This window comes from Centroberyx affinis, unplaced genomic scaffold (genome assembly GCF_046629955.1).
Source record: "Centroberyx affinis isolate AG114_WGS23_722 - 3 ecotype Tasmania unplaced genomic scaffold, CSIRO-AGI_Caff_v1 ptg000109l_1, whole genome shotgun sequence".
NCBI lineage: Eukaryota > Metazoa > Chordata > Actinopteri > Beryciformes > Berycidae > Centroberyx > Centroberyx affinis.
In genome coordinates, this window is record NW_027278811.1 from 163,048 (window position 1) to 235,136 (window position 72,089).

Consider the following 72,089-nt stretch of genomic DNA (forward strand, 5'->3'; position numbering starts at 1 on the left):
CATCACAATATACAGTACTTTTGACTAAACCGTGCAATAGGCAGACTCCTATATAAATTCAAGTGCTTTTAAGTTCTATGTAACCTCATTATAAAGATATATATATGTCACTTTTAATGCTTTGATTTTCAATCAGTGTAATATAAGGAATAAACAATACAAAATTGCATCACTTTTGTGATCGTCTTATTATAACATCACAGTGATTAAGTGAGCATTCTGATTACGTAAAGGCTTGATTAAGCTATAACATAAGCAACTGTAATACACAAGCATCATTAATTGAGGTGTTCCTTTTCTATATCAACATAATGGGAAGTAAATAGTATTAAGGGGCAATAACTGATCAAAACTAAAGAACAAACTTAGCTTTACCACAATAAAAATGTTGTACCGCATAATTCAACTGTATTGGCTGACTATAATATTTTCAAACTATATGTATAAATATGAGATATCAGATAAAGATACTGCTTATTGAACAAAACAGCTACCTTTTGGAGTACAGTTTACTACCACGATGAAATGCCGAAGAAATAATATTTTTGTGTTAAATAATGTTTATGATGCATTACCCGTTGAATACGAAACATCATTTTTCTTAGTCTGTATAATATTACATTCATTTTGTATTATTATATCATAAACACTGTGTGAAATATAATCCATGTACAGTAAACAGTAATACAGTAACAGTGCATATTAATCCAAACTCTTCTTATATTCACCTAACAAAAATTGCAAATCACCATACAACAGACAAACCACCATAATGTATTCTCTAAAAATTATGATTTTATTGTTTTTGAAAACATTTTTAATGAAGTACGATGCACGAATTGCTCTCCATCATATGTTTTTGATGAACTCATAGTGTGGCAAATTTTTACGATAAAAAACAATACATAAACAGCACAAACAGTACATAACAAACAACAATTCATAACATATAAAATATATTAATTTTATTGTGTATTACTGTTGTATATTATAGTTAATATTCTGATATTATAGTACATTATTATATGTGTGGAAAATAATCAACATTTATTCACGTCTTAATTGATGGGCATTCAATATTCAATATTCTCTGAGAAACATTCATAATATAGTGTACTAATTATGAAAATAAAATACCAAATATTTATGATAAAATCAAAATTGTCACCCATATAAAAATTAATCGCACAACGCCTCACAAATAGTAAACTAATAAATCAAAAACTGCAATCCAACGGAAAAAGATTTCCTGCATACCCGTTGGTTCAGCATTATTTTAATATACTATGGTCCACTGCAAAGTTTGTTTTCTCCATGAAAATAGTCCAGTTTTCTAACACGAGCTGCGCTGTGAATTCAGTTTCCCTTTTCTAGAAGCTACATTACAGTTCAACTCTTTCGCCACTGCCTGAAACCTAAAATGGACGCTGCTGGCCTTGAGTTATCGATGGCTAGGACCAGCTAAGGGTCACAGCTGTGCAGTCGTGATCTTATGCTGCCATGAGGGAGCAGGCAAATGGGCCCATGTTTTGGCAGACTGCCAGGAGACCCCTTAAAATACAGTGAAGGCCTTGATTTAAAATATGCCACACCAATGTCAAAGGAAACACCCTTTTCCCTGGGAGAGCTGCGTCATTACGCAGCAGAGGTTGGTGGTATAAACAACCGACCATTTACAACAGACAATGGCAGGTGCCGCTGTTGTACACAGCAATGCTTTGAAATATGCTCAAATTTAACTCTATATGCGCACAGAAATAACCCGAGAAATCTTTTCATTATATCTCAAGCAGCATTAGAGCCGAGCTGAAAGCCTATTTTCTCCAGACATCATCATGATGCTGGACCTCGTGACTGCGCTGTGGGTGGAGACAATGAGCCAATAGAAAAACAGCATGGAGATTCTGAGCCCTTCTTGCATCAGCATTTTCCAGCTAAGCCTCCAGTGAAAGTTACGAGATCCATATCCATGATTATCTTATGAAGAGATCAAAAATCTGAGTTAATAAAAAATGATTGCTGCAAATGAGTGAATGGCAGCGCTGAATGCAATGTGCCATTTCTCAGCATCATATCAGCTAGAATTGGCGATGCAAGCCACAGCTCATTCTCTGTAAATATTGGTCTGAGCAGTAGACTCATCTTTCCCTCAGGCAATAACACTCGCTCACTGCAGCACCTTAAAGGATTCCTAGAATTGCTTTTCTCAACTTTAAACATGTCCAAATGCGCTTTAATGAACAGGTCAACACAGATCTTACCATGGACGAACACACTTCCAGCGTCGAAGATATGAAGGGATGACAGACTGCAAGGAACCATGAATCTCCTGAAGAGAAGGATAAAAATAGCATCAAACAACTGTGCAGCTTGGTAATAGATAAGATATACATTATCTTGCTATAGACAGAGAAAACAAAACCAGGAGGGAAACACAACGTCAAACAACACATTAAAACAAAGTATTTTCATTCTTGCTGTTTTTTTAACTGGCTTCAATTACATTTGAGTTGAATTCGCAGTCAAAAAGGTACTATCAAAAAATCTAATGTTGGTCCTGAGTATCACTGAAATAATTTCTACAATGCAAACAATTGTAATTGTTACAGTAGGTTAGTTTAACGTGCTGGAGCAGCTGTTTGTAATAATACTTTATAATCATTCAAAATGGCAAATTCTAGACACAGAAATTTAGGATGCCTTTGTAATAATAAGGAAGGACAGTAATGCATTAGGCTACACATAATAACGCAAATGTATCAAAGTTTAATATCTGCATGCATGCAGCAGTGATCACTCAATTTCTCATTCATCGACATGGCCAACACAAATAACAATAAACAAATTAATCGAGAAATAATTTGATATACTGTACACAGGCTTGACAAGACTTATGATACATTATCATGATGCAGTGACTTTATTACGTTTTGTGCTGCAGAGAACACAAACAATAAAGGCAAGCCATACTTGCAAAGGCATTTTCTGCTATTATATATTGTGCAGAGCTGTGTAATACTGCAACAAATGCTGACCATATGAGAAATCCATAACACTGAAACTCTGCTTTCCATGTCTTTCTTACCGACCTACTAGCAATTCCAATCATTTTTGTCAGACACCGGGGTCAGGTTTGGGACAGGCCTGCAAAGATAGAAGCAACTGCATGTTTAAGCGTGGCTGTACGCTCCAGTGAAAACATAATCAAAAAGCACTCAAAAACCATTAAGGAATATGACAAGATGAGACTAAAGGAGTTGTCTGACAGCAGATGAGTATGCACTAAGTAGGTGATAATGAAGTGATCTGTCCAGGCTGGTCACCGATAGGGCTAACAGATAAACATCACACACTCATTGAGTGAAAGTAACTTGTAATGTCAGACTGAGGCTTGGAGCACTTTTAAAAGCAGTCAATATCGCCTCTCACAAAAAAGTGACCTGTGAAAAGAGTCATGGCAGCTGTCTTTGACCTTTTTACACAGCTCAATGCCTAGTGTATGAAAAGAACAGAATATGATTCATGTGATTAGTTATCACTTTGGTAGCAGGGGAAAAAAATAAAGATTACTTTCACTCTAAAACTAGACATGACAAGTAGGGTTTGATCAAATCCTGTGCATGGCTGGTTGTTTTTTGAATACTAATCCTCCTCTAAAACAGGTTTTCTTAGCTCTGTCATACCATTTTACTATGGCAATAATGGTATGAATCTCAGTTAAACTAGACATTACAGCATTTAACGAAAAGAAAAACAACACCGCTACAATCAGTAAGATATATGTGGCACACAGGGCTGGGATGGTAATTTTTAAAATGTAATCTGTTACAGATTACTTTTGCCTGCCTCTAACTGATGAGTAACGCAATCCACTGGATTTCTCAAACTGAGGAAGGCGATCTGTTTACTTTCTTTCAGTGACTGCTTTGAGTCCAAAATGGACTGAATGAATCAACTTGATCATTTCTACAAATTTATAGACTGAAATTTATACACGGCTACTATTTTCATTTTCAACAATTATCAACCAATATTTCAAGTTGCACAAAATGATATTATTGCATTCAAAATGTGTTTCCTCACTTGGAGCATGTCTCTAAGTAAATACTTAAACAGGTAATACTCTTTTTACAGAAGTATCTGATAAGTATCTTTAGTATCTAAAGAAGAGGAAGGGCATCTTCTTCCATAGATGCTCAATTAAGACCAAATTAAGCAATTTTTCAAAAAAGTACCACCTCTGAGGTTAGTATGACACTTTAATAAGATGCGACGATGTTCTTGGATTTTTGGCACTTCGCAGCACATTTTCAGATACACTGGAACCTATGGCGGTGATGAATCAGACAAAATGGCTACCAAATATCCCAAGAACAGACGAATACGCAATGGAAAAAACGCCCATCAAGGCAGGAATTACATAAAAAACATTGTTACTGTTCAACAAGGGTACAATAACCAAAAGATGGGACCAATGGTTAAATTATCATCCAATCGACTAAAAGCAACAAATTTAGGCTAATGAAAATCCTTCAAGTTAACATTCACTACACCTTCTGTGTGCCACAATATATTACTGGGTAACTATGGTCTGTTTCAATGAAGTGCGGTGTGTCAGCATCCTTCCCAAGGTTGCTCTCATCACATTAATCCCCTCACAATAAGTCATGAGTAACAACAATGCTACAGCTTGCAGCAGCCATCTTGCCCCAAAAGACCAGACATAAGGAGGAGGGAGGAAGGCTCCCCAAGTCATATGACTGCACTGTCTGCAGACAACTGCAGTGACAGAGCAGAGCTGTCTGGTCCTGGATATAATATTTCAACAGTCTGGGTTAGATGAGTCTGAGGCAGCAGCAGATCAGGAGGAGATTCACAGCTGCGCACAACTTATTTTGACTTCCACATATCTGATATTTAAAATCTTGAGGACTTTTTTTTGTCACATTGAAAAGCAACGGCTTAAATTAAATGTAATGGTTTCTTTTGGGGGGGTAATCATGACAAATGAATAAATGCATGGTCTGATCTGCCCCATTACCTGTATTCGGCAGATATCACCTACAATTAGCCTAGTCTGAAAGTCTAAAAGTGAACCTAGCTTGTGGTGCTTGTTTGCTAAAATTCCTCATTTGGGGTCCTCACCTGGATGTCTAGAACTTTATTAACAGCCTAATCTGATACTGTACACTCAGGTTCCCATGTGCCATGTGGGTTTTTTTTTTATTCACGGTCGATGTTGAGAATGATCTATCATGAACAGCACTTCAACATAAGTCCTGTCTCAAGCCCCTATATGTAAGTGAACCAACCTTTCTCTGCTGGTCCAGTAACTGCCTTTTGGACGATGCAACCCTCTTGGACTCCGGGGCACAAGACAGATATCTCCTGCAGAGCATAAATAAGCCACAGGAAGAAAAAAAACCCATCAGATTTCTTGGAGCATTCATACTGCCTCATCTCAGGGCCAAAGGTTAGTTAACTCTGCACGTGCCTGGAAAAGCTGCTCTTCAGCCAACAAAGCAGCTGTAACTAAATCTGCAGCTAATGAAGCTGAAAGAACAAAACTGAGAATTGATAAGCCCAAAAGACAGAAGTAGCCTGACATAGCTTGAGTTAATTTTTGTTGTTGTTGATTTGTTTTTGTTTTTCCTCTGGTGTCTAATGAGTAACAGGTAGCTTGAGCGCGCGTGGGGTTAATCAACAGCGTTCACGTCAGCAAAGGTGCGTCACCTGCGCATCCTTCTGAAGTACAGTGTGAATGAGGTCAAGTCTCCAAAACACAATAGTACTGTGTGGTATCCGTAAAAAACATAAACACATCCAAGACATTATTTTTGCGACACAATGTTGATCAGGCTACTCGTAGTTATAGTAGCGTAGAATAAATTAGGCTACGACAGGAAACTGTTTTTCCCCCAAAACACATTGCTAGCATTCAACAATAAATACCTCATTTGGCAGTCATGCAAAGTCTACTACTGCAGTATCCAGTCAATACTAGGCTACTTGCACTGTGGCGCCTGCCTTACCTACCTGTGCATAAAGAACTGTCTGCTGATAGACTGTAGAAAAAAACTTTCACAACGTTTATCTAAATAACATTTTGCTTGAGCGTGGTAAATCGTTGGCGAAGGCATTTTAGCAGGATAGAAAATTCCCATTTCCAGTATACGGCTTCCTTGTGAATGTGCACAGAGACTTAAAACTCCATCTCCAATTTTATCAATTTCAGACAGACTCCAGACAGTCTCCAGTAAGCGGTTACGTGCCTGGTTGTCTTGCGCGTGCACGGCGAATGGCGCGGGAAGCAGCAATAACATTTTTTACGAGTGGCAGCCCGGGCAGCCAATGGCGAAGCGAATCCGAATTCTATCGTCCAATCACGACGGCCCATAAGTATAACCCCCTCGCCCGTCTGTTGACAGTGCACTGAATAAAACAACAGTCTGAGTCAAGCAGTTCAGTGCACTCAGAGATGTGGGTCACTGACTGCAGCCCATTCACTAGAGAAAAGGGAACAGAGGCATTGTGTTCTGCATCATAGAGAAATCAAATAACATTAAAAAATAACAAATAACATCCAGATTTAGTACATTAGTGATACTACTAATTTGTAGCACATGTATAGATGCAATTGACTACAATGATCATAATACGCAATGCTTTTTTTGCATTAGGCTTTTTAATCCAGAAACCTTTACTATACATATGCCACCAAATGATAAAGTTATAAGACTGATTTCCTTTGGTGCCATTTCTTTTTAGCCAGAGCCACTGGCTGCACTTACCAGTTGAAGCTGCCATTATATACGTGCAATACAGCTAATTTGTAGCACATGCCTACATGCAGTTGACTACAATGGTCATAACACAGGCTTTTTTAAAAAGGAGAGAGGTTGATGTCTCCATGGACACCTGTGTATGTTCTCCAAGTCTCCATACTTGTCTACTCTGGGTAAATAATGTAAACATGCATTTCTGGTGTTATGAAGAATTTTATAGTCTAGTTTCTCAAGCAGATTCTTGCACAGAGGTTACTCAGAACGGCAACTCAAATAACTAAATTGTAGTGAATCAGATTCAAACCCCAGTCTCCCATGTGGGATTGAGCCAAACATCTACAAATCGACCAAAAGCAAATCTTCCTTAGCTATTGGAGTATATTAAGCTAACAAGGTCTCTGTTACACATGCCTTCCTTTGACCTCCCCTCACTAGGAAAACCGCTCCAACACGGGCACCAGTTTGAAACCTGGGTCTCTTAAAGACCAAAGGGAAATATTCAGAAGGTCTCAGACAGGGCCACTCTGCACCTAAACACAATACAGAATGAATTGATGAATACATTAATGGATGAAATATTTCTTTTAAAAAATATCTATTGTACTTGGCTTCAGTGTTACTTTCTCAGGATAGTTACTGATCCTTATGAATTGTCAGCACAAACTCATTGTCTCATACAAAACAACTTCCAAGTTTCATTTAAATTCTGTCAAAGTCTACACAAGGCATACAGACAGGTTTGTTGTAAAGAACTTCTGTCCTTTAACTGAAGAAGAAAAAAAAAAAGTCTTGTCTCCTCCGGCTTTGCACCCTCTAATTTGCATTGTTATGGAAAACCGCTGGATTTGGAATAGGGCACAGAATCATTGAGGTCACCATAATAGAATGTGACAGCTCCCCTTTTCACTTTTATTTGGAAGTAAAATCAAAATTCTTGGGAAAGAGAATCCAGGGAACATAGAAATATCTGGTACAGCTTTAGAAACAGCTGTTCAGAAATAAATATTTAATAAGATATGGGATACATGTTGATATGAATTGCACATGCATCTGTATACGTCCATGCTACATTTGACAACATAACAAACAAGTTTGGAAGGCATTTTTACTTAAATATTATGTTTTTATTGTATGTATTTATTAGCTTATTGAGAAAAATATCAGCATATTTCACAGCAGCATATTGGCCTGTCATTATTTATTCTTTTTTTTCTCTTGCAGCGAAGTATAATAATTGATAGTGGACCTACAGTTATTTTTAACCCTCTTCTCAACAGTAATGATTCTTAGCAATGGTTGATACAGATTATGTGGAATAAAGCAAGTGCATTATGTAGTTGGGATGAAACTGAAATATTCATTAGATCTATGGGTGGGTTTTCAAAGATGATGCATATGTAATTTCTTGTAGGCTATTATAAATATAGGTCTGATAACCTTGAATTCAGTTTTTCAGTGTTATTACTGAATATATGCAAAAATATAACATAGCTATAGCATGTGGCGTAAAAGCTGTCTGAGTGCTTGCAATGCATAAAATTTGAGTAGGCTAATAACTGTGAATAGATTGTATTTCATACCGCTTTTAAAGAGAAAAGGAAAACATTTGCCAGCTCAACATCTTGTCCGTACAATCCCCACAGTCCATTAGAATTCACAGACTGTCTTTCACCAGGAAAGTCCCTTTACGCTTTCTCAAATTAAAAATCTCACGGCTGATCCCCTCCATCGCTCTGGCTTTCAGATATTGACCTTGTGGTGCTACAAAATAGCTTCTTCCTCACTGCGGGACCCCATAATGAGCCAATACAATGAGGCTTCAGTTCACTGCTCACCTCTCTTTGGTGTCTCTGGGGGTCTTTGTTGACGTTTGTCAGCCCTGGAGGAATTTGGGGGTTAGAATTCTGCTGTAGTCTAGCTGTAGAGTCAGACAACAACTTTGACTCCCAGACTTAAGCAAGAAAGGGGGGGAAAAAAACTTAGTGAGAGATAAAAAGGCTTTGACCTTACAGGGAAGAAATATCAAAGGAGTGACTTGAATAAAGATTAACCACCATTTTGAATTCCAACTAAAGTGACCATGATTCTAAAAGGGCAAGCGTTTATACATATGTCAACTTGGCTAGACGCTAAAATCTGAAACCAGGCATGGTCACATTTTTAAGCTTTTTACCAATACACAGGATGTGGTGGATGTAACAACCCATTGTGCTATTAAACCAGGGTGTGTACCTGTGTGGGAAAGTTGCCTCTGATGTTAGAAGAAACGCGGTTTGGTGAGAGCGAGTTTATCAGCAGAGATATCAAGTGGGGTGCTCCTCACAGACGTTTCATTGAAGTAGGCCCATGACACCTCCAGAGGGCTCAACACTAAATTCTGACCGCTCAGCAGTTCAGAAACCCCATTGTAGCAACAGTCAAAGGCTAACGGTCTGGCTGATGCTTCCAGCTGGAAAAAGCCTGCTGAGCCATTCAGAAACCTCACTGTATCTTAGCAGTTCAGATACCGCATTGTATCAGGAAACATCAAATGGAACTGTTTTAAAAAGAATTACATCAAGAACTGTGGACGGTGTACCACTACCCACTTGCCTATACTATATATATCTATACTATATAATTCATTAAGTTTCCCAGCTTAGTCATGAGATGGATTTCCTTGTGGCCATAACCGGTGTCAGTTCCTTTTAGTCAGAGCCACTGGCTGCTGCCTGATGTAAGCCTTGACCATAAATCCCTACCTGCCTGAATAAACTGATAGGGAAAGTGTCTATAAATCTCTGCCCCCAACTTCCACAGGGTGTCCTCTGGGTTTCCAGCCTTGCTGCTTATAGCCTTGGCTGCTAGTTCAGTCTATCTATGTCTTATCTATGATCATTGAGCGTCAATCACCCTGCAGTTCAGATAGTTAAATAGCCTACATGATGGTGATGATCCCAAGGTGCTAAAGTGTATACAGCAAGCCCATTGAAGAGGTGATGCATCAAAGATGTGAAATGGGTGATAACCTTGTAATAATGTTCATGTGTTTTCAAATCAGTCTTGCACTCTTCATCAGAATCGATCTTTTATCCCAAGGTCTTTTATCCCACATGCCATTACCTTGTTAAATTCTCCACCTGAATCTCTATCAAGTAGGAATTGCACATTTTGCACTGTTTTTGTAAACATGAACTACAATATGTCCTGGAAGCTCTGTTATGTTGTCCTTATGGTGTTTGGTTATGTATTACATTTTGTCTCATGTTAATTCTACCACATTGATGCCAAAGGAAAATTTCCACATGCATGGATGACACTAAAGTTTCCATCCTATTCTATTCTATTCTATTCTATTCTATTCTATTCTAAATTAGTGGTAGAATAATTATATGTCGGTCTTTATATATCACAAATAAAAATAAAAATAAATTCTCTTTCATAGACTGTCGTCACCAGAAGGTCAGGGTGAGACAGATTGGTATAAATGTTGGTTGCCATGTTAACTAGTGTGCATGGCAACCATTCAGCTACTTTCAGCTCTTTTATTATGACCTGTGTTTTATTCTCATGTAGTCTCATGAGTGGCCTCACCCTCTCTGATGTTATTGCTATAATAAAGGTTATCCCTAAAGATGCTAAAATTAACATGAGGTGAGTCAGTTGGCCTTATAAGCCATATATCAGTAAACATCAAAACCTGAGCATAAGACAGTAGGGAAATAATAGGTTTTCATAAAAGGATTTGACAGGCTCCCACGTACACAATATCTAATAGGCTATATTGTTTACGATGGCCCTGCCACAAAAATGGATGGAGGTTGTGCTTTTGGTGGTGTGTTTATCACTTTGTCACTTGCACTCTGTGACAGTTCAACACATATTTAAAATAATTTAAAACTGAAAATGTTTATTTGACATTGTTAGCATTGGACGTAGCTTGGTGGCCCACATGGGATGATGAGAAAGAAACTCATAATGGCTGTAAACTAGACCTGCACCTTCCAGATTTTCTAGGCCTTTCTTAAAAATGGGAGAGGACCTTGTGAGTCCCTGGACGGTCTATGATAAAAAAAATACTCATCCAATTCAGCAGAAGTCAGTATCTTGATAAATAAGCCTATTAAAAGGTCCTGTGTTACCTATCCTGTGCAATTTTGAATTAATTGTGAAATCTATTCAATTGTATACCATATTATAAACAATGAATACTTGGTAATAAACTCAGATAGACATAGCAGATCCACAGTCAGCCTGTCTTTTCACCTGCTGCCCTGTCACCCAGTCCACTTTAGTGAAGCAAACCGATCGGGGATCAGGATTGGGGTTTCCCCACCCACAATGCATCATCACTGCAATTACACAGCACTGCCATGTTTGTGCTTTGGTCGTGGATGGACAGTGCTGCAGCAGCGAAGTACTTAGCTAGCTTCGCGTTTTGTTCCGTTTTGAAGGCGAAATACTAAAGATGTCAATGCCGTCCCCAGTTTTATAATCAGACTCGACGTGGAAAGCGCCTTGCATCATGGCGGCCAACGCCCAGGGTAAGGAATATTAGCTATTAATCATTATAATGCTAGCTAGCCAGCCTAAAGAAGTAGCATTAGCTAACGTTAGGTAGTTAACAATAACTGCAGCTACGGTGACGCTAGGCCACATATTGGACCCCGGCCCTGAATGGCTAGCTAATGCCTTTAACAAACATCAACGACCACTGGGATTTGGTTTGTGTTCGCTGTAAACAGGAGTAATTAACTCGTGTTATTTAGCAGCTAACATGGCGTACGTTTATTTTAGTAAATGTTAGTTTGACGTATTTGTTCCCGACTAGCTAACGCCAGGTAAATGTGAACATTTCTTGGCAAGGTGGCAACTGTTATTGTCGCCTGCCGCCTGAATTTCCGGCTGGAGCAACTGTCTTTGTAGCTAGTTAGCGGTAGCTTTAGCTGAGAGATCATTGCACAACTTGGTTTGGCTGGCTGGAAGCTAACTGTTAGCCTGCAGTTTAAGAAGCCGGACAGTAGCAGATAAAGATGGCATGAAACGTCCCACGCGTGTAGGATGGAGTAACCCCCTCAAAATACCATCTTATTATTTGATGTATTATACCCAATAGTTTAAAGCTATTCGATTATGAAGTGAAATAAAGGCTGCGTGGTTGCTGTCATGTGTGGGCCTAAACGTAGCAGCAGCAGCAACGCTGATATGAGTCTGCCCCGAGCACATAAGGACATCGGTCTGAAAGAACACACGGTTCTTTTGGTAGTAACACTTATGTCACTTGTTTGACCTTCGCATTCAGTAATCAAATTTAGACATTTATTTCCTGGCCTTGTCGCCAGGAGTGGGACTTGGCAGGGACATCAACACTGCACTTGATTTCTGTTGACATGGGTAACATGCAACTCGATTTTCGAACAATTTTCAGTGCAGTCACGATTTTGTTTTGATCCGACTACAATACCATGTTTTTTTCACCACTTGACTGCAGCACCCTTAAGAACATATCTGGCATCTCAATTAAAATCTGAGTCCGCATATAGACGAGTTCATGAGGTGAACCACATGCGTCTGGCCTATAAACGCACAAATTTAACAAATGTGGCACCACTGGGGCTTAGTAAGTAAGCTTAGAAAGCACATTGAATAGAGCCAGTACGAAAACTGTGGGAAACGCCAAAAGGCGTCAACCTGCTGTTTGATTATGTGGTAAAGTTGTGTTGAATTTAAGAAATGTACGATTTTGTTGATTCTCCTGAAATGCAGACTGATTTTAAACCATTTTATGCAGTGCCAGGAAAGTGTGCATGTGATGATGTCCCTATAATGCATTAACATTAATACTCAGCTTGTGTGCAACACTGGTTCACTATGTTGTATTGGCACAAATCTGTTTTTGCACAAATCGTTTGGATTTTGCAGTTTGTTGTACATTGTGTAACATCATTGGTTCTACTCTGTTTTAAAGTGAAACCCCTGAATGTGGTTAACATTATCTTTGTGACACTTTTTATATTGCTTGAATCTTCAAGTTCATTCTTTCCTTGAATAACACAGAAGCCTAGTCCAGTCCACAGGTTTGCTGACAATGTACTTTTTGCGCAGGGCAGCAGGGTAAGGTAGTAAGTAGGGTGACCGCCCGTCAACCAGAGGTACCGGGTTTAAGCCCCTGTGTTGGCAAGCATCTGCCTTGATGGTGTTCTTTAGCAAGAGACTGAATCCCTACCAGCTCCAGGGCTGCTGTTCTGTAGCTGATTCCCTCTGACATCTCTGTGGAGCAGGGCAAGTGAAAAGAGAATTTCCGTACAGGCATCAATTTATTATCTTACTATTATTGTAAGGTGAAATGGCCAATTCACACATTTCTTATCTTCCACTGTTACTACTGGCAGTACAAAGTACATCATAGCAGGTTAGGCTAACAGGATGTAAACAATGCTTCTGTCAGTCAACAAAGTTTTGATTTAAACTTGCACTAGATGCCAGCAAAAATAACAAATCAATGTTTCTGAAAATTGTATTAAGAATTTTGAATTTTGTGCATGGACGTCTTGTCTAAAGAGTCATGAAAGACAGGGCTGGAATCCTGCTGGAAACCAGTTGCATACAGGTGACAGTCTCTTTAATTGACATCCCTAAGTCCTCCTGGCTCAACCCACAGTGCACTGCACCCCTCATCCTCTCTGTCTGACCAGGCAAGAGCCTATGTTGATACTTGGATGCTTTGCACTTTGGAATGAAAAAAGTTATTACAAACAATTACAACTACAAACGGTGGGGGTGAGTTGTATTGCGGAATGGACTGTCTCCCATCTCAGCATTAGGAGGGAAAAGGTCTAAATATTTCAGTTCCTTGGAGGCCGGGTAGTAGAGAATGAAGTATCTCAGGACATCAGAGATGGTTACAGAGCAAAGGCCATCTGATGCATCAGTAATGTTGTACGTCTCTGTACCTCTGACCCAGTCTTACAGCTTAGAATGCATTGATTGTGTTAAGGATGGAGCTGCGTGGGCAGGCTTGATAGAGATAGCCTAACGAAAACCAAACCAACTTGTTTTCTCTTGGGAAGATGATACATAATAGGCTGCCTGGCCGCTGGCGTTGAACAGTCAGAGAAGGCTGGTGTTTTTGTTCTCTGTTTTGATGCAGCGGTGATAAACCTCTTAAAATACAGTCTTTGTATGTCTGCTTGTTGACTCTGCGCGTTTCAGACTTCAAGAAATCCCAACAGACCAATAGGACAGAATGACGTTAACCCAGGAGGCTGGTATATTTTATGAACATGGTCCATTGCACTGATCACAGGCTGTAAATAAAACTGTCTTTCTTTTGCAGATGATGACTTTGATGAATATGACAAACCAGGCGCGGAGAGGTCACGCAGGAGAAGGGGTGAAGACGACGATTTAGACAGGTAAATCATTTAATCATGTGTTTTCATGTGTTGAAAGCTTTGCTTACTGTACAGACATGAGAATGTAGCATTCACAAACTGCTGTGGCAAAGTCATGATGACCGAGACATGTACTTGGTAGTCCACAAATTATTGCATTCTTGAAGTCCAGTCCAAGCCGTCCAAGCCTCCCATAAAAATAAGTAGTTGTAGTCCGAATTATGTGCCGGAGATCATTACTTTTGTGCATGTGCAATACAACAGGGCATTTAGGTTTCAAATCTCTGGGGCTACTGATAGTTTTGATTTTGATTTGAACAACTGAAATACAGTATGATCCAAGTTGTCTCATCAAACAAGTGAATCAACTTTCCTCTACTGAAATTATGCAATCTGCTGCTATTCTTAAAGGAGAATACCGGTGTCATTTAGAGTTATAGCCCATTTACTATCTAGTTGATATTTCACCCAATCATTTTGAAATGTATGCCGTGTGTAATTAGATCTTCTTTTTTTTTAACATTTACTTGTTTTTCGTTGTTTTTAAAATACAAACTTTATAGTGTCAAACCTATCTTGAAATTAACTGCTGTCCCTCTAACAAAGATGGCCTAAATAAAAAGACATGGGTATGACATGTTTTGAGGGATTAGGATATTTTAATGGTGGAGATTTCATTTCTCCCTGTGGGTGTCAGGTGATGAGCAGAGTGTAATGTAATGGGCGCACTGATTCGAAAACACTCAACATGGGCACAATAAAATAACGATAAAACAGAAACAATGAAAAAAACAAATTAAAACTTCATGTTTATTGTGAGGGACTATCTAGCTTGGGCATTTTTCAAGTCTGGAAGTGGTTTTTCATACTGTACAAGAATGAATGTCAGCAAATGTTTTTTTCTGAAGGTAGGAAAACAATCCCTAATATCTCTAAATATGCTGACTGTGTGCAGACACTACCAGGAATAATGTTAAGAAGAAGGGCGACCTAGACGAGTGGCACAAACTTAAAAAACACTGGTAGAATATGTTAATGCAGATAAAATACATTATGCTGTTCAGTGTGACCTGGAGCTTGACGTATCAACCAAAGAGCTAAACACCAGCTGTTTGCTATGAATTGAGCAGGAAAACATGCAATGCACTAGGCCTGACCCTGAATCGTTGATGTTTTGTATCACCCATTTACACCTGGTATTACAATGCCATCTGTATCCAGATATGGTGTCCGGATAATGATCAATCTGATCACGGCCGTTTAATTTACACCTGGTATTTATGGGTATACATTCTACCGGCAATGTGATCGGTGTGATTCACGCGCACTAAAATGTGATCTGTATCTGGATATTTTATCTAGATAAGAAAAAATGCATGTTAAATGCATATAGCACGTATTGCGATTGGAATGTGATCAGGTCTACGTATTGGAGTGGGATATTAGCCAGGTTGATTGATGCCTTTAGTATTGATGATTGATGTCTTTGGTAATATCGGAAAATAAGCCCTGACAGGGTGAATCAAGACCCCTGCGCAAACAGAGCTGTGAAGGGGTTTTTGAGCAACGCTGTCCTTCACAATTAAACAGTTAAACATTAGCCATGTTCACACCTAGAGTACTGCCACATTCTTCTCCTATTGGCCACTCAGCAGTTCAGCTGGAGTAATTGGAGGTCAAGTGATTTGCTCAAGGGCGCATAGACTGATGGTTTTGGTGGGAGGGGAGAGCGTTACTAATCACTTTTCTCCGCCCAGGTTGTTTCTAAGATGTTCAAGGATTCCAACCATTGACCTTTCAAGCTCATTTCGCTAACGTCTAGGCCTCTCTATCAGTGCCATTACTTAAACAAATTTAAAAAGTTTTCTCTTTTCTTACAGAACTCTTGAGTTGATCTTCTATAGTTAGGGCTGCATGTTTATAGCAAAAATGATAATCCAGACTGTTTTGCTAAATATTGTGATCATGATTATTTTTCTCATTTTAGGTAGCAGTCTTGTTTTCTCTTTTACTGTTTTACTCTTATTGTGGTCCTTATTTACAAATTCAAATAATTACTTCTTTATTACTTTGGGGCACAGCAAAGCCCTCAGGCAAACTTTGAGCTAAGGCTATGGTGGTTTAAAACCAAAGTATCTCCAAATGACACCGGAGCTTCCTGCTTCTGTTTTTTTAACTTTTGTTTTGGTCATGTGTATTCAAAGGTTAGAATTGGTCACATAAAGGAAGCACCTAATATACCACACCAGGACTTTCAGGGGAATTGAAAATATAACAAATACTTCAATATCAGCAAATCACATAATTATTAATCATTGAAACATAAATAGCGATATACTATTATCTACAACAAACAATGATTTTTCTTCCTTGTAATTTAGTCCTTGCTTGTTAAACATGAGAATTTATGAAGAGAAGTCATAGCCTACCAGTCTACCAAAAATAGTTTTTACGGATATTGTGATGGCAGGGATTGACAGTATCACTTAAAGCAATATGTTAATCATGTTTGGTGAATAGACATAACGCGCTGCGCTATTAGCTGGCTTTGCTAACCTTTTATTGATTGTCTTTTCTCCTTATAAAGTGATCTGGAAGAGGATTTACTGCAGGAGGATTGGCTGTCAGGTAAAAAGGTAAGACAAAACAAAATCTCCCGCAATCCTATTTGTTTTGTTCACACTGGTTACAAAAATAGTCTCTAACCAACATGTGGGTGTTCCATCGATTACATATAGAAAATGGGGAAATAATATTCAAAACAGAATCTGTTGGTGACGGTAGCACATTTAGATAATAATAATACTGAACAGTGGGCATGTAGCAGGTGGCTCCTCCACAGGGGGATTTATTGATGTGAACCAGGAGGAAGTATGGTGGACAAAAAAGAACTGTCTTAACCTGCCCAGATTGCCTTCACCACATGGGAATAAAGCATCCTTTTGGGTTGGAGGAGATCCCCTGCCCCCCATCCCTGACACACAGTCACACACACACACACACAATTTTAGTTTGAATTTTAGCCTCATTTTAACCATTTGCCTCAAACACAATAAAAAGCGTATGAATATGCACTACTGTGGCCCATGCCATCATGAAGCCCGTGCTTGAGGAAGAATAGAAGAAAATTTTCCTGCATTGACTGATCTGACTGCTGCTGCTTTTTGTTTCAGAATCCCTCAGAAGCGTCAGATGAAGAGCTGAATGACGACCTTCTCCAAAGTGATGATGAAGATCAAAATATGAGGTAAGATGACTATTTCCATGCCGCGTGTTCAAGTTTCACTCGGTTTAATGTTTTTAGTTGTTCAGCCGACAAATGTAAGGACCAATTTGTGCATATTGTAGCTTCAAACTTCATTTTTGTTTTCTGTAAATCTGAGGTGTTTTTGTTGTTGTTGTTGTTTTTCAGTGGCCAGGATGTGAGCTTCAATGCCACATTCGGCTTGGGCACATCCTATGACCAGCAGGACAACTTGCAGGAAGCAGACTACACAGATGACATCGTGAACCTGGGTACAGAGGGCTGTGAGGAAGGGGATGTAGAGGAGGGGGGCTATCAGCAAGAGGGGGAAGAAGAGTACACAGAGGAATACAGCCAGGGCAACGACACCGAGATGCCTGAAGACCAAATGGATTACACTGGAGAATTAGCTGAAGGCTACCAGGATGAAGTGTTAGACATCCAAATCAATGAGCCCATAGACGGTGAATTTCAAGTGAGTCCTCACATTTGCTCCCTCACGTATGCGTGCATGTGCACACACAAACACACACACACACACACACCAAACCTCCTCCCTTCCCTTGTCTATCTAACTCTATTGTATCTTAGAGATAATGTCAATTTTCTTGTCTTGGTATGGGCATGGTGAGGATTGAAATCTATTCAAGAGAAGGGGATGCTGGCTGGCATTGTGGGGCAGGGGAGGATTAGCTTCATTATCACTTCCCGCCAGTTAATTTCTCCGTCTTGCTGACAAAGTTTGTGTTGACAGCTTGTTTGGCGTGAGGTAATGCTCTGCTGTCGCCTCCAAATCCCCGTGCCATTGTGACCTTGGGCCCTGTATCTTTGGGGGAGTAAGAGGCTGCTTTGTGTGGGGGAGATGTGCTGCCAATCGGCGGAGGTTAATGTGGGGGGCTTTTATCTCTGGCTTTAGACTGGATCTGATAAAGTCTCGCGCAGGTGAAAAGATTATTGACCTTCCTCAGGACACCCCATACAGTTTTCTAATGATTGATGCGAGTTTCCCTTTTATTCGTTTCCCTTCCCTCTTAGCCTGGACTAAGAGGATCAAAGATAAGAGCAGATCCATGTGCAAATGTCCGTTATGGTCCATTTACCAAGGTGTGATGGCGTTTGGCACCTGACAAAGATATATTAGGCTACCTCCTTTTTTCCATACCAAGATAAGATGTTGACCTTCTTACTGAGGGTGCACCGCACTACTCTATGCTTATTTGGGATTTTGGAAAATGTCCGCAGGTGTGGATGCGCATATGTATTCTTATGTGTAATAACTATGTTTACAAGGTCACTAAACTGCCTGGGCTTGACATTTGTGTTTGCTGTGGTATTCATTCAGCAGTACTGTGCGGAACAGTTTAAAGGATTAAGCTGTTGTGTCCCCTTGGGGCGGCCTGTCCATCCGTCTCGTTTGCTGAGAGGGTTTTTTTCTGCATTAATATGTGCTGTTGGTTGGCAGGTTAATGGAGCGCAACACCAAACACCATTCTCTGACCTACAGACTGACCTTATTTAGCAATGAATTTCTGTTATCGGCATGTTTGACTTATTAGCAGCTCCCATATACTAGATATAAATCACCAAGTGTGCACTAGTTTTAGCTTGTTGGTTTGCTGGAGTGACTTTAGACAGATGATGCATAGATTGATGAAACTGGTTTTGGCGGGAGTGATTGCAATTGAAAAAAATGTTTTGAAAATTTTGTCATGGAGTTGCGGAAACTGACTTGTCATCTCCCAGAATGTTTGTGTCTGTGTGTGATGTTGTTGGCACTGAGTCATGAAGTTACAGTGGGGCCAATAAAGGAGTGATTTGTGAAAGAGCCAGTCGATGATATTTTCACCATCATTGAACCGGAGAGGAGTGTTTTTATCTGCGCCCGCATTTCTGTATATCATGTCAAACATTTACATCTCATTGAATTTCAAATGCCGTCAGGAATAGTAATGAAGCCTTGCTCCCACTGTTATGGTAATTCAGGGGAGGGGAGGGGGGGGGGCTCGGTGGTGCCTCCCCAAAATCCGCTCGATAACATTTCAATGTTTTCCATTATGCTCTGTATGAATTTTTTTCATAAACAAGTTTACATTTCCATCTGTCTCAACCCCAAGGTTGTTTCAGCATTAGGCTAAACTTATCTTAGCCAGCCAAATAACTGAAACCTTACAGCTAAGACAATACATTCATATTTTTTCTAAATAATAATTTTCCTATTGGATTTCAGTTGATAGACTACACCTCCATTTACTCCTTATGCTTAGGTATATTTGCCATACCTCATAAGCATTTTTTCCCCCAGATAAAATACTCTCTTATCCAGTAATGACTGAAATATGATTGACCATTATCAGAGCATTGTTACCACTTAAACTAATGAATTTGGGTTTTCCGTTTGTTGTTTTAAGGATGATGAATACACAACAACCTATGCTGATGAGCCACTAGATGAGCATGGAGTCCAACAGGAGGAGGCCCCCGAGGAGGAGGGGGAGATGGGGGGAGAAGAGCAGCAGCAGGAGGAGGAAGACACTGCCGGGGGCTCTCAGGTCTTTGACTCAGAGGAGGTAGGCTGAGACTTCTCTATATATCACCTAACTGACACTGTGTGTACATTGATTACAGTGATTTCAGAATACAGAACCCTACACATTAGGGTTGTAAACTGCTAACTTATTATCTTTCTGCTCTTCATCCCTACATAATCCAGTTTCATTTGTGCTTTTGATAGTTCACTGTTTGGAAGTAAGCTTCTGTACAGTCATGCATGGTAGTGAAGTGTAGTTTTCTCTGAATGCTCTAAGACAATTGTGGAAGTTGTGTGAAAATTCACACTGAGGGCGTGAAGATTCATAGTTAAAGTTACATTTTCACGACAGTCAAACTTTTACTTCCAAGTAGATACTGCTCAGTAAAAAATAGGCAATATTTGTGGAGAATTATTTTCTCAAGCACTGTAAACCGTGATAAAGTGTGACAGTGCTGCACAGGTAGGAGTGAAGTGTCTCACCCCTGACTGACAGAGCTGAATTTGCACTTCATGTTGAAGGAAATGTACTGGAATTGTAGGATGTTGTTGTCAACATGAGAACATGTCTTCTTCAGGTTGAGAATGAAGCTGAGCCCGAAGAAGAAACAAAGAGGAGTCTGACGAAGAGGATGATGATGATGAAGAGTCTGGTCGCTTACGGTTCAAATCAGAGAGGAAGGATGTCTCTGTTGTGCGGTTGGCGGACGCGGGCAGTAAAAGAAGGAACATCCCCGAAACACTGGGTACGAATTATTCCTGCCTGTCATAACTCATCCTTCATACAGTGATAGCCAGATTGAATCCCCTAATATTTTCCTCTCTAGACTGCAATAGGTTTACATCCTTATTTCAAGGCCATATTGAATTCCAGTCTTAACCATGTACTCAACGAAACTTGTGTTGTGTCCCAATTTTAACAAGTTTTTTCCAAACGTTTCATGCTCATGTTTTCCTGTCCTACCTACCATCAGAACTGTCAGAGCAAGCCAAGGCGGATTTGATGGAGTTTGAGAAACAAGAACAGCAGAGGAAACAAGGCCGTTTCGGAGGCCGAGGGAGAGGAGGAGGGCGAGGTAGAGGAAGAGGAGGCTTCCCGGGGTTCGGAATGATAGATTTCCGAGGTGACAGAGGAAGAATGATTGACCAGAGGCTCCGCTGATGGGAAACATGGGCATGCAGGTAAACCGTTGCAGAATCATCCATCTGAACGCCTTTAAAGGGATAATCTACTAATTTGGCTACATGGAATAATGCATCTCTTGATACTCAGCCCACTCCTCTTAAAGATTAGCTGAAGGGAACATAAGGGCTTCACTGGATAAGATGATTTGAAATTGCTTGTCTCTGGCTTTACTGTATACCTTCTTGTATCCATCACATTTATGACAAGACCGGATGTATTTGTACTTGACATGTATTTTGTTCGCTAGTGCTCTCTTTGCTGTCTAAGACCTCTGGAGCTGTGGTCGTTTGCTCATGAAAAAAGTCAATTAAACCACTCCTCTGCTCCCCTTATCAATGTTGATATATGGATTACACCAAAGCATTTGGCAGTAGTCCATTTAGACAGCATTATACAAAATTAAATTTGTTCTTTGCCCAGGATTTAGTTTTCTTGTGGGCTTTTATTATTGGATATCTCTCCAAGCATATAATCCTTTCATTTACATTGCTCATCAGTTCATACAAGGCCTTTGAAGGTCTAGGGAAAAGAAAGTCACTTTAAACATGTAACCTAAATAATTAAGACTAGTGGTGGTGATTTTTAATAAAGCAGTGGGAAATTATTTGGGAGTTATGAATTGGGCCATGATTATTCACTATTACAATTCTCATGAATCCCAATGTTCAAGATACTACATGTTATATTGTCTCATAAATATGTCATTGTTAAACTGGCGTTGATACTAGGGATGCACCGATCAAGTTTTCTTGGGCCAATTCCTATTCCCCAATTTTTTAACATTTATTTTTTATCTTTTATCTTATGTGTGATCAGCCGATTAACGTTCCAATGATGGCACGTCGTGTAAAAGTGCACAGCAATTTTAAGGACTTTTTACACGGGAGGCGACAGCTGCATGCGGACTTATTTTCACCGCATGCGGGAATTATTTTCACCGGACATTATGACCGGAGAGATTTAAATATGTCAGACTTCAACAGATTTTCCAGGAAAAAAAAAAGGAAATTACCGGATAACGGAAACCCAGGTGTGTGTGTGTGTGTGTGTGTGTGTGTGCGCGTGTGCGCGCGCGCGCGCGTGTGTGTGTGTGTGTGTGAAGTGTGTCCGTGGCACGTGAAGGGGAAAAAACAGCTGGTGCTCCGCGTGTGGTAACCATAGAAACGGCCGTAACACACAGCTGTGTAGTCCAGAAGATGCTGCTATAATTACAGCTAGCTAGCTAACAGTTGCGTATGTTTACACAGCCAAATATAACTACTGAATTGTAATGTAGCCTACATAGCCTACCTCATACACCCACTCTTGCACCGACACTTTGGGCTCTCTCATTAATGTCCCGGTAGTTGCTTAGAAAGCAGTCATTAAGTTTTGGGAAATCACAGACCTCAAGAATCAACTTTCCCTCCATTTTTCAAACTCAGTGACAACAGAACAATTCTCATTTCAGTAGTCAGGTGACACGGTGTCTGCTGATAATCAATTGTGTGGTGAAACTCTGAGTCGCGGTGTCAATAAGTTAAAGACAATTCAACTCTGGCTGAGTGGGCGGACCTGTGTGCGATACGAGCACGAACGAGACTTTCAATCTGCCCGCTCCTCCATGTCACCCCGCACATCTCTCATTGAAAATGAACGAGGACCAGCTGATTGTCGCTTCCCGTGTAAAAGGCCCTTTACACCAGGCAGTTGAAACAGTGATCAACTGATCACTGATGTGCTTTCTAGAATGTTTACTGGCTTATTATGATCAGTGGCCGATCAATCGGTGCACCCTTAGTTGATACATCCTAATGCTAGCAGAGAACATGGCTGTTGGTGTTACAAACAGTAGTCACAGTGCTTCATGCATTAATTTGGTCCAGTTTGGTTTCCTCAAACAACTTTCTGGTATGCTTGTAAATTCTACATTAAAAGCAGCAGGAAAGAGAAATAATGAAATATGGCATTAGCAGGGGCTGTAGTTCACTTGAAGGTTACCTTTTAATTAAAAGTAGTTTGAGTCTTTATTTTTATATCACTAAAAGTAGTTGCTAAAGAATCTGTGTGTAGTTCATCCTTTGCGGAGACTTACAAGAAATTACTCTAGGAAACCATCATCACTGTTGGTTGTGAATTGACATGTTGGCTTGTCAGTGCATGACTGCAAGCAAGGATAGCAGATTCCTCCAAGAAAGCAATGTGTCTTGACAGGTTGTTTTGGTTTTCCCTCCTCTCTCTCTCTCCATCTCCCTCAAATTAGCCGCCGTCCTCCAGAATGCCTCCTCCTCATCATCCTCATCAGCAGCAACCGCAGTCCCAGCAGCACCACCACCATGCTCCGGGCCCAAGAGGACCTCCTCCCTTTCAGGAGCATGGGGGCCCGCTGGCCCAGCAGCCCCTCCAGCCCCTCATCCCCCCACACATGGCTCACCGCTCGCCACCGGTGCGGCCCCAGATGGAGCCGCCACCACGCATGATGAGCTCCCCACCACCCAACTTCCCCCAGCATCACCAGCAGCAGCCTCCGCAGCCCAAAAACATCCACATCAACCCCCACTTCAGAGGCCCTGCATCCTCTTCTGTTCAAGGTAGGCCGATAACCACTTTCACTCAAAGGCTTTTTCTTTGCTGTTTTGCGCAAAATCATTTAGTGTGATTTAATTTATATGGAAGTAAAAGTATTTCCCTCTCTTTTCTGGGTTCACCATCGAGGTGATAGGATGCTCAGTAGAGGTACATGTACATGATGCCATTTTGGTTGGCAGTTATCCTTGCACTGCCCTGAAAGGTGTCTGGATTAGAATGTCATTTTGTTGTTTGGTTGAATGACAAGTGAATAGCTCTCTCAGCCAGTAATGGGTTTATCCTCAATTTTTTTTTCTGGCAGCATCACCATTTCATTCCCTGAGATGGGTTTATCTGGCCTGTCTGTCCAGGCTGCGATTGAAATTTTGTTTGTAAAGTGTGTGTGCATGTGCGTGCGCACGTGTGTGTGTGTGTGTGTGTGTGCGTTGTGTTGTATTGCGCTGTCGGGTGGGGGTTTGGGTTTTGCTTCTGAGAGGAAGACATGTACTGGAAGATCAGGGATTGCCTCTGGTTATGATTAAGTGTGTGTGTTATGATTTTATATATATATATATGTATGTGTGTGTTCTTTTTTTTTTTTTTTTTAAGGGATTGAGTCCAATTGAAGGTTTTCCAGTTATCAGTGGTATACTAAACCTGATTTTGTGCCACTGTACCAGAAAAATCCAGTTCAGTTGCATGTTGTTTGTTTTGTTGTTTGAAATGTATTGTGCCAAATGTTGTCAAACGACAAATGTCTTAACTTACTCATTTTCGATGCTGAATTTGAGAAATGAACCTCATACGTTTAATATTTCCTTTAGCTGCTGGCCTATGCCCAGCTGTGTAAAGATGTAAGCAACATCTCTGAGGTGAAATTTAACATGCATGCCTGTGTAACAGACTTTAGCACAGAGGTGTCTAATGGGCTCTCTCCTTTTCTACTATCGCCACCCTCTCTCTCTCTACTGCCCCTCATTTTAATCTCTCTCCCCCTCCCCCTCTCAACACCCCCTTCTTTTTCTCTCTCTTTCTCATTGCAGTGCCCTTGATGCCTCCTGCTCAGAGCCAGCCCAGACCTGCTGTGGGTCCTCAGAGGTTCCCTGTGAGTAGCAGCTGCTCCTCTCCCTCCCTTTCGCCTCACTTTCTCTCCCCCACCACACGGTTAGCGTGCCTCTTTGTGAGGGCAATATCATTATGGCAATTAGACCGCCTGCCCTGGCCAAATACTGTTAGAGCAAATCTGTAAACACTGATACGAGTCTGGCTGCACAACTGGAAATGCTTGATAGGGGCTTTAGGCGGTAGACTTTTGGAGGTCGGGGCTGCAATAGCGGGACTTAGTTAGCAACTCTTCATGGATGGGCTGGGGCTCAGACTAGCCAGCTTGGCACATAATGGAATTGTGAAACCAGGATATACTGCCAGTTAAATTTCACTTTCCCCAAGTTTGTGTCCCAAAGCCAACGCTATTTGAATTAATGAAACATGGTGATGGTGCTGGGGTGAGCCTCTTGCCTTTTTGCACCATATATTCTGAAGGCCAAATTTCACGTCTTAACTCAGTAGCTTGGCTGTAAGAAAAAGGTTCTTTATTTCACTAACAAAGAACCCATCCAAGAGATGACAGGAATGCCTTTAAAGTGATTACTGTATTCTGGGAAATGGCTTGCCAGACAGCCAGCCAAAGTGCCTTAAGTTACTCCGTCCTTCTAGCTAATGATGCCCAGGCATCAGGTGGCGCTGGTACTGACTGACACGTTCCTGGAAAGCACATTTTATATGGATTTATGCAAATCAGCTATTGGAAAATAGCTGCATCCAATTGCATTTCATGTGGATTTACAAGCCCTGTTGACAAATGAGCTAGGCTTTCATATTGGAGTCCATCTCTGTTAAAAAATAGCAATTTTATTCAGCTCTCATCCCCCCTCAATGTCAGTATCACCCAATTCCTGTTTTCAGAAGTGTGTGATTGTGGTGGATATTGATAGCAGGGTAGCAGGGAGCTGTTTTACCTCTTATCGGAAAGTAGGAGGAGGGGTTGGAAGGGTCTGCAGACAACTGGGCTGATGCACAGCATAGTGTTGGATTACTCAGCTGTCAATCGCATTTAGGCTGCTGTTGCCAAGGACACAATTTGAAATGCAGGTGACATACCAGCCGGCAACATTCCATTTACCACTGGGCACCTGATTACTCATGATTATCATACATTATCATCCCATCAAATTTAATTGTTAAAAAGACTGGGGGAATGGGGGTCATAGCCTCTAGTATTACTGCATTTCATTTTTGCTAGTGGAGACTGGTTTTGAAATATTAATCTGGGTGCCAATTAAAGTTAAGAATATTTAATCAATTTTGATAATGACATTCTGTTAAACCAAAATAGTTAGATGAAGATGCTACCCCCTGCAGTATTTGATAATTTAGTCAGTCTGAGCTATACTCCTTTGTGGTCAATACCTTTTTGAAATACTGTATTTGCTATTGCTATGCGCATTCTGATAATTAAATGTTTTAATCTGAAATGCCTCATTGGTGACAGTCTCAGCGCCATAGCTGTTACATTCATGTCAAAGGTACTTTGTCCTGAAAACAAAGAATATTCTTAAATGGCAGCAGTCTGTATTGCAGAGCTTGTAAGAAGTCTTAACATGAAACCCAGAAACAAAACATCACTTCTAAACCCAAATTTCCATTCCCCATTGAATAGTTTGACATTTGGCCCCACTCCATTATATGACATTTGTCTTGGTTATCCCCTCTCTGCTGAGAGCTATCTCAGCATCAGTTACATATTGAGCACCCCGCAGTCTGTTTATCAAGGATTAGCAGTGAGAGGATGAGCTGCGTTATTTCAGAGGTATTATGTGGACACTAGAGCCCTCATTGTGCAAACCTGTCTGTCTGACCTTTAGAAGAGTATGATAGTGCCCACAATAACAATGTGATCCTCGCTCCGTGTAAGCCCCTTTGATTAACTTTCTGTTAAGCAACTTTTTGAGACCCTGGCCCTGTAGCATTCAAACACCTCTCCCTCTCTCTAAATACCGCCAGGCAGCAGTGGAATAAAGATGGATTAAGCCTTGATAGCATCTTAAGTAATTTACAATAGGCTTGGAGGAGGCAAGCAGCCCATTTGTGGAAGTGCCACGTGTTGAATAGCAGGTTAATTTTTCAACAGAGACGGATGTTTAAAAGAATAAAGGAGACAGTTATGAGGGGGATTCGTATTCCAAGGAGGGATTATAGGGTTGTTATCTAGTTTTCCTTGGAAGGTAGATGGGGGAGTAGCGTGCATGCAGTGAGTAGAAAGCTGTCGAACATACAAAATGGTTGAAACAAGCAGGCGAGCACTGATCCCCATCTGAAATACCTTTTCCTTGTTAGAGATGTAGGCTTTTAGACAGCCATATCAACAAAGCCCCAACTAGCATTAATGCATTTGCTCTCAAATTCATGCTCAAGGGTTTCTTAAATATTGGCATGCATATTGATGTTTACAAGTCAAGATTCTGCATCGTTTTAATGACCCTAGCCATTCAATTACAAGTACTCCCTGTCCAATGCGATACTCTAGCACAAATTCCCATTTTTCATTAGTTTAATTTGTTTGTGATTATGAAGTTCCCACTATGGCCTATAATTCATGAGTTTTGTGTTTTCCCAGGGACCGGGAGACTTCCAGCAGCACATGCCTGGTAATTTTGGTCAGCCCCAGCGGCCCCCTCATCACATGGAGCCCTTTAGGAGCCAGCCACCTCCAGCCCCCCAGGATAGAGAGCCGCTCTTTATCGGCGGTGAGTCTCACACCCAGCCCTGAAAAGGGTTAAGAAGCTCTCTTAGCATATTTAACCCTATTGGGCATCACCTCTGGCGGTATACCTACAGGGTATGCTGCTAGCATTCTGGTGCTGCTCTATTAGCAGCACTCATGTTATATGCATGTATACATATATACATCTGAATGAGCCTTGGAAACTGCATTCAACATATATTCCTGATTTTTCATTCATGGTTTAATGCGGAATTAAATACAACCCAATTGGTTGTTTACTCTCCTGTTGATAGAGATGTCGGCTTGTGTGTCCCCTGCCATAACCCTATACACCTGGAGAGGGAGTCACTGATGTATTGAAACTGGCTCTTCAAGGCGGGAAAAACAAGAAATTGACATCTTTGTTGTGTTCTTGTTGTTGTTGTTCGATCTCTGCTGCTGTTGGCACAGAGCCACGGTTTCCTGGGCAGCACATGTTTGACCACCAGAGCCCCAGCCCTCTGATGAACAGCAGCAACAACCTCCACCAGCAGCAGCAGCTGCCCGGCCAGGGGCACATGGGCTTTGGCCAACCGGGGCCATCCTTCAACCAGCCGGGCCAGGGCCCGCTAGGCCTGTTTCAGAGAGAACCTCCCAGACCCAACCTCCCTCCCCACCAGGGCCACCAGGGGATGGTCGGGTTGAATCAACAAGGTGGCCCCCCCAACCAGCCCAGGCCCTTCATGGGCCCCCGCCAGCCCTTTGGCCAGCAGCAGGGAAACCTTTTCCCCCCTCCGCAACTCCAGTTTGGGATGCAGGTACGACTGAGAGTAAGTGATATTTATAACCAATAGATGTGTGTGTGTGTGTTGTGCTCTGTGCATGAGATGATCCTAAAGGTTTGTGATGTGTTTACCCACAAATGGCGTGCTGTTTATTTGTCTGTTTCTTCGCCAATCGTGCATGAATTTGCTTGCTAAATATGGTAATTTGATCCTTTTACCATGATGTTTTCTTAGCATCCTCACAATCCTGCCTCTTACAATTCTTATAAAGGCGCCTGGCAAACAATACGCATGCTTCCTCTATCATGAATTTATTAATTTTGCCGGGTTTGCTCTAGATTATTAAAATGGTTGAGACTAGAGTAATGAACACATAAATAAACCAGACTAGTTTCATATTCGCTGCTAGTGAAGCGTTGAGGAGAAAGACTCATGTTTATTTGAGAGGCGCCTCTCTATTTTGCTGTCGAGAGGCATAGACAAGGGCTCCCTCTAGTGATTGAGTCACTGTTGTAGTACTACTATGCGGCTATATGAGGACACCCATTGGAGGTTAATCATATGCAGGACATTGCCTGATCCAAGAATACTGAGAAAAGCGTACATAAAGACTGATAATATTGATTTTTGTTTTAAACAGGATATGAACATTTTGCATTATTTGGTGCTTCAGTACTAATGAATTCTCATTCTGCCAGTTTACTCATGTTGTGTTTTTTCTTCTTTTTCTGATATTTCAGGGCTTAATGCACGGCCCTCCTCTCTCCCAGCTCCCGCATCACGAACCGCTGCAATCTCATCAGCCTATGCACCAACAGCAGCAACATCATAGGCAGGACATGCACCATCAACAGCAACATCACCAGCACCAACTAAATCTCAATGAGCAGCGCCCCATGATGCACCACGGCCAGAACCCCTTCCATCAACAGCAGGCGCATGGCAGCCCCAGGCAGATGAACCCCCGCCCTCAGAACCCCCAACAGCGCAATGTTTCCAATAGGCCGAGGATGGTGAGAGATTAACATATAAACTGTATCTCTTTTCTGCCCACACTGATGAATGTAGCGGTCAAATTGGGTCCGTATGTAATCGCTGACTCATTCTAATTACTGTGCATTGTTCTCTCAACATCATTGCTCACTAAAGATGTCACAAAACATAGTGGAAAACAGATATAACTGAATTTATATTAAGAATAGATTAATTATGGACGCAACGTGAAATGTTTTTTTTTTTGCCTTTTCAACAGAGCCCACCCGCTTCCAAGCACCCGCAAATGCAGATCCTTCCTCAGCGCAACAGCAACCTACGGGAGCTCCCTGTAGCACCTGGCAATACAAACATGAACAATGCCCGCCCCACCGCCTCCCCCGCCTCTAATGTCAGGCCTGTTGCCAAGGCAACACAAGGGGTGCGACCCGGGCAGAACATTCAACCGGTGCCTGGCAGTGGCAGAGGAAGAAGCCAAGTTGTTGCCAAGACTGCATCACAGCCTGGGGTACCAGGCAGGACAGTGGTTCGCAAGGAAATCCCAAGCACACAATCCAACACGGTACCACAGGTCAGCTTTTAGCACTCATGCACAATGGAGGAATGGGAAAAATATTAAAATTTTTGACATATTGCCAACACAAAGATTTCAGATAAATGTACATTCATGTTTTTAAATGTTCTTCTGAAAAGTATGTGAGTTAGTTTCACCAATTTATTTATTTATTTAATTATTTTCCATTTTCTCTGTTAAATTCAGCGATTCAGAAATGGTAAGCTCAACCAAGCTTATTAGTGTGCTGAAAAAAGATTCCCATTCATTAATGGCCCAATCATAAGGTTGTTAATGACAGCGGTTTCAGTCCATTGGCAAGAAAAGATCAATACTATCACATATTTCTCTGGGGTTTTGAGTTTCATTACAACTGAGTGTCATGCCAAGTAATATGTTGCAAATAGAGAGCAATGGTGAACAGCTCCCGTTCCAGTCAGAGGAGACAAGCAGTGATATTGTCAATTTGTGTTTTGTGTCACAGGACCCTGATGAGGATGAGGAGACGCGGCAGTACCGTCTGAAGATTGAGGAGCAGAAGAGGCTAAGAGAGGAGATCTTGAAGAGGAAGGAGATGAGAAGGCAGATGCAGGCTGGTGTCAGAAAGAAGGAGCTGCTGGAGAGGATCAATGCCCAGTCAAACTCCCAGACCCAAGGCCCAGCTCCCACCCAGATCCCCCCCTCACAACTACAACAGCAAACACCGCACCCCATACAACAACAACCACAGCAGCCACAGCAACAACTACAGCAGCAACTACAGCAGCAACAGCAGAGACAATTTCCACACAGACCACAACCACCACAAATTAACCCTAACCAAGGCTCCCCCTTCCCCCCCAACGGCACCCCCCAGACCCCTTCACCACGCCCCAATGTCAAGACACGCCTGCAGATGGCGAAGGGAGGCAGCCCACAGCAACAGACTCCTGGGCCTGGTCCAAACCAGCAGTGGCAGCAACAGCAACAACAGAATCAGCAACAGCAGCAGCAACAGAGAAGGAACAATATTCAGCAGAACCTAAACAGGCCTGGCGCTCAGATCCAGACCACCCCGGTCTCCCAAAGGAGCATGCCCATGCAGGGCGCCTCCTCTATGGGTCCTGTCCAGGCCCAGGCTCAGGCTCAAACTCAGGGGATTAAACCTGGAGTGAAAAGAACTGTGATGCAGCGGGCCAAGAATGCTAGCGGTGAAGGCCTGCAGATTCCACAAAAAGTCAGAGTCGTCAAACTTTCAGGAGCGGTGAGCGTATGTTTTCTCTTTCACCTGACACTTTTTTTTTTTGGTCCTACATATGTGATACTCTGGAACAGATTCACCCACAAGGGAAATGACCTAAACCAAAAGAAGTTTTGAAATGGTTTTAAATGCCACTGATTGCCCTTTTAGTGTCTATTTTGTAATCTAGAAGATTTCTAACCTATGGGAATGACACATGGTGATGTCTGTGTCATTTTGGCAAAATTGATCCATTAAGAGTTCCCTCTCTTAAGCTTTGGGAACTGTTATTGAAGCCAAGATGCCTTCACGCACATCTTACCTTTAGAACACAGAAAGGCTGTAGACATTAAAGAGACCGGTATGACATTTATCTGTAGAGTTGGGGACATCTCATCGCTACTCTTAAAGGTTGATGTCCTCTTTTAAGGGCAGAAGAGTATTCTCTTAAAGATAGAGGCCTAGGAGAGGGTAAAACAAGAATGACAGTAACGCCGACAAAGTCCAGAATTACCACCCCTTGTCACTGCCGGCTATTTTACACTCATTTGATAAGTTACTGCTGTGGCCTTAATTACACATTAATCTCTATTGAAAAACCACAAAGGCGCGCATGTTAAACATTCGTACTTGTCATTGATGAGGCATGTTGGTGAGATGTGATAGTATTTGGAATAAGCCGCTTTCCGACTCCATCCCAGAGGATCAAGCTGCAGAGCCAGAATCACAGGCTGGCTGCAGATGAAGATAACTGGGTGTCAGTGCGTTAATGGAAACCTGTGCAGAGCTATCTGATGTGCCGCATCTCAGAGAAAAAAAGGGGGGTGGGATGTGAGGTAGAGAGAGAGAGAGAGAGAGATGGAAACGGAGAGAAAGAGCTAAGGCCCGTAGCTGTGGTGAAAAGAAGATTCTCCAGATGCTCCCTCTTCCACATTGTTCTGCTGTCATCAACGGCAGCCTGACAATGTTATCTCCTCTCTTTTCTCTCTCTCTCTCTCTATCTCTCTCTCTCTCTCTCTCTCCATCAACTCATCTCTCAGGTGCGAGGCAACAAAAGAATGCCAATCCAAGACCCTTGTAATTAATCTTTCTTGGTGGGAGGGCACCATAATACCTGTGTAAGAAAGTTGCCACTTTTGAGGATTTGGATTTGTATAGCTTAGGCACACAGATAAGGGGCAAATTATATTTTCATCAGGAATAATACAAAGCAGCGCAAGGCACAAAAGCCGGAGGGTGGAGGGGGGGTGGTGTAAGGGGGATGGGGTACACATCAAGCTGCTGTCGTTCCAGTGTAATGCAGCTTAGCATTTGATGGGTGCAATCAGGAGCTGTGATTTCTATAGGAGGGATTAATCCATTTACTCTCAACTGGGGACAGGTCGGAGATATCGCTGCTTTTCTTCCCCTGTATTGATCTGTCACATCTCTCCGCAGAGTCGGAGAAGAGACGACCTTCAATTCCTCCCCGCATGTCGACAGAGCTGAGCTGTGACTTTATTTGATAATGAGACCATCACCTTGTTGGGTTGATCTTTTTTTTTTTTTTTCACACAGCCTGTCTGATAGGGATCCAGCTCCAACGCTAGCACATTTTCAGTTTGCTTTGTGGATGTGGCCTTGCGTGTCTCCCTGTTGTCCGTAAACTTGACACTTTGCCTAAATAGTTACTGGAATTTGTGATGTGTTCAGATGGCGATAAAGGCTGGAATGCTGTTTGAGGTGCTAAATGAGTGTTGTCCTCCATCATCCCCATCCAGGGTGGAAAGGGGCCTGAGGCCAGCGGCCCTGTGCAGCAGCAGGGCACCCGGACGATATCCCAGCTCAACCAGGGCCCCCAAAGGAAGGTTACCATGGCTAACACCATGACAGGACAGCAGCTACAGAGTCTAGGCGTGACACCCCAGGCTAGCCGAGGGGGCATGGGCAACCCACAACACAACAGGGTATGTCGTAAATGAGCGCTTGGCACCCTTCTGTACAATGGATACCTGCATCCATTCCACCTAAAAATATTAATGGTGCACACTGTGTGGTAATGGCAGTTCTGAAATAAAAGAAGCTGAAATGTCCTCTGTAAAGTTGTCCTGTGCCGCTGGCGCTACCCTGGCATTCAGTAGACATACCAATCGAGCAGCAGTGGTAATAAGACAGGACAGTATGCCAGGTGCTGGAGTATTGACAAGCTGAAAGCAGTGTAACACGGGGGGCTACACAAGGTCCCCTGGCCTCTCTGCACGCCTGTCACCACCAGGCTGCTGTCACAGTTACCATACTCACTGACGCTGACAGGGTAAGGCAGCCACCATAACGTTTGCCTGGCTCCCCTCTCTCTCTTTATGCCCCCCCTAACACACACACACACTCACACATACACACACGCTCCCTCCTCTTCTCTCCTCTGGGTCTCTCCCTCCTCCTCTTCCTCTGCAGCTGAAGAAACATACCTCTCAGTCACAAGCTCTATGAAGATACAACCTATGCACATGCCACGCACTCATCATGTTCTGACGTTGATGTTCTATGTAGAAATATGATAAGTCAATCAAGTGAGAGCTTGGGGTATCTGAAAGGTGGGGGAGGAAAAAAAAACATCCGCTTTTTAAATTTTCATTTGTGCTGAGAAACAGTAGACCCTAGTAGATGTGTCACATAATTCCTCTCCACACGGTTGAATGTAGGATTGAAACATCAACCTGCCTGTATAAGCAACAAGAGGTTCAATCTACTTTTTCCCCTCCTTTCTCTTTCTCCCTCACCCCCTTTTTCCTCCCTTATGTGGGCTATTTTTCTCCCTCTTGGTTTGGGCGTAGGTGGTTGTCCCGGGCCGAGGCCGAGGCAGAGGGGGTGCAGGGCCAGGGGTTGGGCAGATGGGACGAGGTCGTCCGATGGCCACCAGACAGAACCAAAGGGGTGCAGACAGCCAACCCTGCACTGTGTCCATAGAGGGCCTCTCCTCATCCACGACTGACCTTCAGCTGAAGAACCTTCTCAGCTCCATTGGTCCCATAGAAGTATGAACCAGCCGCACTGCTTGATATTTTCCTGAGTGCAATTTCAACCTAGCTTCTACCTCATGACTTTGTAAAGTGTTGAGTTGGTGTAAACAGTAACATAATTCTTTGTCACCCAGGAATTTAAACTGTAAGCATACCGTATACTTACCCATCATTTCTATATTTAAGAGAAGTACCTCTTGATAAAGACTAAAAGACTACAGGTTTATTTTCACCCACCAGCATGTCAGATAAGTGGCAGTAATGAAATTTCCCCACTATGATCCTCTAGCGCCCTCTGTTGTAGATTAAAGGATGAAGCGGTTAGAGAAAATGAATGAATGAACTTCTCTTCACCGCCCCCACTCCCTCTTGTGGATGAGAGGAGCCTTTAGTTGTATCATATTTTTTACTTCTCTTTTTTTGCATATCGTAGATGTTCAAAATGATGCCCCAGCAGCGGAAAGCCATCGCCACATTTTCCAGCCCCCAGCATGCCGCCAGTTTTCAAGTGAGCTTCCACAGGTAATCAATACCACTTCTTCCCCTCTTTATATCTATAGACTTAGCAGTTAAATTATCACATATTGTGGTAGTGCACCCTGAAACATTCATAATGCACACCTCAAAGGTAAACATGGATATTCATTGCTGATATCAGCAAGCAAGATGATTTTAGATTCTGGTAGCACTTTATATTTTGGCCCTTTGATGGTCATGAATTTGGCTTCAGTACAAAATCCTCAAAGCACGACATAAGTGTTTATTAGTATCTCAACTCAATTGAGAGTGTTTTTTAATCATTATTATTACAATTACCACACAGGCACATGATTGATTTGTCCCACATTGATGTGTCGCTGATTGATGGATGAGGAGAGCGATAGAACAAAGCGAGTCCTCTTACAAGAAGTCGTTTTCTCCTGACGTGGGAGGCTCTGCACAGCTCTAGCCAGGCATACGAACAATTCCTGAGTCCTTTGGGGTCACTGACAGTCATCGGCTCTGCACACAAGCACCGATCTTCATTCATCGCCTACCGACTTGGAACAGTGAACGCATCAACCTTAGCTGCAAACATGCCTATGGTTGAAATTGTCTACCTTTGTCCAATGTTGTTCAATGGCCCCCGGAGAGGCACTGGACAGTTAACCCTACTTTGACGTAGTTTGAAGAATGTTTTGTGCATCTTACACGGACACTAAGTAGCAGTTTACATGGGATAATGGTTGCTCCCCTCAGTAGTAAGATTCATGATGACAAACGAAAAGGATTGAGAGCTGAACTTTGTTCTGACGTAGTCATTCTTCTTATATTTGTGGCTCGCTGTGTGGTTTGGATGCAGGGAACGGTTGTGGCAGATTAAGGTCTGCCTATTCACATGGGCTCTTCCTTGGCAGTGTGTTTTCCCTTCTGTAGATGGCAGTATTTCATCACTATTGGGGTCTCATTTTTTCCCATCCGAGACGGCTTTCAGGTAGAGATCAGTCTCTAAGCAGTTTTTGGGTGAATGGCACTGCCTAGTGGAGAACTTGTATACAGGCACAGTGCTGGCCTGAGTGTGTGTTCATGATCATTTAGTAATTGACACATACCATTGAAAGGCTGACATGCATTTGGCATAGCGTGCAACATGCATGGGATTTTTTTCTTGTTTCCCAGTGGTTTTGGTGAATGGTGAATGTTGTGACTGTGTTTGGTAGATTCTCCTGGTGCTTTTCAGTTAAAGTGCTGTTCCTCCGATAAATTGGTCAGATTATCCGTTCATTTACACCTATCGCCCTATGGGAGTAGATTTACTTGATCATTTACGGAATAGCCCCTTGTTCTAAATGTAATTAGGTCTTTTTAACTGTTACCTTGAATGCATTTTGGAAATATCTTTAATGTGTTTTGGCTGGTAATATGTTTTTTTGATGCATCTTTTAGTTGTATGTCTTTGGTTTTGGAATAGTTAACCTATTTAGATTTCTATTCTGCGTTGAGTGTACTATGCAGGAGTGCGTATGTAAGGTTTGTAGATGTTTTATGATTAAAACTTAAATGTGCATGGTTGGTAATTTAACATCATAAATTCACATTTTGATAGATCAGTAAGGATGGCTTACATTTCCCTTCAGGATTTACACACATTTCTGTAGCGTTCGAGCGAGGTTATAAATTTGCATATTGGCTGGCATAATTGATCGGAGTCTGTGACATCAATCGATAATTTGTTGCCTTTTGAGTTGCATAGTATACCTGAACTAGTGCTTTGAATAAGTTATGTTCACACTGAGCTCTTAATGTAGATTTTTGGCATGTCTAGAAGAACAGAAGAGGTAAACAAATTTCCAAAATGCTTTGCCCCAAATATAGAATATCCCTTTCAGTTTCGGGCTCTTCGGCATACTGATATATTCATTTCCATTTCAAAGTATACATAGATGATGATGTCATACGCGTACATGGGGACAAATTGCTTCAAGGATGTTAGAGCTTGTAAGCAACTACAGGCACTTGTACAGCATCTCCACATATGCTGCATCAGAACAATTTATTTTGATAAACCTCTCAAATTTTGGTTATCTCTGGGCATGCACCCCTGTTTGGGAAGTGCGATCACGTTACTGAGGATACCTTGAATTGCCTAAATACTTAAAGTCCACGACTGGCTCTCAAGATTTGATGAGACATAATCAAAATATATACAGAAATTAGGCACATTTACCTTTTCCCTGATAGCACAAGGTGTATGGTGTTTGTTTACAGAAAACATATTTTATTTTTAAATATCCGACTAACTCCTCACGCGGTTATTTTCATGATTATTTTTTTTTCCCCAAACTTTTTTAAACGTGTTAAAAAGCACAAACATTTGAGAGTTCTCTAAGTTAAGTATAAGTACTAACAGTAACTCACTTGAGTTATGTCAGACGCGAGATTGCTGTACATAATGCATAAGAAGGTGAGGGGGCAACCATTATCTGTGTATTAGTGATCATGTACATAAGTAGGCCAGAACTTTCACTCAATGTTTATCCCTGTTCCAAGTTTCTGAGTTCTCCTTTACACATGTTGTATGTATCAAGTTAACATTTTTATATAAGAATATGCTCATGTGTCCAGACATGAATCATTTTACAAGTGTTTCGTTTGTATGTAAAAACCAAAATGAAAAATGACTGGACCACATTTCTGTTTATAAGATATTTGACAAACATTTTAAGGGGAAACGAGAAAATAAAAATATGGCCAATATACCGATCAACATGCAGGTATGTGAAGCCGGTTAAACTTTCTAGCCCACAAATGTGTGTTTGTGTGTGATGTCCATCTATCCGGTGCTTTTAAGGTTAAGTAGTTTTATTATTTGTGCCAGGTTTTATTAATTTATGTTTTTAAGTATTTTGTAAGTTCCCGGGTATTCTCTTGCACCAAATGCCAGTATGTCAACGTTTTACAAACTCTTAACACCTAATGCACAACTCTTGAGTATTGCTACTCATTAATTTTTTAAACAAAGGTAATATTTTAAGGGCAGGTAACCACCTCATTTAGGTTGTTTAAGGGGAACGCCACTGAATATTGGCTTTGAAATTATTTGTCCTTATAACTTAACGGTTCAGTTTGTATGAGATGAGCAAAAGTTCACAACTGTCTTCCACAGTCAGAAATAAGAGAGAAATATGTCCTGCCCATTCAACTGTGATGTCATACTATTGTACAGTTCCATGGGACATGAAATGGATAAAGTACTTGTAGCAGCACCCTAAATGACTTTCCTGGGATACGAGTAGATTTGACTAAAGCCCTACTATAATGTGAAGTTAATTTGGAGGTTTAACGTTTAGACAATCATTCAAGTCGGTCCCTCATTCATTGTCACTAAATCAACTCCAGGCTGTGCATCTGGATGACATCACAGATTAGACTCTCGGTTCTCTGGTTTCGAGCTTTGGGATAGAGTTGTTCATGTTCACAAATACTGATTGGGCTATCCCTGATAGCATATGTAAATTGAATTCTTAAATTTAGTGGTATTCCCCTTAAATTACTACTTACTTGAATTGAGTAAAGATCCGTCGACAAGTTTTAAAGTAGACTGCACATGCACATAGCGTAAACCTCACCAGTAAGAGTCGCTAGATATTCAAGTAGCTTTAAGTTTTAACGATATGAGGATAAATGAGGTCTCTGAAAATGTCACCATATTTTTTGGGATGTTACCTGGTGGCTTGCTAAACTCCTTGTAAAGTCAAAGGGTGAACGGTTCCAATCGCTTTTGTACGTTGTGAAGCTTTAACTTTTCTCACCTGACTTTTTTTGTTTGTCATGTTTTATTCCTTTTATGTTTTGGGTTAAACCAATGTAGAGGTTCTTGTGCCTTGATAATGTGACAGGTATCTACTGTGTTGCATGCTGTGCATTATTACACTGGGGATCAAAACTCTTGATATCTAATTTTAGTGCCTTAGTAAATCCTGTGGATTTGAAAAAGTATCGGCAATGCCACTTATAGTGATATCGTTATAAGACTTATCGTCTTGTAAAGCCTGAACAGATTCATATTGGATCTATTTGTACCTTACTTTTAAGAAACTAGTCTATATATGTACTTTGAACTTAGAGATATGCTGTTCTGTTTCTCTCAGTAATTTATTCTTGAGTAACACGGTGCTCCCTCCGCCTGCTTCACAGTAGGCTGGTTTACTAGCAGGATGTTTTTTCAAACCACTTTATCTCATATAGTTTACAGTCGGTTATTGGGCTACTTGGTTCAAAAAGATTTATTGTCTTGTCAAACGAGATGAGTTGTTTTCAGTTGAGCTTTTTCTTGTGCTTGCTTAAGAGACTTTCATCATGGCTGCCAATTACGAGGTTCACAATGGTTATACTAGCGGTGGGTCAAATAATTTCTCCGCGCAACACTAACTTATACACTTTCTTTTTTTAACAGGTACATCTGACGGCAAAGCGTGCTGAATTTATATTTATTTTTTTGTAGGTCCATGGCTGGAGTAATCTTCAATTCACTATTTCCATTTTCTTCAGGTCACATCCTCTTCATTGATGCAACAGAGCAGCGTCACAAAGCAGGATCAATGAGCTTGCTAGCTTTTAAAAAAATATATATATATACATCTTAATTTGTTAGTAAACTTAACTGCTGCTCCTCAACATATACATATATAACCTTTATTTATATAGCACTTCTCAAAGTTACAAAGTGCTGATAAATAATGAGATAAATGTTCCTTAAATGCTGTAAGAAGCTGTTTCCCAGCTGAAGAAGTGATCCTGCTTTGTGACTCATCTGCCTTTTCTCAATTCTAACATTATTTGTCCTGCAGGCACGTGGCCCTGGAGCTTTGGCTGAAGATGTGAATTCACTTGTGCTTACTTCCCTCACTTATATAGATGTTGCTGCATTCACAGTATTGGGCCAGCTATGTCTCCTTCCATTACTGCTTTTCCTGCCGTCATCTTTCCTTCCAACTTCCATATGTTTGACAGTTGCTCATCTTTTCCTCGATGGTGCCATTGTTGAATGAACTTAAGACTTCTATATCAAGCAGGGTGGCCTACCTGGATTACCATTGTTTGTTAGCCCAGTGGATGGAGGTTTCCATCTCTGTGACGACAGCCGGGTTCACAGAGCAGACACGTAACTCTAAAGCCGCTTTATGGCTTCCACTCCACCAAAGGTCATACCAGCTCCTTGACATTCATTGTTTGGTTGGATTTTGAAAAAAGACACTACCTTGGTTTCCTCATCTTGAACAATGTGGTGCTCCCAATAATGACTCAAATATGCTGAAAATCCAACCTCTGAATATTGACTGCAACTGTTGTCAATCCTACCTGTTCTGTATGTTCAGTGTGTTGTTTTGATGTGTGACATGAAGCAACCATGTTTTGTGTGAAATATCCTGAGATCATTCTGCAATTTGATTTTGATGCTGTATGTTCTGTGATTTTTCAAGAAGAAATGGAAAATTTGTAACTTGTTTGATACCAGAAACTGAAGGAAAATAAACTTTTTGATACACACCATGTCATTGAATTTTTTGTGTTGAATCAAAACTACATTAGTCCACACCTAGACCCCAAAGTTGAGTGTTATCTGAAGCCAAGTAAAGACTAGTATACAAATGTAAAAACTACATTATACTTGTGACACCTAATATTGTTTGTTCTACTCAAAGCAGCAACATAACTCCAAGTGTGTAGCAAACAAATCGTTTGGTCTTGGGATGAAATCAGAGACTCGTATCCACAACATGATTTGGAGAATAAGTGTATAAGCCCTAAACATTGAGCTTTTAATTGTCAGGCTTAGATCAGATTTAAAAACTACAGCACCACCTGGAGGAGAAGTGAGACCATGTGCAGTTCAGCAGTCACCAAGACATTCATTCTCATTATCCAGTGTAGTGCAACTTTGATTCCCTCACTAAAATAATACTAGTACTTCTATTTTAATTCAAATTCCAGGCTTTTAATTCTCCTACATTTTTCACTTTATTCATATTGAAAGTCACTAATTGGGTTGATAAAGCAGAGTGATTCTCTCTTCAATGCTTAATTCTAGTGAAAATAATTTTCTATAAATGTATACAGTATATCTTTTATCCCCCCCAAAAACAGTCCCAAATTAAATCTTGATTTGAGCACTCTTGGGTTGTGACTATATCAAGATTCTGTCATCTGACAGATAAAGCTGATATCTGAATGTGGCTGATCAGAGTTCAACCATAGTGAGTGAGGATGCAGTGGTAAAGGTGTAATAGCTTGTTTTGGACCAGATCCTTTTGTTTTTTGTGAGGGTTTTTTTTTGGCTACAACTGACCACTTACAGCTTGAGCACTCTCATGGCTGTTGCCACAGAGAAATAGATGTTCACTAGAAAGAGAGAGAGTGGGAGAGAGAGCACTGCCATTTGCAGAATTTGCTTAGAAACGGGGAGTTTTGTTTTCCAGAATGCCAGACTGTTCATGTTTGCAAATGTCAACATTTGTAGAAGCCGTTGTTGAGCTGCAGCAGACTGAGGGCCCCAGAGGGATTAGAGGAGGCTCTGTTTACCTGCTCTGAGGAATGCTGCCCCGCTCGGACGCTTTTGTATCTGTCAGGGACCCAAGGTCACAGTGCCGGGAGAGACGGGCCGCTTTGTCCCTCCCAAGTTTCCACCTCACAATATCAACAACAAAACACAATGTGGGCGACCTGGGAGAAGGAAATGGAATTCCTATTCATGTTGCAACAGTGTTCAGAAACCCAGGTTCAACGGCCCCTTTCTGCCGCTGATAAATCTGGGTGAAGGATGGGTTTTTATCGTTGTTTTCATGAATTTCTAATTGAATTACTTAAATATTTACTTTGTATTTTCCTTTCCACTTCTGTTACTCACTAGACCTGTGCAGTTATTCAGTGTAGCATTCAGTATAACATCAAATCTAAATCCCAACTGTAACAACCAAAGTAAGAGCCCTTGCAGTTTCATGATTAGACCCCTAAATCTCAAAGGAACTCCGCTTTTCTTAGTTTATTTTAATGTAGTCATGTTGGTGATCTGGTAGCTACTGTCCCCTTCTTCCTCTGCGGCTTCAGCCAGTTTTCATACTAGACCACACAACACTCAGCTGTCAAATAAATATCACAGCCAGTCCAGCCAGTGTCAAACAACACTACCAGTTGTTTGCCACTCGGTGTCGCACTTGTACAACTTAATAACGCCTACTGCGATAAAGCAGGCGATGCTGTAATGGATTTTAGAAGGGTACTATACAAATACCACAGCAAAACTCTATGGGAATATTATAGGAATATTACAGTGATACCATAGCAGATATAAATACCTTAAAGTACTCACTATTGAGTACCACATACACACTTTGATTCCTTTTGTATAGTGATTCTTAGTCAAAACCACACAATTTGGTCTTATGGCCCAGACAGGAACCATGTGAAAGAGAACTGGCCAATGCCAAGTTTTTATTTATTTATTTATTTTTCAAAATAAAAGCCTAGTTGCAGTCTATATGTTATACAGGCCCAATACCAGGTCCAAACTCTCAGTGAGGGTAACAGCCTACTTTTGATAGAGCAATCTGACCTCGCCAGCAGACCAAGCCGCCGCCGTGAAGCAGATTCAGGGCCAACAAACACACTTCTGTTTAATTTGTCTGCAAGTTTTTCAGAAGTTATTTGCGGAGGGCAAACCTCGTTAAATTTGACATGGGCTCTCAACATTTCGCAAGCATGCAATAGGTAGTTCAAAGCGCAATGTTCTCCATTTTGTTCAGGTAAAGCTACCAAACGGAGGACGAAATTAATACTGTTGAGCTAAACTCATCTGGATTTACAATGAATGAATGAATGATTTCTTTCTAACAACCCGACATGAATGCTCTATTCGTTAAATAAAGATTATTGGCAGACTGATGAAAAAAAAACTGTTATGGCCTGAGTCTTTTATTTCTTCAGATCTGCTCCAAATGCTTTCCCACAACTGTTAATTAAGAAACTGATTTGGCCAGAAAACGCCTTAAATTCTCCTTCAAAGACTACCTGTGGAGCTAATTGAGACAAAGACATGTAACAACTGCAGGTTTGAATATTTTCTTTATCTCATTTTGTAATAAACATATAAATAATAAACTCTAGACATTTTTGACACATCGCCCTGTTATGAAAGTTAACTGGTATGGTCTGGCTATATATACTATCCAAACTGTGCATCTGCCGCATGTCATTTCTATAAAACTATTTCCCTATTACAAAATATGAAAAGAAAAATACATTTTAGTAAATTTACAGGAGTTACTTATTAATTTATTCAACAAAACGGTTTCTGTACTACTTTTACTGTTACTGAATTGTCAGAATGTGCATTTTATATTTTCTCAGAAGAAAACACATAGAAAAGAGAAACACAACAAAAAGCAGAGGATGCAGACATGAGGCAGAATATCTGTCCCAGTCTGACAACTTAAACGAACAGTTTCCAAAATAATAAAATTCTTAATAAACCAAGCAGTACAAGATTTCCAATACTTTCCCAACTACTGTATTTAAATTAAAATATATTCTCATATCTTACACTATTTCAAATAACGAAATGTGATTCGGTAGCGATCTGTCAAAATCTAATTTACAATTCTGTGTATAAAAATATAATTTATGGAACCCCACGAAGTTTGTTCTCCCCAAAATATAACAGTCAGTTGCACATAATATGCACATATGAACATTACAACCTGTCAAGAAAGTTAGCTCCTTTCTACATGGTCTTCTTTCTCTTTGCGCTTTTTTTTTAACTTGAGATATACAAAAATAGATTATGCACAATTTGCTGGTCACACCATTTCAGAATCCATTTGTGTGACACCAGCGAGTTCGCATGAGAATAAATTATTCAAAGAGAAACTTTTTAAGGCTCCATTCATTCTTTGAAAGGGGACACATCATGGAAAAGTCACTGAAATAAATATCCCAACTCCGCTGGGGCCTTTGTCTTGTTTTTTGTTTTTTTGTTTTATTATTATTATTATTTTATTTTCAACCTACTGAATTGTTCATTTGTCCTACATTTAGTCTTATTCTGCTCCTGTAGTAGAGGTTTCAACTCGGGTATATTGACATCCCAAGTGGATGAATCGAGTGGCTGTCCAAGAGCCATGTTCCTAATTGATATAGGATCTTGGAGTACCAGTGCACTCCGTCTTTCTGTGCAGTAACATGAGGCTGGGAATGGGAAAGCAATGAGGACACCCAGTGGGCGAGCCTGACAGGTGCCAGGGCCCAGTGCGCCAGGTCGTGGTCTTCAATCACTGCGTAACAGGACGCAAGCACCTGGTCCACCACCACGCTCCCCTGGACGGTCACCGGCGCAAAGGAGCCCTCGTGCTCTTGCGTGTAAATCCGTTTTACGGTCACAGGCTTGAGTTGATGCTGCGCGTCGTCAAAGACAAACACTTGCTGCCCGGCTTGGACTTGGCTCGCGAAGACCGCGGTCATCCGGTCATCCGTGGAGTTGAGGCCGACGAAGAGGAGATGCGCAGCGGTGAGGGTGATTTTCTCCTCGGAGTCGGTTTCGATCACGTAGAAGACCCTTCTGGTCGCCGAGTCTTGGTCTAGGAACATGATGAAGTCGGTGTAAATCGGGTTTCCCTCGTCATCTGCAGCCAGGACCTTGTCGCCGACCTGCAGGTCTTTGACCGCCTTCTTGCTCCCGTCTTGCAGGGTGACGGAAGAGGAGCCCGGGAAGCAGCCGCCTGATTTGGCTGCCACAGAGTTTTCTGTTGAAATAAAACATGATGCTGTTAGCTGAGTGAACAGGTACACTCTTGACAAAAAACAGGGTTCTTGATAGCACCAGAAAATGGTTCTATAGGCTTTGCCATAGCAGAACCCATTTTGGTGTTGTAAAGAACCCTTTAATGGCGCATGAAATGTCCCAAATCAGCAGTATAAAACATCTTTTAATACTGTTGTTATTAGGACATTTCTTTTTTTTAATTATTATTATTATGATAAATCAGAGGTTTCTTTAAGTCACTACAGTTCTATACAGGACCACTTCCCTAATAAAAGAACCATTGAAGGACCCTCCTTTTTGCGTGTATTTGTATTTCTCTGCCTCCACATCACGGTGGGCCATATGCATTTTGCATAATGATGCCTGTCGGCTCCTCCATGCCAAATGCGTATTGGCTTGGCCCACGTTGTCTGAGACGAGAAAACTGAAAGCCTTGGCTCATCTATTCTTAATTAAAAAACCCAATAAAGAGCAGGCATTGTTATTCTAAATCAGCTTGTGGATCGAGCTACTCTTGGTAAAGAACACTTACGCCTTTCCCAGCTACTCTTCCCATATTTACTCAGGTGCAGAAACCTCCATGTGACAATTCACACAAATAGGCGACTCACAACTACTATTTACCCAGTGGAGCCACTTTTCCAAGCCTCTCGAGTTGTAGATTTGAATTTAAATGAGGGCCCAGACTCTTAAATGCTTTCTGTTGTGCAACATCAATGTCCCTCTTTCTACCACCTCTCCCTGCTTTGTTGTCAGTCTTGATGACAATAATTTTGGCCTTGGTGGAGCTCTTCACATACCAGTCTCTAGGATCACACTGTCCAGCACACAGAAAGGGGGTTTTCCTCCCCAGAATTTGGGCTTTTAATCTTCTTTTAAGATTCCCGAGCATGAAATAAGGTGACAACTGAAAACCAGATTTACCCCAACCAATTCAACATTGTTCAGCCAAATCCTTTTGGTAAAGTCGCATGACCCCTAATGACACGTAGGGCCGGCCTATACTGTGATCTCAAGAAGTGTGTGTTGAATTATAAATAAGGGATTTATCAATAAACTCAGAGTTAAGAGGGAAAGAAAGCTGGCATGGTTTGTCATTCAGTTGTTAAGAAATAATTTCCAAGCCCAATAGGTGTCCTATAGCATAATTAAGGCCTATGGGTGTTGTTGTTGTTGTTTTTTTATTATAGCCTAATAAGCTACGTTGATGGTTTCTTTAAATTAAAAAATGGATTTCGAAAGAGTACACTGATTGATATCTGACAAAACTGAGGTCTAATAGGCTAATTCTTTCATTTCTTAGAGATAGGCCCATTTGATCAAACGTATTTGTTTAGCGAATTTAAAACTAACCTCAACATAACTTTCAGTAGCTTATTTTGGCTGCCGCTGGTGCAGTGCAAAGTGAAGAGTACAAAATGATTTGTTTTTCTAGGTCACACCGAGGAGCCTTGTTAGATTGTGGTCGTGGTTCCCACCAGGAGACAGTGTGGGGCGATGTAAGATCAGGAAATAAGCTGCATGGGAAATGCTCATAACACTACAGGGCGGGACGAGTCCATACAGCACTGATGGAAATATCAATTTATATAAGGTTGCATATTGTCAAAAAATAAATTATTCTAAAACTCCTGGTCTCTGAAACTCTACTTGAGATCAATAGTTAAATATTGTGAATTCATTGTTATGATTAATCATTGATTGGTAGCCTATAGGTTAATTGCTGATGGTTAAGTTGACCAAAATTGCCACTTCTCTCCGAATTCGTTAATATAATGAAATTAGCGGGATAAGATCTTAAATCCAAGCCACATTTTTCAGATTTGCACCGTCAGGCTTAGTTCCCCACAGCCTACTCCTTCCAACTGAATGGTCACTGATATCAGGTTTTTGACAATTGAGTTCATCATCTAGCTGGTGGCTGAATTTCCCAAAACACACATGAAAACTAACCACTACTTTGGAAACCCAAAATCCTAATTCTATATTTCTCTTTATTACCTCTATTTCTCTCTATTTTAATTCGTGTCCGGCTCACAGACACTGATTACGTTCCATCTAATCTTGGACATTTTTTCCATAGTTGAAAACAGCAGAAGAAACGTTTTTTTCCCAATAGGTATAGGAGGCCTGTAGCTTTTGTGCACGTGCTATTTGAGCCCGTTTTAAACGCACATGCTGGGAAAATGCGCACTGGTGATATACTGCGTTATAATCGGTTGGTTTAATTGGTCTGATGATTTTCTCATATGGCAAGCATCAGAGCGCGCATCACACATTTCCTCTGGGGACAATGAAGTCTTACAGCCATACCTGCTTTGACAGAGCAGTGGATGTGGGCTTTGGATTCATAGTAGACCCAGTCAAATCCGGCTTCCACCGCCAGCCTGGACAGAGTGCCGTATTTGCTCTTGTCTCTGTCCGAGGTGGTGATGTCCACGGCCCGGCCCTCGTAGTGGAGCGATTCCTCGAAGTGGTGTCCGTCCTCATCCCAGCCTTCAGTGACCCGCAGCTTCACCCCGGGCCACTGGTTCATGACTGAGATGGCCAGCGAGTTCAGCTTGTCTTTACATCTCTGCAGGCGGGACAAATGGATCAATTAGTCACATATATCATCATATAACCTAAATATCATAATTCATAGCGCGCAGATACCAGGGGCGTCAGTTCACTAAACAATAAGGTATGGCACAGACCCAACATATGATATCATTTGCCACCAAACCCGCTTACATCGATTAATATCTGTGGACAAGCGGAACTGGATTACTGATGACTAACAAGATATTATTATTTGGTAAAAGTGATCAATTATTAGATCTATATGTCACCAAACGCATGCAGCATAGAGGAACACTGGCGCGGGATGCTTCCTTCATGTGATTTTTTAAAGATATGGCTTCCCAATAGATTTGTGGCAGTTTTGCTTGATCTCTGCTGTCCATTATAATGATAACAGCTACAAGATCAAATTTGGACTCACTTAGGCCAATGTATGGTAAGTCTACTCGCCCACACCTTGTCATTCCCAACTGACGCCCCTGATCTTGGCTTATCCCTACAACATGAGGTGGATCACTGAGTGTATGAGATGTGGACGACAAGCTCTGATCCCGAATGAGCCTGTGAGCTTGCAAGCTATTTTCTGTGTGAGGAGCAGCGTCAGAGGGCACATCTCGGATAAGAAAGCTGCTGATGAAATATTGATAAGGCACCGCATTCGCTTCACTGGCCTATAACATATGGATCTGTGGTCTTGGAAAGGTGCGACCACCGTCCTTCACTCTCAAAGCTGCTCAGAAATGTTACATTCAACACAACATGCATAAATTAATAGACTTATAAATTCATTAGTTTGAATTAGGCCACAAAAAGGTGAATGGATTGTTAGTTGCAAGTTGTCTGTTTTCTTTAAATAAATAATTGATATGCAGATGATATGAAGATGATCTTCAAGAGCAGCTGCTGCGTTGAAATATCTGGAGTTCGTCCTATAAATAAAGTGTCGCACCCCAACCGCACAACCTCTCTGCTCTCTTAGTGAAGATGCTTGGCCTTCTCCAAGACAACTATTCTCAACACTCAAGCAATAAGTCAAATAAAACATCACAAAGAGTCTTTTCAGTCCAACCGGAGAGGGAAAGTTTCATTATTCTTCTCCTGCAAAGTCTTGGAAACGTGACATGCCTCCTTAAGTCGAGGTGTTCTGGTGACTGAGAGAGACTTGTGAAATATCCAAGGATAGTATAGACTTCTATGGCGCACATAGAAACGTTTATGAGCGACCCTCTGCCCTTCTCCACTCATGGATGGGGTATGTGTCCAAAAGCAAGAATGTTCACACAGACCTAGAAATTCATGCAATACAAGAATTTAACAGATCTATATCATTCAGACAACTGGTCAAAATAGATGTTTTGTGCGGACCTCACACTTGTAGAATGTGGTGAATAAAAACGGGCCAAAAACCTCCCACATTCTGAGTGGGATTGTCGGAGTCAAGAGCCGTAAAGCTTAACCTATTTATTAATTCATTAGGTCGTGTGCCGCAAATCAAGCCAAATTCTGCTCAGCCACCGTGAAGCTCAGCAGGACGCCCTGGGCCGGCGCTTTGTGCTCAGGGTAAAGTTGTTCAACAGCCTCCCTCTTAATCTTTTCACAAATGAATTGGTTAGAGGAAACACTTATCAGCTACCTGTCAGTGCAAACAAGCCGCCAGCCCATCTCTATTCCGCCTCGTTTGCGCTGTGGGCATAGATTCACCTAACACTGGACTAAAATATCCACCTTTTAATCTTGTATTGAGCCATAACCTTGTTTTCTTACAACATGTGAAAAAATCTGCCAATGGATCTGACATAATTCCACTTGTTTTCAATGCAAATCAACTCGTTTCAAGAACGTATCTTGAATCTAGAGTCATTTTCTTGATACCGGTGTTGATCCGCCTTATTCCTTAAGATATTGCCACTTGTCTGTAGAAATTTCCCGAAACAAGTGAAACTTCATTGGAAACGAGTGGAATTATCTCACCTCTCCACTGGAAGAAATTATCACTTGTTTTAAGACAAATAACATTTTAAGACTGAGTTTGGGGCTATAATGCCTTGCTAAGATGGACATTTTTTGCAGCGCAGCCGCCAAAGTGATGCTCGTATTCACGTCAAGCTCCATTACTTGGGGAAATAGTGTGTGTAAATGTCTGTAAAAACGCCGCTCTTGGTAACTTTCCCCGAAGTGAGCTGTGTCTTAATAGTTTAGGGAATGGATGCTGGTTCAAGCGCTCCTTCAAATCAGCCTGCGGGTATCACGTTTTATTGGCTTGACTAGACTTCTCTTCATTGAAGTTATTTATTTATTTATTTATTCATGCATTGCATATATCTTATGAAACCACAGCAGACACGTGCCCGGTCTCATTAATAACAGTAAAATCGCCTTTTTGCAGTGAAACCTATGATGATAACGAACTTGACATGTATCAGTGGGTATCGTCCAAAAGATTCATGCGTAAAACCCCGCTTGATCCGTGCGTAAAAGCCCCCTGGATTCGTGCGTAAAACCGTGGAATAGCACAAGGACCGCTGGCACAGCATAAAGCTCCATGTGATAATGCTTATGGCACTCAGAGTGCTAACAGCAGCTACTGCTGCCCTCTTCTGCAGGTACATGCCTTCATTTGGTGGCTTTGCAAATCCCGTAATAAACATCAGACTTCACAAAGCCAAGTCCTAATGTCTTATGCAAGTCTCGACTATTTTAAGTTCGTATGGCCTCTTTTGGCTGACCAAAGGTCATAAGTTCATATTGTGACCCAGGCCCAGTGAGGCTTGTCTAAAAACCCTTTCATGTATCCATGCGCCCTCACACTTAGAGCCTGTTGTTGTATTGTAGGTTCTCTTTTAATGTTCGGATGCTGAATAGGAAACGCATGATGAATCAGAAGCTACTACAACTGCCCTTCTTATAAACCGGTAAAGCAGAGAGCGGGTAGTGGGAGATTAGAGGGGTTCCCAAATACTTAATTTCAAGGCCCCCAAAATAGACACGGAGTCCCATTTGGTTATATTTTCTCAGTGGGATCCCATCTTGTTGTTTGATAAGATTTGATACAGACCTGCACAACTGTTTCTACTGTAGGTGGGGCGATATCACTGGGCAAAGTGAAACTGATGATCAAATCAGACATTCCCATGTCATTCTCTCTCTGTCCTAACTTCAAATGAATGAAATAAGCGTGGAATTAAACGATTAACCTATTCCTCATTCTGCTGCGCGACCCTGGAACCTCCTCAAGGACCCCTGCAGGTCCCCGGACCCCACTTTGGACACCACCGGACTAGACAATCATTTCTAGATGTCTGTTATAGAGAAGCTATAGTTGTATCACAGAGGAGATGAGGGGAGTGTTAAGAGGGATGCTGAGACCGCACGCACAGTGAATATTTCATCGGGGCTCGTGCCCACGGCGCGAGGTACGGGTTCAGGGACTCCGGCGCGCGCCTGGCTTCATCACCACCACCGGCATTTTATTATTACTGAGCCAATATCACCCAAGCGCTTTTAATTATTCACCAACATCTGAGTGCTAAAAGTCATGCTAAAAAGACATGGCATCCTGCAGCCCGAAAAGAAATCACAGAATCTCTCCGAAGTCTTGCGAGTCTCGTCTTATCTGTATGGAATAGGCTGTAAGGGTTGATATCTAACCTTTGCACTGACTACATAGTGATGGAATATAAAAAAAATTGATGTCACTCCATGTAATCTTTCATAAGCAAATACATTTTTATAAGGCACAGCCAGTCCGTGCGCCTTGCTCGTATAATTGACCGAGTCCCACCCATATATGAAGTCCTGATAGTATTCAGAACACTCTCAAAGAAATGTCACTGTTTTCATGCACTGATACACACCATGCGAGAGGGTAAATTACAGTAGCCTGTGCGAGAAAATGTCTGAATGAGCCACACCATGCATGAATAAGCCCGGCTGTTGGAAGCGGTTCGCATCCCTGCTGCCTATATTGCAGGACTGGAATAAAGAGAAGGCACTTAAAACAAGGTGCTATGTGAACCTTAAATAGGCTGGAATAGCTTAAATACCCTGAAATAGCCTTTTGCATGCACGGTGATGTGCGTCTATAAAACAACAAATAGAGCCCCACACGGATACAAATATAGATATGAGGAGAGGGCCACATTAATATTTCAAATACACTGCCACAATCATGAAGGCCGAGTGTCCTGACTGTCCGCCTGCACATCACGTCTCCACTACATTCGTTTAAAGCCTGAAACCTCGCAAAACTCCCATGCTATGCACAAAGCGTATCTTTTATACACTGAAGTTTAATAGGCGCAGTGTAAAGAGTTCAGCACCGGGTAAAACTGACTTCACTTATGGTGCGCAATCAGCCTGACAAGGAGGTTGTTGCAGTGCGCAGTGATGGTGCGTTAGGAGATGGGCAGTGGAGAAAAAAAAAGGTTATTCTGTCTCTTTACCTGAGTCATTAGCCGGTCGGCACCGGTGTTCTCCTCATCCTTGAATATGATGTCTGTATTATAATTGGGAGTCAGTTCTTTAAATCGCTCGGAGTTTCTTGTGATCTTGCCTTCGTATCTGCCGCTTGCCCCGAGGGTCTTCTCCGCCACGTTGGGGATGAACTGCTTGTACGCAAGAGGTGTCAGCTTCTTCGGGTGTCTTCTCCTGCCGTAGCCCCTGCCCGGTCCACATCCCATCCCCGAGGACACCAAGGACAAGCAGACGAGACCGACCAAGACGATTCTGTTCCAGAGCAGCATTTTTTTGTCCTTTAAGATCTCAACCGAGTCGTTGCGGTTGTCTCTACCGTCTATCTCTCCCGGCTCTCGCAATGTCCTTGTCTCCTCCTCTACTTCGCCTTCGCCTGGTGTCTACCGTGGCAGGTGCGGAAATGAACGCCTCAGACAAATGGTAATAACGGGGCACATCGAAGGAGGGTTAAAAAAGTAGTGAGGGGAATTTAAAGCCACGGGATCTCTAGTCGAGCTGCAGCCGCTTGTGTGAGGCGACCGCTTTTACTGCTATGTATTATAGCACCGATCTATAGCAGGGGAGGGACTTGATTGGCTCGCCTAGACAAACCCTCCTGATGTTATCCCACAAAAAATCTTAAAAGATTTCTTCCACCTGAGGGTTAGCCTGTGTTGGAGGGAGGAGGGGCTGCTCCATGGGAAAACATCAATTACACACCGTCTTTTTTTTTTTTTACCCTCCCATATTCCAGAATTCACAGGAAAGGCAGGGCAGAAAAGCACCGGCAGAGTGAAAGGCGCAAATATGAGGCAGTGTAGTTAGTTGAGGTGATTTGAATGTGCGCTGCCATTGAAATGCGCCTTGAATAACTTTCTGTACAGAATACATTTCCCAGGAGAATAGAACTGCTTGTGAACGCGCACTGCGCAACCCTGCGCTGGAGCATTACGGTGTGAGTCTAACCATCAGAGAGGAAACAAGCAAACAATAGATCATTTACTGAGATGTATCAACAGAATTATTAGATTGGTGAATTTCAGTTCTGTTTGCTTCTAACGCCGTTTCTCATGTAATTATAGCCTACGCCAATGTGATTGTGCGTTTGGAGACGCCTCGCATCCTTTAGGTTAATAAAAGTCTTGATTTCTGGGCAAGCATAATGGAATTGTCCCCTGTACTGCAATTTGGTATTAAGGAAAAGTCTATAAAGCTATCAAAGTTAACTGAAACTTAAAAATTAACCCTAAAATAGTGTGTGTGCCATGCGCACACTGTGCGCCCTTCTTGCGCCTTCCCTTTTGTGCGTCACGGCACGGATGCGATTCTTTAAATGGTTACTCCATCCTGATCCCCATTTTTCATCCAAGCCTTTATTCACATTATAATAGATACATATTGTGACACGTTGTAACAACACTGACCCGCATCATGAAGTTTCCCATTTGAAAAAGAGCATCAGGGACAGACCTACAATAGTTGAGGCTCCAGAAGGTTTTTATTCCAGGCCTTTCCGACTCATCCTGGGCCACATCTTATTGGAACTAGCATGTTTAGTGTACACAAATGTAGTGAGTTAGTCTGTTTGGGCCAAGGATCACCCACACACACCCTCCCTCCTTCCTAAAGTCCACTTCATTGACAGATTAAGCCATGGTAACCACTGTATTCACTGGCCCATAGCAGCGGCCGAGGTATGTGCGTAATTGTCTTACTTTCTCTTGTCCTCGCACGTTTGCAGGGAGGGGCTGTGCCCTAAACTGATGGCAGGAGATATATTAACACCTCCTCTTTCACCCAGGACTTTTGTCATTAATTCTGCACCCAAGATGATGATTTGTTGGGTGCTGTCGACAATGGTGAACTAAGAATAATCAATACCGGGGTATAGGCTATGCTGGGCATTCATCAGGTTTCATGTCAGTCATCAGCCCTCCAGAGTCTATATTTAAGACAGACACATAGATATTTGTATTCGTCTGATTAAAGCTGCAGTAGTTTAGAAATGTTTTGGTGTTGATGTGTGAAATGGATGTTGATGATGAAATGTGATGGCACCATCATACAGCAGCAGCACACATGAAACACCCATGAAACCCATTCGAGGCATATAGCCAATTAAGACATACAAGATATTTAAAGTGTGTCAGGAAACGGGAAGATAGCAAGGACCAATTATTTATGTGATAACAAACCACCTGTTAAAGTAATTACAGGAAAAGGGTCTGTTTTAGGGTAACTACACCTCTCATCACACTGACAGTGTGGCACAGGTGCTCTAAAGTGAGGACAGATATGCCAGCCTTTGGTGTGGGTTTGGTCTCATTAAAACTCACTCTGGCTGACCTCCAGTCTGGTGTTCAGTCTGTGCCAGGCTTATGGCACCTCTACCGGGGCAGGTGAGACTACCTGCCGCTCACTGAGACTATGAACACCAAGTCTTGGCCAAAAGATGGCCGGCACACTTGGCACGCCGCTATCTTTCTACCGGCACCTCCAGTGACAGCGTTCTTGGAATGGAGGAAATAAAATAACAAGGCAGCGTACAAGTCGCTGAATTCCCTCTGTTTTTTTGCGAATTGTCATGAAAATTCTCCAGATGTCTTCTTCAGCCACATTTCAGCAGTCATCTCTGCAGTCTCCTGTTCAAACACAGCACTGACAGCAGCTGTGGTACCCTGGAGGACACCGGAGGCTCTGTTTGGCCTGGGGTCAGAGTCTTGGTTCAGGTATCACAGCACTGAGATAAAACCTGGCATGCCACACAAACGCCTCAAAACCACAGAGAGAGGAAGAGGTGAGGCAGTGAGACACTCAGTCCTCCGTCCTACATCCTCTATGGATGATGTATATCCACATTGCTTTACCTAAATCACACCAAGAGAACTGTGAGGGACTCCTTGTAAATTGGTGACAAAATGTGTGACTGTGTAAATGGTAAGCAAAATGAATAATGCAGGCAAAGTGATGAATAATGCAGCCTAAAGAGCAAGGTGTGCTGGTGTGACAGACTGGATTTGAACTTGTGAGTCTCCCACACTGGAAGCCAACCATCTACCAGCCAGACCTGGGTCAAATAGTATTTGCAAATATTACATTTTATTGTTTGGTTTAGCTTTCTTTGGTGCCAGATGGGTGGAGTTTGCCACAAAGGGCAATACAAATCATAGCATGCAGTTTAGACAATCAATCAAAGTATTTGAAGTCAATTTAGTATACGTCTCTGTGGTTGAAAACATATCTAACAATGTCTGAAATGCCCTGATGTGGTAAACCCCACCCATCTTAAAACAAACACTAAGAATTATTTATACTATTTGACCCAGATTTGCTACCAGCTGGTCACAATGTGCATCTCTCCTGGTGAAGAGAGATATTTAGTCTTATTTAGGGATAACCTATAAACCTCTACAAACCTGATTGCAACCTGCAATAGTTTCTTGGATTCATCTCAGGCCCAAGAATCATCTCAACATCATAAGAAACAAACAGGAAGTCTAGTCTTTTAGGCCTTTACTACAATAAATCCCAGATGTGTACAAGTGTGTGATATTCTCTCATTCTTTCATATTCCTTGGCCATTGCATATGAGGGTGACACTGCAAAACGGAGGCTGATTTTATGAAATAATTCAGGAGGGATTGAGGGCATTGCTCAATACATATTAGGAAGCCTGTTGCATGTGATGGCTAATCCAATGTGAGGCGTGAAAATGGCCAATGAGTCATCAGTTTTTAGCTCTTTCTGTGTCACATCAGAATCAAAACTGCCCCCCCCCCCGCCACCTCACATCCATCATGTCGCCCCTATCCATGTCCGCCATCTACATCTGCCACACAATACTGTCTCTCTCTGAAATGTTCCCTCTTTTGCCTGACATTTGAAGGAATTAAGAGATACACTTAGAATCTGACTAAATCCACGCCCATGTTTGATTTCTTGTGCCACAGTCTTGATCAAGCACGAGCGAGATGCAACTAGAAGTGGTTGAGCTGAGTTTTGCCAGTGTAAGTCCCTCAATTACCGCTCTAATGCCTCCTCCTGTCTGAATGTTTTGTAACGTTGTTAGACGGATTAGGACTACAGAATAATCACGCACAAACATAAGTAGCGTCAGGCTCTGTGTTATTTTTGTTTGCAGCTAAAAGGGGTTCCTTTCTTCCAGCCGATAGAAAACCATCCCTGCCACAAGACATTGTGTTGTTTGTGGTTTTCTCTTGCAGGTGGGGTCCGCATTCAAATCTTTATCCTGCTCTGAACTTTTGACAAACAGTTTATAGCACGGACGCATTGCCATCTATCCCATGAACATACCCTTTTGTTAACATATTAAGATTGAATGATCTCTCTCTAAATGGTTTATCTAAGCCGCATGCATCAGGCATTATGAAGAAGTAAAGAGTCAAAGTAGTGAACAGATTCAGATGTCCTAAGGCTATTCTGTGGAGCACAATGGGAATTTCACAATACAGTATCTGGAATCACAGCCCTCAGCCTACCCCAGAGTCTGTAAAGGCATTTTATTTGCACTCTCCAGCCGCTCCCAATACTTAAACATTAAACGCCAAGGCTAGACAGGCAAAACCACTTTGAACTGCAGTGTAGGGTGAACCCAGTGGGAGGGGAAAGAGGTGAGCGAGTGGGGAGCGGGGGCTGGTGTGTGATATTTCACCAGGTGAGTCAGCGCTGTCCACGGTGCAACACCATCACACTCTTAGGCAACGGTGACAGGGAGTGGAAGAGTTCATGGCCACAGACTGACATGTCAATATGGCTGATTTGAGTCTCAATTCAGCTGTATTCATAACTCTACTCAACATTTCTGAAGATATTTGCATAAGTTGAGTAACTACAGAATGTGAGCCCAAAGGCCCTGCTAATATTTTGTCCAGTACAGCTGGTTTATTCCACTAAGAAAGGGTTTTAATCTAGAAGGATAGAAGTCCTGCTCAGAGAGCGGGAAATCTTTTAGATCAAAACACCCCTCAGTGACTCAGAGGCATAAAGCCATGTTGTGTAACGGCGAGCATATTGACTAAAGACCAAACATAATCACATTGGTGTGAGAGTATTGGCTATGCAAATACCATACCTGTTAGAGGTGAGCAATCTGCTTCGACATGAACTGTTCAATCGGCGTTTTCATAAAACCAACGACACTGATTCTATTTCTCTAATGAGCCCTGAGTGCTTCAAGTGTGTGCCATTTCACCCCAGGCCAAGAAAATGGAGGTTATAATTCCCTTCTGAGTAAAATGAGACCTGGGAACACAACAAACACCAGCAAAGCTTAATCATGCCCCACTAGCAGGCTACTACTCTACCCATGCCAACCACACTAACCACCTCTGTGTCTAATAGTCAATTATGATTTGCTAGCATGCTGCTCAGGCATACCTCTTCTCAATCAGCTCTTTTTCATCTGCCTTAATGATTTCTGAGAAACATTGTGTCTGTCATCAAATTCAAACCCAGCTGGTTATTTGTTGGGCTGGTTGGTTAAATTTGAAATACTTGCGTTTTTCACGTTTCGCCTCATTTCCTTAGTAAGCTGTTTTACATTATTCAAATGTCATTTCCCACAGTGTGACCTGGAATTATAGTTTGGAACAAGGCCTCTTCAATTTACAGTAAACATATTTGCTGCAGATATCATAATTTGTCAAAATAGAGGAAGTGTTGGCACACTCACAATTTGTGTTAAATCAAAGCTGATAGCTATCAGTTCCATCACAGACTATACACTTCCTGCTTTGTGCATTCATTAAAACTTTACTAATCCTGGAAATTGCTGCCACAGATCAAAGTTATTGCCTGAAAGGAACAAGGAAGCTATTTCCCTGAACAAAAGTGACGCTGACTCATATGTTATTATGAATTGTGGCTTCAGATGGACACAGATCTCTGTCAGCCGGATATTTGATGGCGTTTCAAACTGAAAGCAGCTATAAATTTGTCTGACAGTGTGCTGTGCATTTTGATCGATGGCCTTTGTGCGTCTGAAGTAACAGAAATGATAGAGATGAGCACGGCCAATAATATAAATATTTTCTTCTAATATGCAAAGTATACCTGTTGATTTATTGTCAGATGTGTGGATTATGCAAATCCAGCTACTCAAATTGAATGGTTCAAGTACACTATTGGCTTGTGTGTGTGATTCTGATGCCCATTTCATTATTAACTACGATATCAATTACATTGTGAACCAACTATGATGCTGACCAGAGCTCAATTATCTACATGAGTGTGAGAAGTAATGTATCTATTTCTCACACTGGGATGCTTGTGCTATGATTTCAGCACATACAGATAAGCAGGAAAATCACAGTACAAGCTTATCCTGCTGGCTCTCCAAGATCAATGCATGTGATCAGGGAGCAGCGGACAGAACGCCATGGCTGCAGCTGTCGTAATTCACACTAGCGGCAAAACGCCCAACGTCAAAACATTTCAAAATGTGCAAACTGACAAACATCCAACTGACTATGAGTGGGAAACTTTGACTCTGTGAATGTACGTTAGTGTGTATATGTGAAGGCACGTGTGTGTATGACTGTAGCAGTCAGAATAACAGCCAAACAGGAGTTAATGAGGCGAGTGACTGACGGAGCGGCCTGCCTGTGTCAACAGAGTATGGAAGGCAGTCTGGTTGGGAGTTGAGTGTGGAGCCCAGGTGAGGAGAGCGAGCTGGGAGCCGGTGTTGATGGGAAATGTCAAATGCCGCTCATGGAGGACGAGTCTGATTAGCACCCAGACTGCACTGCACCTCTCACTCGCACCTTGGCGGTGACCCCTGCCGCTCACCGCCACCGACACCCTAAATAACAGGCTCTCCCTCAAGGTGTCCCCACCGGTTGTCCACAGACTGACTCCTTCCCTCACCTTCAGTTTTAACAAGAGAAACTCTCAGAGAAACTTCAAATGAGACGCGGACCGACCAAAATCTCTTTATGATGCTTCATAAAACAGCAGCCAAACAATCAGCCCCGGGGCTCTCATACCTGCCTTTATTATTTGTTTAACTTGTGTGGTTGTGTGGGCTCTGCATTGATTGTCTAATGTGGTAAAGGCTTCTGTTTGCGTCCCCTCAGAGAAAATGTGGGGCAGTGACCTGCATTAAAACTCCTTTGATGTCTGATCAGTGACTTGGTGAAAACAGGCAGACAGATTAAACTGACAGACAAACAAATCAGACAGACAGGCAGACAGACATACAGAATGATAGATAGAAAGACAGACAGATAGACAGAAAGATAGATAGACAGACAGGCAGACAGACAGACAGACAGACAGAGAGGTAGATAGATAGATAGATAGATAGATAGAAAAAGACATGCAGACACAACAACAGGCTTGCGGCATCATTGTCGGGCGTGTCTATTTACAAAATAGACCCACACCTCTCACACTGCTAAAAATAACCCCATAAAAATAGGAAATCTCTCTCTCTCTGTCTGTCTCTCTGTCTGTGTCTCTCTCTCTCTGTCTCTCTCTCTCCCTTTCTCTATCATCTATCCAGGGCTTCTACCATCGATCCCTTCATTGATATCGTTCGTCTGACTCCCCCTCGTCCCTTCACATGCGTCCAGACTGAACCCAAGGCACATTCTTTCACACTCCGGCAGGGATCATAGTCTAAAGAGCGGTGTGTGTGTGTGTGTGTGTGTGTGTGTGTGTATGTGTGTGCCTCTCCTCCTTTTCGCTGTGTCTTACAGCTCAGTAAGCTGGGACTAATCCTGCGGCGGTCCTGGCAAACAAGACGCCGAGGCCTAAATACATTTTCAACAATTCAAACAACAAATTGGAACATTGTTTCAGGTGGGGAGAACATAGAGGAGGAAGGGGATGGTGGGCATGTTAGAACAGATGCCGCTGTTATACAAGTCATATTTACCATGTTTCTTAGTGTCATCAGATAAGGTCGGACGTTATACACCCATGGAGCTCACAAACATATAGTTACAACAGAGAAACAGCATTGAATTGGATAGGATACCGTCTGACAGGATAATCACCAAGCCTGTGAGTGACAGTTCCAGTGCCAGTGAACTTAACTCCACTTCCCCTTTTGCAGGTGGGAAACACCCCATCCTTTATCTTTATTGCCTTGGAGAAAAGGCTGCCTCATCAGAACAGAGGTGGGGCGGAGGGAGGAGTTTGGTGGAAAGTTTTTGTACAGTGCTACTGTAGGCTGCTGGGGGTGGAGGAGGGGGGGGGGGGAGTTTATAAAAGGCTTAGATCACAGGCTAGGGGATCACAGAGGAGACTGTGCAGGTGCAGTGTGTTTGAGGAGTGTACCGAAGGCTGTTTTAATGCCGTGTACATACGAACATAATATCATATCGTACATTATCTGTCAGCTGTGTGAAGACGTGTCCTATCTGCAGATCAAAAAGCACAGGAAACGGACTTATTCACAGTGGTTTCCAGGATGATCGTTACACCTCGCTCTAGCCAATCTCACAGAGATTATCTCGCTCAAGGCTCTCATTATTTAATAGTAACACGGATTGATTGCTGTTTAGTGCGACTCAAATTGATGTTTATGCTCAGTTTATGCTGCTGAGGTGTTTCCCCCGCTTTTCATTGGCTAGATCCTCTTCTGTTTCTCTAATAACCTCACCAAGGTTTTGACACTGTTGCTAATCTTCTCACAAGAGAATCCTGATGAAAGCTCATGTTATTCATCAGTCACATGGACTGACTGTTGTTTATTGCCTCTGTTTGAATCGATGTCATGGACAGTCAATGCTGCAGAGGTGTTTTCCCTCCTCTTTTTTCAGGTTCGATCCTGTTCTGTTCCTCTGCTAACCTCACCAAACTAACAGAGGCCTGTTTCCAGCTCTGGACTTCGGGACGTTTGGGGCCGGTGTGAGACTTTGCCACATCCTCTGCTTGCGAAGCTCCCTGAAAACTGACAGGGGAGTGTGTAAAAACTCACCCACTCGCTACATTGTCAAGTAAGCTCCCGAGCAGACTGGAGCTCGGCGCTCAGAAATGTGTTGAATTTACTGCCCCAAATGCTTTTCTTCAAATACAGAAACTCTGAGACATAGAGGGAAGGCTTATTGTCCCAACAGGCTCCGCACTCAGACGGAAAGGAGCTTTCATTGATTTGTTATCACGACAGAGATAACACTCGGCTGTTTCTTTGTCGTCATATTCCAGTTTAGCTGAACTGACCTTGTGTGCTATAAAATTACAAGAAGCAAAGCATTTCCAAACATCTTCTCTTGGTATAAAAACATGAAAAACATCACAAAAGCTGCTTAAATTGAGGAAAATATAAGAAAAATAACCATTTTGCTGTGTCCAGATTCAGCTTCTACACTGCTCCTCTCTCTCTGTCAGTGTGTTTGTCCGGCTGCCTGTCTGGGTCAGGGTTGAAACAACGTGCAGCGTGACGCACAGCAGGCCGATGTGGGACGCAACACTGCAGATGGACTGATTAGACTGATTATAAAGCAATATGAAATCAGATTCAGTGGCCCTGCTATCATTTGTCACATAGAATTCAGATAGCTGTTCAAAGTGAGCTCTCATTTTTGAGAGTGGATGTGGTTTTTTCAGAGTAAGAGTGTGTGAAAGGATCAACAGATGATTTGGGGGCCAATAGGGGGCACTGGGGGCCTAATCCACAAGTTTGGGAGTGAGTCCTGATTAAAGTGGCACACATGCCTTTTACTTCACCGCTAGTACAGTGAACCTACTTTTAACGGGTAAACTGAGAAAGATGAAACTTCATGACTCTTTTGTCATTTGAAGGAATAAATCTGGGGTAAAACTGCTTCATGCTATCAATCTTCTGTGCTCTATTAGACCGTGGAGAGGGCTGCTGTCTAAACCAGTCAAATTCCAACAAGTCATTGACATCCAATCAGAGCTTGATTGGCACCCTGGGTAGAAACAGCCTGTAAAACAATCAGATGTGAAGTGCTTTTTCAAGGGCTCAGTCAGCTCTCTGCCATGCCAGTATAGATGCTGCTCCAGTGCTTCTGTCAGTGGAATGACACACATTTTAATACACAAGATGCACTGTTCTATATCTGTGCATTATATATACATAACTATACACTTAATCTATTCATACCATTTGAACAATTTTGATCTGTGCATTATCTATATGTGTCTGCATACGGAATGTATTTACATTAACTTTGAGAAGCCGTTCTACTAAATAATAATTTTGCTCTGCTTCTGTGATATATCTGAAGTTGGTACAGTGAATTATGGTTTCTGGTATGGCACATTAATGTAACCAATTATCCTGAATAGAGAGAAGCCGGCTGACCTGTTCTCTTTCTCTACTTCCCGAGCCGTGGTTACCAATGGAAACAGTGCAAGGCTAACATTTACCCTTACTCTTTTGTGTGATGTATTGCTGTAAAAAAAAAAGATGAACAAAGCACAGTAGCATACTGTGAGAGAGAGAGAGAGAGAGAGAGACAGAGAGAGAGAGAGAGAGAATGGACTGGAGAGACTGAACTTTCCCAACTAATGTACCTTGTGAGTCTGTGGTGACAAAGATAAATTAGCCAAAGAAAGAGCGGGGGACGCTTCAACAGCAACCGACCCTCCGACACCAATTAGCAGATTGATTACGCGCCTGAGAGAAGCGGACGCTTGTCAATCAGCGCCACACAAGGGGAGCGACAGGAAGGAGCGGGTGTGGATGTACCTGGAATGTTAAAGGAACAAGAGGCTGTTCCAGAGGCTCTATAGAGAGGCACTGATCCATAGGGCTGTGTAGCGCTCAACACTGACACACTGAAACACCAAAGGTGCAAATACCACTATGCCACACGGAACCCCAAATACCTTCACACACTGCAAACTCAAATACCACTATGGACTGGAGACACACAGGCCCGTTGTTCATAGGAAACCTATGATGGCTGCTCATACACCTTGCCTCCTGTATACCTGAGAGGATTACTGCAACCAGTAACTGTGCAAAGTGAGGTGTTTATGTGTGTGTGTGTGTGTGTGTGTGTGTGTGTGTGTCGTGTATGTGTGTGGGGGTGTGTGCACGTGTGTATGTGCATGCATGCATAAGTTATTTGCACACATAGGCACATGTATGTTCTTGTTTGTGTCAGCGTGTGCACACACACACACACACACACACACATACACACACACACACACACACACACACGCATACGCATCCCCACGTTATCCATCAACTCCCGAGGGGCTGGGCAGCGCTGTCCTCTGGATGGTGACAGTCCTGTTCGCCTTCATTTAGCAAGGACACACCAGCAAGGACATAAAGTAAATAAACGCCAGCCGCTAAATTTAGTGCTGCCTGACAGATGCAATGGCCCACTCCTGGGCAAAGAAGAGAGAGTTCATCGTTTTAACTCAGACACAAGAAGACTGCTACTGCTGCTGTTTGTGCAGGTTCAAACCAGGTTACCAACATGCCGTCAAACACACGAATATCAAACCCACACAGCACACTGTTTTATTTAATACTGTGGTGCACTGTAGAGGTTTACAGTCACCAACTCTGGAAAAGGTCATACACGTCACATGCACACCTACACACCTACACACACACACACACACACATGGGCAACTCAACAGTTAAACTACTGAGAGCTCAATCCTCTTCAATGGGGTAGTTAAACTTGGAGAAGATAAGGGCACAATTAGATTTGGCTGGAGGAGGAGAGACCATTAGGTCCTGATTCTCTGCCTCCTCCTCAGAATATATGGTCCACAGTCACTCTTAAAAGGATGAGACGATGACATCACCTCCATATTCAGAATACCTACTGCATGAAAGAATGAAAAAAAGGAGAGGAAACAGAAACCAATTTGTTAGATTAAACATTTCTCATGCGGCCGCATGATTTAGAAGGTCTGCTGACCGCAGTCGCACAAGGTTTTACCTCCCCTAAGACACAGCATTCTGTCAATCTGGCCCAGCCAGAATTTCTAATTATAGGCCGCAGACACGAGAAGGTCAAAAGCTTATTAAAAGTCAAGATTAAAATTCCCTATGCATATTATAAGCTACCTCCTCCCCTGACTAGCAATTATTTGCTAACTCATGGCAGTACAGTGCGCAGCATTTCTCAGGAGAAGTACTGTATGTTATGTGTAAGGCAAATGTGTGAGGCGAATGTGTGTGTGCATGTGTGTGTATATGTGGGTAAGTGTGTGTGTGTTCTGAGGTACATGACTACTGGTCAGTAAGAACTTCAGATAGCTTAAAGAACCCCAAAGTACAGTGTTGGTGTGTAAATGCCATTTCTCAGATGAAGAGTAAATCTAGCCAACTCATTCATCCAGTTCATATGCTGTACTGTGTGTGATGTGTGTGATGTGCTCAGTAACTCTCCACTATATGAATGTTACTACAGTATTTGGACATGATGTCCATGTATTGGCATGTTGTAGACACATTAGCGCTTTTCCTGCATAACGAAGAATCATGTTATTGTTGCAGTTGATTTGAAGTTTAATACTGAGCAATAGACCATGCCAGTATAAGGCCCATGGAAATTTAACCAATGCATACATAATTAAGCATGCCTATTTTAACTTATTTTCCAGTGTGATAATGTTTCAGTCCTGTAAGGATCTTCATCAGGTATACAGGTAAGTTTAGCTACATGGCAAATTCAGCAGTGAAGGAGAAGCATTCAGCCAACAGGCTTCTAAGATGTGCGAGTAAAAAATATATTTTGAGACCTATTTTGAACTTGACAGAACCCTCTCAGAAACGGTATTTTTAGATATCCTCAGTGTATAAAAGGCTGCTCTTTTGACCAGAAATGGAAGGTAGAAGCATTTTGAGGTTTCAAGGTAAACCTGACTTGGGATGTACTTTTCATCAACTTTTTAAAGGGGTTGGTAGTGTAGGAAAGTCATTTAAGGACCTTTCTCTATGAATTTAAATCAATATATATACACCATGAATGGGAAAATCAGGTCATCCACAACATGCTATATACATGCCATGTTGACATTCAGAGTCGTAGAAGTCAATCTTTAGCAGACGCCCCCCGTCCTGAAAGTCTAGCCCTGGAGTAGCATGTTTTCGTACCATGGAAGCAGCCTCACAGTGTCAAGCGGGGTCATCACAATAAACATTTTTTCCTCTGCTTTCTCAGAGAGACTGCTTTAGTCACCTTCTTTAAAGAACCCCCCAAAAGACTTGTGGACAGACGCCTCAGTGGACCAGCTAAGCTGTTGCTAGCAGACATGGTCTGTTATGAACCAAGGCCGTTTCAGTCAACAGGATCGATCTAACTCAAAAAAAAAAAGTCTCACACTCTTTTCTTCATCTTCAGCTATTCTCTGGATAGCTTCCAGAGATCTCTAATCACCTTGAATTAACCTTCAATTCCAGCAATGCACAGCCTGAATCATAATTGCAAAATTGATTATACAATAATGACGCCAACGCTTGTTTAATTGACTCACTCTAAGGCCAGCGCGCACACAAACACACACATACACACACTTATACACACACATACACGCACGCACACACCAACACACCTACGTCTGTGGATAATGAAAGCTGCAAGGTGAAAAGCACTTTATCAAATGAATGGCTGAAACACTGCAGACCATAGTTATTATCAGGCCAAGCTGGCTGTGGAGATTCCTGTGAAGACCGGGATGCAGCTGAGAGCGCATGTAATCTCTAACTGGATTTAATTGCTAGGTGGAGGATGGGGGGGGGGGGGTTGGGGGGGGGGGGGTGCCATATTTATGAAAGTAAACATGATACTGTGCTTCCATGCTGCCTCCTCACATGTGGTTTCCCAATCTCAGGTCATCTTGCCTGCATCTGCTTCTCATGAAGGCAAGTGCTTGGGAATAAAGTATTAATTATACCTGTGTGGTTGAATGGTGTCTGGGGTATCAGTGTGGCAGTGCATTTTAATTTTTGCCCTTCATAATTCCTGTATGTTTGACGTCCGATGCAGGACGGGGCATGTTTACGGCCTGCGCTGATGCATACGAGTAAACCCTGAAACATTACATCTTTGTTCACGTATTCACAATATAACAATGACCCTCTCTGTGAGTCCAGTGTGCTACACCAGCTATCTTACATCCACACACTGATCACCGCTTCACCAGACAAACATGTTGTGTTGCTAAGCCCTCTCCTCTCTCCCTCTCTCTGATCTTTTGGCCAGAGTGACTGGCATTACACAACAGACAGTCTTCATTTCTAAATCCTGTATTGGTTGTATTATCTATGTCATGATAATAGAGTTATTTGATATTTCGTGGTTGTCCACATGACATCACCCATGGCACCTGTAGAACACATAATAAACGACGCATCCTCTGCGGTTCACCAGGGGCGAGAGTTTTGTACTTTTCCCATGTGGTAATCAAATGATTTTGAATTCTTGGTTGCGTTTTGAATTTCCGGGTAGAGCTTATCATCTGCCTTGACTTAACCATACATTGGATCACCTTGTTCTTAGTTTTAATTTTAATCTCCTTTTGATGTGTTCTTCCACGGAGGAGAGGTGGCTTAATGCACAGGTATCAGTAGGAATTACAGGAGGGCTCCTGCACACTGTCAGCCACACTTTCTTGTGGCTTACTAAGTAGAGCTGGCTGCTGTCGGATAGATGAAGGGTCCCTGTGAAGTTTTACATAGATGATCATGCCTGATTTTTTTATGTTCTCCACTCCAACCTTTGAACACAGGATGTGTTTCTCAGTCAAGTAATTAGCTCAGGGCATAGCCATTTTCATTCACAGTCTATCTAGCGTCTACGTTGGAGCCAAAGTTACCAAATAATGAAAATGAAAGATCGATACTTTGCAATATTACATTCCCAATTGCATTATTCTAAATGTGTGTGACTCAGTTGCAGCGATTACTTAAATTGTGTAATGAGGTCATCGAAGCAAACTTAATCTGAGCCAAGTTCTAAAACCGTTTCTGCTTGGCTCATAATTCAGAAATGCCTTGGTTAAACCCATTGCTCTGCATTTCCAAAGAGGAAAGTATATTAAGGATTATAAATTGCAGAAATAATAAATGACAAAGCACTTTTTGCACTGAAATAAGTCTGTGTGCATGTGTTTTTCTGTGGATGTTTGTGTGTGTGTGTGTGTGTGTGTGTGTGTATGTGTGTCATTTTGACCAACTTTGCCCAGCCCTCTTGTGAATTGCCTTAATTTTGCCATTGAAGTGTTACGTCTGCCTCAGTAATGAAGTGAGATCAGAGCATGTCAATCACTTTTTCATTTCCTGTTTGATGGTGAAGGTGCGAGGCAGGTGTGAAGCAGGAGCGGCACTCTGGAGTCGGTGCATTCCTCCTCCCGTCTTCCTCCCTTCCCTCCTCCTTCGCTCCAGCAGGAGAGCCGGAGCCTCTTGTAACTTTGCCAGATTGTCACTCGATACGGGAGCTGAAGAGACAGTTTCAAGCTCCTTGACGAACAGCTTCCTCTGTCAAATGTGTCACAAGAGCTATGTTTCCCCCTCTCTCTTTCTCCGTCTCTCTCTCTCTTGGTCTCTGACAGTCTTTGATGATGAAGAAGAGAGAGAGAGAGAGAGAGAGAGAATGAGGTAGGGACAGATGGATTCAGCAGGACAGAGGTGCAGAGTTTGTTAGTCAGATGAAGTCAGGGATTTCGGCTGGGTGTTGCTGTTGACAGATCCATGTCCTCCTCACCAGGTCCACAATACCATATGATCACCTCCAGGTCCCAAAGTCACAGCTCCATCCTGTCCTCCTGCCATCCTGATTGGCTAGTAGGCTCACTTGTTGGCAAGCTTCCCAAAGTTTTTCATATCATGGCCCCAAAACACATACACATTAGACCACTGACCCCTTTTTGACCTGATTAGGCCCCAAAATACTTAGATATGATTTAGTACAGGGGTGGATAATTGTCAATACTGTAGGTTGGGAGATAACAGTGAACCTTTGATCAAAACAGTCATCCTTACACATTCTCTCCTTGTGAGGAAAATCCCCCCCTCGGATCCTCTTACACTGTTATATATCATCAATCTGTGATGTTCACTGCATTCCAGGAGTTCTTTTGTGATGAAGTGTCGTAATTTTCTGTTTTGTTGCACCCACTTTCCCTCAGCCTGCCTTGTCTACTACTTCTGTTAGTGATTTCCTATGTTTCCCAGAATGCCTTTCGACAACCCCACAGAGAGCAGGCGTGAACTTGTTGCATTCAGCCACTGGTTTTACATGTAGCTGGAGAGAGCGATAGTGATAGCAATAACACAGTAACAGCAAGAGAGTGAGAGATTTGCAGTCAAGAAAAAGTGACTCGCATTCCTCACTCAAAACGCAACATGTCTTGTGGCTGCATTGCATTCTGGTCTATAATAAGAAAAACACACCACCAAATAGCTCCAAACAAAGGCACATTGCCAATAGCTGTGTTTTTTTTTACAACTACTAAACTATTGCTTAATTTGCTGGGGACCCTCTGGAATCCTCTCAGGGACCCGTGGTGGACCGTGGACCCCACTTTGGGAACCACTATGCTAACTGACTGGCTGGTTGACTTACTGGTTTGCTGGCTGGCAGTCTACCTAACGGATTCATTTGGCTGGCTCGGCTTTTCCTCCCTGCTGACGATCCCGGTGTCAGTGGAGCATCTCTGCCTCAGTGTGACTGTAAGCCAGAGGTGTCAATGATGTAATGCTCGTTCAGAGACAAACACAGATATATGATATTACATCATCGGTATTAAACCTGGGTAGAGAGCACACACACGTGCGCACACACCCGCACACACACACACACACACATTTAGGATAATTAAGCTTTTGCTGCTCAGCCTCCATTGTTGACATTCAGCAGCCTTTCAGAACTTTTGAATGTGGTGCTAATTTGGCAACGATGGTGCCTTTTATCATGTAGCAGATGCTTTTCAATCATGTGTAATGCTGTGGGGAAAATGAGTATCTCAGGATAGTCTAGAGGAGTTTGGTAAGTTGGTGGATTTTGGGGGAAATGAGGAAGCTTTCAATGTGTCTACACTCAGGGTGGGAATGACAAGACCAGGGTGCAGGAAGAAGCAATTATATCCCCTGAAGAGTTGTTTGACAGTTTTATAGTGCAACATCTATTTTCTCTATCCTCCATATCGACATCTGTCTGGGGAAAAGAGGGCCATTAGTTCCTCTAAAACACATTTCAATAATTAATGTTATGCTTTGGAAAATCACTGAATATCATGGATGGAAATGTTGTAGTTGGGCCATTGTTTTCACACTGGTCTAAAGAAAGTGTTGGCCTGTATTTTCATAACACACTTAAGGGTATTAAATATTCTTATATGTTTAAAATGAGATACAGACAAAAATAAATGCTGTTTATGACTTATGCAGATAATTTGCAATGCTAGCAATGATCAAATGTCAATTATCTATCTATTAGTGTCAATAATTACAATAAACAAACAACCAAAACAGGACCAGTGATGGAATGAAAAGATGTCTCAGATTGCTTGTTCAAGAACTGCGAGTATCATAGCTATAACACTAGCTCACCAACAGTGAAAACTAAAGCTAACCAATGGAGGACTGCAAACCCAGCTTTTTTCATATACTTTTAATAAGTCATATTTTATGAGCATCTTTATTACTCAAATAAAAAATGAACCAATGTGCTTATCTTTTCTGCTTCAGAGTTGAAAAAGGAAATGAAGTCCTACCTTAGCATTGGCAGCTGCAGTTTACTGATGTTGCACAAGCGATAAAGATGGGGATTCTACATATTGGAGCCCAGGACAGCAAATATTTACTGATCCCTGCTAATTAAGCCTCCAATGTACAAGTTACACAATACAGCTTCCATTAAATTGTGTCTAACAATATTTAATGAAAAGTCTCTCTGTGAGTATAATTAAGCTGCAAATATACTCTCTAACATAGTGACAGGTCCATTTATTTAATTAAGAGTAGATGTAATTAAAATCAATACCAATTTCATTGGTAGTTGCTATAATTTTCTGTTTTTAAACAATAAACAATTGCATGCATCCATCTAAGCATTGCATAGTTCAATAAATGCTGTTTATCATGTTATGGTCAAGTCATAGCCTGAATATTATTTTACTTTTCTACTTGAATCTCTAAGGTCTGCTGTGGCATTCAATTGGCTCTCAGACTCTCTCATTTGGACCAATCAGGAAGCTGTCAGTATTTTCCTAGCACTGTACGAATCGCCCCAGGTCACACACTCTCAGCCAAGTTGTAGTATGTTATCTACTCTACTTATATTTCTTGGAAAGGATCGAATGCACAATGATATACAGTAGGCCGACATACAGTTTAATCTGAGATGTTATCAATTAGCACGTCAGGATTCAGGATCAATAAGACATTCCTGTGAGCTTTGTCAGAGCCTGCAACATATTTTCAACCCCCGTCGCCGCAAACCTGTAAGACAGACTTCCTGCCCATTGGGTGCTGGAAAGAGGACGGGCTTCATAACTATCTCATCTTGGGAGTCTCTTCACTGTGAGCATGTAAACCTCCTGTGGAAGTTATAAGAGGAGGAACAAGTCCTGATTCAATTAGAGCAGTTGAAATGTTCATTAGACCTTCTTGCTTATTCACTAGCTGTTAGCTGCCTGTTTCCACTGAACACTATTACTGTAAAACTAAGCAGGGATAAATTATTGCCTCACTGAGTTTGTTTTTTTTAGATGTCTATCAATATTCCAGTACAATCAGCCCAATCCCTAACCTTACTCTTAAAGCTACACTAGGCAAGGTTTTTATGTAAGAATACACCTGGCAACCAAAGTGGGACTGCAATAGAGAAGAGTTTCAAACAGTTACCTCTTGCTACCATTTGGAGCCACTAATGTGCAAAGTTAAATCCTGTGATATTGTCCTGACAAAGGTCTTATTTTGAGCAAGCATGTTATAATTAAAACACATGTGATGCTATTAGTTGGACTCTTGGAAAACTGTTGTATATACAGTACTATATTTCTCCCAGATACCCATAACTGTGAATTTTCATGTTGGTTTGCTACACTCAAACGTTCATAAAGTACAATATTGTTTACATGCAGTCTTTAATGTTAGCTACCTAGTAGCAGTCTAAACCTGCAGGAAAATAAAAACAAGAATATCCAATGGTAGCAATATGATTGCAGTTTCTCCACAATTTAAATAAAGGGATTTTGTAGTGTAATTTAGTTCGTACTGTCATTTTGTAAGAATGTAGCATATACACTCAATAGACACTTTATTAGGTATACCTTTATTGGCTAGGACCCCATTTTCACTCCAGAATAATGGTCTGAATAATGGTCTTCTCCTGCTATAGCCTTTTTGTTTCAAGGCTTGATGAGTTGTGTGTCCTGAAATGGCCTTCTGCACACCACTGTTGTCCTGAGCTGTTATTTGCATACTCATGGCCTGCCTGTTAGCTTGAATGTGTCTTGTGATTCTCCTCTGACTTCTCAACAACAAGGTGTTTTTTAATCCACAGGTTTGCCCGCCACTTATTGGATGTTTTTTGTTTATCGCACCATACTTGATAAGATGTAGACATTGTAGGGAATGAAAATCCGTCTCGAGTTGCTGGAACCGGCACGTCTGGCATCAACAACCACGTTCAAAGTCACTTAAATCACACGCCTTGCCCATTCTAACACTTAGTCGAATAGTAACTAAACCTCTCAACCCTGTCTGCATACTTTGCATGCTGACTCATTGTCTGGAGGATCGAGCTGTGTGTGTGTAAACAGGAAGCTGTACCTAATAAAGTGGCCATTCTGCATATGTAGAGAGGAAAAGTGCATATCTGTCTATAGTGTTTATGACCCACCCAGCATTTTCCCATAGAATGAATTTCCTAACTATATTGTCATGATGCATGAACTTCCTTTCATAACATAGGCTTCAATGTATTGAGGCTTATGTACCAGTGAGAATACTTGTTGCCACTTACAATTATGTGTGAGTATCATCACTATTTAGCTGAATACCCTGTAATATTATTTCTTCTCACCATGAATTAAGGACTATGAAAATTACAGGTTGGAGGTCTACCTCACAGTTTTATGAACTTTAAGTGCTGATATTGATGGGAGGGTAATGGTAGTCCTCGGCCCTGAGTGTAAATAGTATCTAAGGTGATATTTACTCTTTTATCATGTGGAGAAAAAGGTGGAGAAGCACTTAGCTGAAGGCAGAAGTGATACCTGACATGGGACTGTGTGGGGCTGCCCTGCAAACCACACATGGGAGGGCCGCAGTCTGAGTAAACTAATGGTGGTTTTGTTTCATCTTGATTGCCCAGCAACAGAACTGATAACAGGGAGGCATCTGGACGTGTTTGTCGAATCATTCATTGGTTGTCAGCTATTGTCAATGTTTGAGAAAAATATATAATACAAGCTGTATACAAACACAATCTTACATTATGGTATAGTCAAATGTGCAGAGGGAGCAATGCTTGGTGCAGATATCAGGAGAAATACAATTAGCCGCATTATATTTCCAGGTAAATGTGAAGCTTGTACAACATGTACTATGAAGTGTAGTTCCCGAAACCACAGTAGCTACATATATTTGTCTCCTCTGAATATTGTTGGTCGTTCTGCACCAGATCTGAATATGCGATCAAGGGTCCTGGCATGGGTCCATGATCTGTTCAGCATCGCTCCACAGCTGAGAACTCACTGTCACAGAGAAGCAGAACACAATCTGAGAGTTGCTGTACTTTGCTACATCTCCAATCAATCTGCCTGGCAGCTCCTCTGTTCATGGTTAAGGAGCTGTTAAATTGTTTTGGTTAATTTATATCTGGAAGCTCTCG

General features: G+C 41.9%; 2 protein-coding genes across 2 annotated transcripts; one reads left to right on the top strand and one right to left on the bottom strand.

The window, feature by feature from the left end:
* Window positions 1-11,162: 11,162 nt before the first annotated feature.
* rbm33a (RNA binding motif protein 33a) lies at window positions 11,163-40,005 on the top strand. The gene is given in 21 exon segments (XM_071525816.1): window positions 11,163-11,308; window positions 14,101-14,179; window positions 16,746-16,794; window positions 17,332-17,405; window positions 17,571-17,877; window positions 19,811-19,969; window positions 20,508-20,535; window positions 20,538-20,675; window positions 20,904-21,080; window positions 21,083-21,111; window positions 23,358-23,685; window positions 24,706-24,767; window positions 27,339-27,468; window positions 27,897-28,255; window positions 28,951-29,223; window positions 29,463-29,774; window positions 30,241-30,999; window positions 32,736-32,921; window positions 33,789-33,989; window positions 34,408-34,496; window positions 34,798-40,005. Coding segments are annotated over 21 exon segments (3,807 nt in total). The 5' UTR covers window positions 11,163-11,289; the 3' UTR covers window positions 34,847-40,005.
* A 2,106-nt stretch (window positions 40,006-42,111) lies between these two features.
* On the bottom strand, window positions 42,112-51,797 carry shha (sonic hedgehog signaling molecule a). Its single transcript, XM_071525706.1, has 3 exons — window positions 51,276-51,797; window positions 46,585-46,846; window positions 42,112-44,251 (listed from the first exon to the last, which is right to left on the bottom strand). Exons 1-3 carry the CDS (start codon window positions 51,573-51,575, stop codon window positions 43,575-43,577), a joined length of 1,239 nt encoding a protein of 412 aa, XP_071381807.1. The 5' UTR covers window positions 51,576-51,797; the 3' UTR covers window positions 42,112-43,574.
* Window positions 51,798-72,089: the final 20,292 nt, after the last annotated feature.

Bases quoted from the DNA above. Each gene is read 5' to 3' on its own strand.
- shha (XM_071525706.1), bottom strand. From the start codon at position 51,575: ATGCTGCTCTGGAACAGAATCGTCTTGGTCGGTCTCGTCTGCTTGTCC. The intron at 46,847-51,275 runs GTAAAGAGACAG...TCCCGCCTGCAG, and splicing joins CCGACCGGCTAATGACTCAG to AGATGTAAAGACAAGCTGAA. The intron at 44,252-46,584 runs GTATGGCTGTAA...TTATTTCAACAG, and splicing joins CCACTGCTCTGTCAAAGCAG to AAAACTCTGTGGCAGCCAAA.